Below are 72,089 nucleotides of genomic sequence, written 5' to 3'. Positions count from 1 at the left end.
TCCTCTGGTCTGATGAAACAAAAATAGAACTGTTTGGCCATAATGACCATCGTTATGTTTGGAGGAAAAAGGGGGAGGCTTGCAAGCCGAAGAACACCATCCCAACCGTGAAGCACGGGGGTGGCAGCATCATGTTGTGGGGTGCTTTGCTGCAGGAGGGACTGGTGCACTTCACAAAATAGATGGCATCATGAGGTAGGAAATGTATGTGGATATATTGAAGCAACATCTCAGACATCAGTCAGGAAGTTAAAGCTTGGTCGCAAATGGGTCTTCCAAATGGACAATGACCCCAAGCATACTTCCAAAGTTGTGGAAAATGGCTTAAGGACAACAAAGTCAAGGTATTGTAATGGCCATCACAAAGCCCTGACCTCATCCTATAGAAAATGTGTGAGCAGAACTAAAAAAGCGTGTGTGAGCAAGGAGGCCTGCAAACCTGACTCAGTTACACCAGCTCTGTCAGGAGGAATGGGCCAAAATTCACCCAATTTATTGTGGGAAGCTTGTGGAAGGCTACCTGAAATGTTTGACCCAAGTTAAACAATTTAAAGGCAATGCTACCAAATACTAATTGAGTGTATGTAAACTTCTGACCCACTGGGAATGTGATGAAAGAAATAAAAGCTGAAATAAATCATTCTCTCTACTATTATTCTGACATTTCACATTCTTAAAATAAAGTGGTGATCCTAACTGACCTAAGACAGGGAATTTTTACTAGGATTAAATGTCAGGAATTGTAAAAAACTGAGTTTAAATGTCTTTGGCTAAGGTGTATGTTAACTTCAGACTTCAACCGTACATATTCAAACACATACAAATAGCATGCACAAACACATGGATGCAAATGGAATGCACATTCACATTTTTGCACGCTGTTATGCATAGCTATTTGTAATATCTCTCTTCTTCACAGGGACTTTCCCCAATGTGACAGCCTCTCCTCCCACTGTCACCAACACCACTCCTGGTTCACCAACCAGCACTAATATATCAGGTGACAAAGTTATTTCATTAAACAATAAATGCTGACTGCTATGCACTAAGGAGGACCTGAAATTGGCTTCCATTACATTTTCATAAATCTATTCAATAGAAGCTGGTTAATTTCTTGTCCGTAGACCATGTAACCCCTACAGAGACACAGCAACCATCCCTTGGATTGCCTGTAAGTCCCACTGGCCTGTCTACAACCAAAGAACCTTCAGACCTCAACTCAACAGGAACAGGTCAGCCAATAAGACACATTTCATTAGAGTCTGCTATAGCAAAAAATATGCTTAATTTTCATAGAAACATATCAGTGGCTCTGAAGTTCTTTCCGTCTCCATGGGTGCAACATTCAAGGTTAGAGATGAAGGCTGTTCAAATGTACAATATTTTCCACTGTTATGCTGTTGTTAGGCATTGCATCCACCTTCTACAGAGTTCATATGAAGCTGAACATGACAACTGTAACTGGCAGCGACCCAGGGGAGACCATTCAGAAGTGGGTAAGAAACACAACATTGACAGCACTGAAACTGGAAGATGATAAACGCACAATAACATTCTCTTCGATATAACTTTTTATACAGCGTCTTTATGTATTGGCTACAGGTTCAGAGAAAGCTTGGGGAAGTCAGGATGAACGCATTACATTTCCAAATATTTCAATCGACTTATAAGTAAGTCCTCATCATTCACAAATGGCATCACCTACCTACATGAATGTATATGGCTACATGTAAAATAGCATAATAAAAGCATGACTGCGTTCGATGTGCAGGGGTGGAAAAAGTACTGAAATATCCTACTCAAGTTGAAGTACAGTTACTTCAATGAAATTCTACTCAAGTAGAACTAAAATTACTGGTGTAAAAAAAAACTACTCAGGTAAAAGTAAAAAGTAGATCATTTAAAAAGTACTCAGAGTAAAAGTAAAAAGTAGATCATTTAAAAAGTACTCAGAGTAAAAGTAAAAAGTAGATCATTTAAAAAGTACTCAGAGTAAAAGTAATTGAGTTACTTTTAAAATAAAAACATTGACCTTGATAATAATTAGCTAACTTTGCAAAGGTTACCTGAACGTTGTTAAACATTATCTTTTCCATGCATTCAATTGAAAAAGCAAGAGAGGAAATACATGGAAATGGAAATAAACAGGAACTAAGTTAATTTATTTTATGATTGCGACATCTGTATGTAAAAATACTATTATACTATGAACATATTTAAAATAAATGTAACATTCAAAGTAACTAAAATCAGGGGTGGAAAGAGTAGGCTTCTGAAATATCCTACTGAAGTAGAAAGTACTGTTACTTACATTACATTTTACTCAAGTAGAAGTAAAATTACTGACTGAAAAATACTTTAAAAACAAGTTCTCGGAAAAGCTACTCAATTACAGTAACTAGAGTAGTTGTAATTCGTTACTTTACACCTCTGTCCATGTGTTCTTTTGTAGGGACAATGATAAAAAAGAGACTCAAAGAGTGGAGATGGTGAGTATGCTTTAAACATTTTGGCTTTTATCAAACATGCAAATTGATTAGGGTATAATTAAATGTAAAATGTAATTTGGGTAAACAAAGCATCATCGCAGCAATAAGGAACCAGTTATACTACTGCAACAATTAATAACCATAATCTTTATTACCACACTGTAAGTCTATGGCCTTGTCTTCAAATAATGTTCAATATGAGTAAACAAATGGTTTCCCAGTAGCAATGAATTGTGTGTGTTTGATGAATAGCGAACAGTAAATACTTCCTTGTGGTGTCTTCTCTGTTAGACTGCTGAGCTGAGAAATCAGAAAAGGTAAGTGATGATGAAACAAACCATGTCTGACAATTCAGAGACGCCTTGATAGATATTGAAAACTACATTTTGATTTAGTATGCAGTTGAAATTACAGTAACCATTATTTGATATTTTACTGAATCATGGGAGATATGTATCATGATAATCATGGGAGGAATGTATCATGATAATCATGGGGGGTATGTATCATGATTATCATAGAAGGTATGTATCATGATAATCATGGGAGGTATGTGTCATGATAATCATGGGGGGTATGTATCATGATAATCATGGGGGGTATGTATCATGATAATCATGGGACGTATGTATCATGATAATCATGGGAGGTATGTATCATGATAATCATGGGAGGTATGTATCATGATAATCATGGGAGGTATGTATCATGATAATCATGGGAGGTATGTGTCATGATAATCATGGGGGGTATGTATCATGATAATCATGGGGGGTATGTATCATGATAATCATGGGACGTATGTATCATGATAATCATGGGAGGTATGTATCATGATAATCATGGGAGGTATGTATCATGATAATCATGGGAGGTATGTGTCATGATAATCATGGGGGTATGTATCATGATAATCATGGGAGGTATGTATCATGATAATCATGGGACGTATGTATCATGATAATCATGGGACGTATGTATCATGATAATCATGGGAGGAATGTATCATGATAATCATGGGAGGTATGTGTCGTGATAATCATGGGGGGTATGTATCATGATAATCATGGGGGGTATGTATCATGATAATCATGGGAGTTTTGTATCATGATAATCATGGGAGGTATGTATCATGATAATCATGGGAGATATGTATCATGATAATCATGGGAGATATGTATCATGATAATCATGGGAGGTATGTGTCATGATAATCATGGTAGGTATGTATCATGATAATCATGGGACGTATGTATCATGATAATCATGGGAGGAATGTATCATGATAATCATGGGAGGTATGTGTCATGATAATCATGGGGGGTATGTATCATGATAATCATGGGGGGTATGTATCATGATAATCATGGGAGGTATGTATCATGATAATCATGGGAGGTATGTATCATGATAATCATGGGAGGTATGTATCATGCATCTCACAATGTTAATTTAGGATCAATTTTGCCTTTTAGATCACAAGGAAAAAGATAACATGGATACGGAAGACCTGATCCTAGATCAGCAGTCCTACTCTGAGACGCTTGATACGTGTGGACCCTGGTCTATTAGCAGCTGCCTATGGTTTCGGGTACTCATCCCATGTTGTTTGTATAGGTTTAGATGTACCTTCCATGTTCAGGATGCTGATGCACGGAACGTCATGACCACTCAGAGACTCATCAGTGACCTTCTGTCCAGGATCCATTTTGGTGGAGAGATCCAGGTAGACAGCAGAGACGTTCACGTCTCACATATAGGTACAGTATGGCTTTCCTCGATCTGTATTAGATTTGCTGATCTACACTGAGTGTACAAAACATTACGAACGCCTTCCTAATATTGAGTTGCACCCCCCTTTTGCCCACAGAACAGCCTCAATTCGTCGGGGCGTGGACTCTACAAGGTGTCGAAAGCGTTCCACAGGGATGCTGGCCCATGTTGACTCTAATGCTTCCCATAGTTGTGTCAAGTTGGCTGGATGTCCTTTTGGTGGTGGATCATTCTTGATACACAACTGTTCAGCGTCAAAAACCCAGCAGCATTGCAGTTCTTGACACACTCAAACCGGTGCGCCTGGCACCTACTACCATACCCCGTTCAAAGGCACTTAAATATTTTGTCTTGCCAATTCAACCTCTCAATGGTACATATACACAATCCATGTCTCAATTGTCTCAAGGCTTAAAAATCTTTCTTTAACCATTCTCTTCACCTTCATCTACACTGATTGAAGTGACATCAATAAGGGATCATAGCTTTCCTCTAGATGAACCTGGTCAGTCTATGTCATGGAAAGAGCAGTTGTTCCTAATGTTTTGTGCACTCAGTGCATATTAGACTTGATAAGTGAATGAATGGTGTCCACTGCTGTCACCAATCATACTTTCTCAGATCTGATATTACTTCAGGAAAGAAGGACGGTGCCTGACTTCTTTCCCCCTCTACAGATCCAGGGAGCTGTCCTGAGGACACTCATGAGAGTATCAGGGGTGTGTATATATGGCCAATCAAAGATGCCCAGAAGACAGAAACTATGATCTGTGAGAAGAACAGTGGTGCGAGGGCTTCCAGGAAATGGTGAGAGGCCCAGCTAACGTTACATTTGCAACAATGCTTGTTGATTGGTAAACATATGTGCATACAGTGCATTTGGAAAGTATTCAGACCCCATCCCTTTTCCACATTTTGTTACATTACAGCCTTATTATAAAATAATACAATTAATTGTTTTCCACATCAATCTACACATAATACCCCATAATGTCAAAGCAAAAACAGGTTTTATCAATTTTTACAAATAAATTAAAAACAGAAATATCACATTTACATAAGTATTCAGACCCTTTGCTATGAGAAATGAAATTGAGCTCAGGCGCATCCTGTTTCCATTGATCATCCTTGAGATGTTTTGACAACTTGATTGGAGTCAACCTGTGGTAAATTCATCGATTGGACATGATTTGGAAAGGCACACACCTGTCTACATAAGGTCCCACAGTTGACAGTGAATGTCAGAGCAAAAACCAAGCCATGAGGTTGAAGGAATTGTCCGTAGAGCTCTGAGACAGGATTGTGTTGAGGCACAGATCTGGGGAAGGGTACCAACACATTTCTGCAGCATTGAAGGTCCCAAAGAACACAGCGGCCTCCATCATTCTTAAATGGAAGAAGTTTGGAACCACCAAGACTCTTCCTAGAGCTGGCCGCCTGGCCAAACTGAGCAATCGGGGAGAAGGGCCTTGGTCAGGGAGGTGACCAAGAAACCAATGGTAACTCTGACAGTGCTCCAGAGTTCCTCTGTGGAGATGGGAGAACCTTCCAGAAGGACAACCATCTCTGCAGCACTCCACCAATCATGCCTTTATGGTACAGTGGCCATACAGAAGCCACTCCAGTAAAAGGCACATGACAGCCTGCTTAGAGTTTGCCAAAAGGCACCTAAAGGACTCTCCGACCATAAGAAACAAGATTCTCTGGTCTGATGAAACCAAGATTGAACTCTTTGGCCTGAATGCCAGACGTCACGTCTGGAGGAAATATGGCACCATCCCTACGGTGAAGCATGGTGGTGGCAGCATCATGCTGTGTGGATGTTTTTCAGCGGCAGGGACTAGTCAGAATCGAGGGAAAGATGAATGGAGAAAAGTACAGAGAGATCCATGATGAAAACCTGCTCCAGAGCGCTCAGGACCTCAGACTGGGGTGAAGGTTCACCTTCCAACAGGACAACAACACAGAGCACACATCCAAGACAACGCAGGAGTGGCTTCGGGACAAGTCTCTGGATGTCCTTGAGTGTCCCACTCAGAGCCCGGACTTGAACCTGATCGAACATCTCTGGAGAGACCTGAAAATAGCTGTGCAGCAACGCTCCCCATCCGACCTGACAGAGCTTGAAAGGATCTGCAGAGAAGAATGGGAGAAACTCCCCAAATACTGGTGTGCCAAGCTTGTAGCGTCAAACCCAAGAAGACTCGAGGCTGTAAACGCTGCCAAAGGGCCTTCAACAAAGTACTGAGTAAAGGGTCTGAATACTTATGTAAATGTGATATTTCAGTATTTAAATATATCTTTTAAAAACTTGTTTTTGCTTTGTCATTATGCGGTATTGTGTGTAGATTGATGGGGGGGAAATAAAACAATTTAATCAATTTTAGAATAAGGCTGTAACGTAACAAAATGTGTAAAAAGTCAAGGGGTCTGAATACTTTCCGAATGCATTGTATGGTCAGGCCACGTGGTCAGAAATTCTCAAGGCTGTATGATACTGTAAAGTAAAATGATGTGTATTATATCCCATAGTACAATAGACCTTGTTAAGCCATGCAAAATGTAAAAAAAGCTTTATTCAAAACAAACAGTGGCCGAGTCCTCTTAGCCCTTTATGTCTTTCTGAGAATTTCTGTTTCTGAGAATGTGTACTCTTAGTATTATGACAATATTCAGCTTTTTACCTGTTCAGTGCCAGAGCTGTGAAAACAGTCAGGAGAAAAAACACATGTTGCCATAGCGACGGCTCAGTGAGGCTATCCTTCAATTAACTTCAACACACAATGCAATCCTGTTCTATGCTCTCTTCTGTATGTGCACACAATCACCTACTCACAGATATGACACTGGTGAATCTCTGACTGCTAGCAATCAAGCAAGAATCAATTTCCTTCAACTGAATTATTAGGCTACCGATGTCTGACAACACAGATATTAATATTGCGTGAAGATAAACAGACAAGTCCAATAACTGAATGATGGGGATAATCAGTTTTATGGGGCCATGAATGGAACGCCTCTGCTGTCAGAGTGAAACATTGTCCTCATGTTTATTATGCAAGCAGTAAAACATTGTCCTAATGTTTATGATGCAAGCAGTAAAACATTGTCCTAATGTTTATTATGCAAGCAGTAAAACATTGTCCTAATGTTTATGATGCAAGCAATAAAACATTGTCCTAACGTTTATTATGCAAACAGTGAAACATTGTCGTAATGTTTATTATGCAAGCAGTGAAACATTGACCCACGTTGTTTCCACGCCATTAAAACAATATTATAAACTATGTGATGACATTGAATCAACGTGGAAAACTGATTGGATTTGCAAAAAGTCAACATAAGGACACGTCGTGTTTTTTTCACCCAACTTTTAACTTAAATCCAATCGCTCATCCATATATTTTTTTGTACATATTCTTATTCCATCCCTTTACATTTGTGTGTATTAGGGAGATGTTGTGAATTTGTTAGATTAGTTGTTAGATATCACTGCACTGTTGGAACTAGAAGCACAAGCATTTCGCTACTCTCGCATTAACATCTGCTAACCATGTGTAGGTGACAAATACAATTTTATTTGATTTGATTTGGTCTCGGCACCAGTGAAACAGCAGTAATCATACTTCATAACTCTCTTGCGTTGTGTTTTTAAAGAAAGCTCTGTCCAGCCAGCGATCCCAGTAGATTGGTGTTTATTCTGACGATAGATAGAAGGAAGCGCGTTAGATGTGCAGTACAACAGTATGTTGATGGCTGTAGATTCGTGATTCGTCACTTGCATGTCAATATCAGACTGGGGATTTTGTAATCAAATATCCCAACAATGACACTGAATAAAAATAATTGAAAATACAATAAATGTAAGTATCTGAAAATAGATTTGAGGAAGCATATTAGCTGTGCAGGACAACAGTATGTTGACGGCTGTAGATTACTGATTCGTATATTAGCATGGAAATAGCTGAATTAGCAGGGAGCTAATGCAACCGTTACAACTACAGCATGCTAGCTAACTCCCTCTTACAGCAATAACATACAAAAGCACATCCCAGGACTACCCCAATTATCTAACAGGTGTGTACACATATAAACTCATCAAAAAAAGAAACGTATCTTTTTCAGGACCCTGTCTTTCAAAGATAATTCATAAAAATTCCAATAACTTCACAGATCTTCATTGTAAAGGGTTTAAACACTGTTTCCCATGCTTGTTCAATGAACCATAAAAAATGTATGAACATGCACCTGTGGAACGGTCGTTAAGACACTAACAGCTTACAGACGGTAGACAATTAAGGTCACAGTTATGAAAACTTAGGATACTAAAGAGGCCTTTCTACTGACTGAAAAACACCAAAAGAAAGTTGCTGTCACGGTTGTCGTCGGTGAATGAGGACCAAAACGCAGCAGGTACGTGAATGCTCATCTTGATTTTTAATTATCTTCAAAAATGAACATACAAAATAACAAAAACGAAAAAACGAACAACTAACAAACAGTCTGGCAAAGCAAAGCTCAACACAGAACAATCACCCACAAAAACACACCCTAATATATGGGACTCTCAATCAAAGGCAGATAGACAACACCTGCCTTCAACTGAGAGTCCCAACCCCAATTAACCAAACATAGAAACACACACACCAGACTAACCATAGAATACAAACACAGACCATCAACCAAAAACCCGGAAATACTAAATCAAACACCCTTTACACAAACACACCACCCCGAACCACATAAAACAAATACCCTCTGCCACGTCCTGACCAAACTACAAAAACAATTAACCTTATACTGGCCAGGACGTGACAGTACCCCCCCCTTAAAGGTGCTACCCCAGAAGCACCTTAACAAAAAATAACCCCAAGCAACACCAAAAAAAATTCCCCTTTTCTAAAGGGAGGGAAGGGAGGGTGGCTGCCGTCAACGACGGCACTGTGCTACACCCCCCCTCCCCAACCCACCTATTTCTGGAGGTGGCTCCGGCTCAGGCCGTTCCAGGCTGTCGGGGCAGTCTGGCAGCTCGGGACAGTCTGGGCAGTCTGGCAGCTCGGGACAGTCTGGCAACTCGGGGCAGTCTGGCAACTCGGGGCAGTCTGGGCAGTCTGGCAACTCGGGACAGTCTGGGCAGTCTGGCCACTCCGGCAGTTCAGGGCAGTCTGGCCACTCCGGCAGTTCAGGGCAGTCTGGCCACTCCGGCAGTTCAGGGCAGTCTGGCCACTCCGGCAGTTCAGGGCAGTCTGGCCACTCCGGCAGTTCAGGGCAGTCTGGCCACTCCGGCAGTTCAGGGCAGTCTGGCCACTCCGGCAGTTCAGGGCAGTCTGGCCACTCCGGCAGTTCAGGGCAGTCTGACCTCTCTGGCGACTGTTGACTGGCGGGCAGCTCTGACGATGACTGTTGACTGGCGGGCAGCTCTGACGATGACTGTTGACTGGCGGGCAGCTCTGACGATGACTGTTGACTGGCGGGCAGCTCTGACGATGACTGTTGACTGGCGGGCAGCTCTGACGATGACTGTTGACTGGCGGGCAGCTCTGACGATGACTGTTGACTGGCGGGCAGCTCTGACGATGACTGTTGACTGGCGGGCAGCTCTGACGATGACTGTTGACTGGCGGGCAGCTCCGACGACTGTTGACTGGCGGGCAGCTCCGACGACTGTTGACTGGCGGGCAGCTCCGACGACTGTTGACTGGCGGGCAGCTCCGACGACTGTTGACTGGCGGGCAGCTCCGACGACTGTTGACTGGCGGGCAGCTCCGACGACTGTTGACTGGCGGGCAGCTCTGATGATGACTGTTGACTGGCGGGCAGCTCTGATGATGACTGTTGACTGGCGGGCAGCTCTGATGATGACTGTTGACTGGCGAGGCTGGGTTGACGCACTTGTAGCCTGGTGCGTGGTGCTGGTACTGGGCTTACCAGATTATGTACACGCACCTCCAGGCTAGTGCGGGGAGCGGGAACAGGACGAGTCGGACTGGGTTGACGCACTTCCGGGTCCGCACGAGAGACAGGAGCTGGAAACCCAGGGCTATGGAGGCGCACAGTCGGTCTCGATCTTACCTCCTGCACAACCCGTCTTGGCTGGATGGAACTAGTAGCCCTGTACGAGCGGGGTGATCGTACAGGGCAGACTGGGCTGTGCAGGGGCCTGATGGTAGCCGTGCGTAGAGCGGGAGTTGGGTAGCCTGGTCCTCGGAGGCGTACCGGCGACCAGATGCGCTGCGCAGGCATCCTCCTACCAGGCTGGATGCCCGCTCTAGCACGGCACCTGCGAGGGGCTGGAATAACGCGCACCGGACTGTGCGTGCGTATGGGTGAGATAGTGCGCTCCTCAGCGAAACATAGCGCTCTCCACCCCATACGCTCCTCCATATAACCACGGGTAGCTGGCTTCCGGCTCTTCTTACGCCTAGCCAAACTACCCGTGTGCCCCCCAAAAAAAATTTTCTTGGGGGTGCCTCTCGTGCTTCTCCTTCAGCGCGTACTTGGCCTCGTACCACCGCCTCTCTGCCTTGGCTGCCTCAATTTCCCACTGCGGGCGTCGATAATCCCCAGCCTGGTGCCAGGGTCCGGCCCCGTCCAGAACTTCCTCCCAGGTCCATTTCTCCCGCCAGTCCAACGCGAATTCCCTCTGCTCCTTCTTCTGCTGCTTGGTCCTTGAGTGGTGGGTGATTCTGTCACGGTTGTCGTCGGTGAATGAGGACCAAAACGCAGCAGGTACGTGAATGCTCATCTTGATTTTTAATTATCTTCAAAAATGAACATACAAAATAACAAAAACGAAAAAACGAACAACTAACAAACAGTCTGGCAAAGCAAAGCTCAACACAGAACAATCACCCACAAATCACACACACAAACACACCCTAATATATGGGACTCTCAATCAAAGGCAGATAGACAACACCTGCCTTCAACTGAGAGTCCCAACCCCAATTAACCAAACATAGAAACACACACACCAGACTAACCATAGAATACAAACACATAGACCATCAACCAAAAACCCGGAAATACTAAATCAAACACCCTTTACACAAACACACCACCCCGAACCACATAAAACAAATACCCTCTGCCACGTCCTGACCAAACTACAAAAACAATTAACCTTATACTGGCCAGGACGTGACAGTTGCCCAGGGTCCCTGCTCATCTGCGTGAATGTGCCTTAGGCATGCTGCAAAAAGGCATGAGGACTGCAGATGTGGCCATGGCAATAAATTGCAATGTCCGTACTGTGAGACGCCTAAGACAGCGCTACAGGGAGACAGGACGGACAGCTGATCGTCCTCGCAGTGGCAGACCACGTGTAACAACACCTGCACAGGATCGGTACATCCGAACATCACACCTGCGGGACAGGTACAGGATAGCAACAACAACTGCCCGAGTTACACCAGGAATGCATAATCCCTCCATCAGTGCTCAGACAGTCCACAATAGGCTGAGGGAGGCTGGACTGAGGGCTTGCAGGCCTGTTGTTAAGCAGGTCCTCACCAGACATCACAAGCAACAACGTCACTGTGAACAAACCCACCGTCGCTGGACCAGACAGGACTGGCAAAAAGTGCTCTTCACTGATGAGTCGTGGTTTTGTCTCACCAGGGGTGATGGTCAGATTTGCATTTATCGTCGAAGGAATGAGTCGAAGGAATGAGCCTGTACTCTGGAGCGGGATCGATTTGGAGGTGGAGGGTCCGTCATGGCCTGGGGCAGTGTGTCACAGCATCATCGGACTGAACTTGTTGTCATTGCAGGCAATCTCAACGCTGTGCCTTACAGAGAAGACATCCTCCTCCCTCATGTGGTACCCTTCCTGCAGGCTCATCCTGACATGACCCTCCAACATGACAATTCCACCAGCCATACGGCTCGTTCTGTGTGTGATGTCCTGCAAGACAGGAATGTCAGTGTTCTGCCATGGCCAGCGAAGAGTCCGGATCTCAGTCCCATTGAGCAAGTCTGGGACCTGTTGGATCGGAGGGTGAGGGCTAGGGCCATTCCCCCCAGAAATGTCCGGGAACTTGCAGGTGCCTTGGTGGAAGAGTGGGGTAACATCTCACAGCAAGAACTGGCAAATCTGGTGCAGTCAATGAGGAGATGCACTGCAGTACTTAATGCAGCTGGGTGGCCACACCAAATACTGACTCTTACTTTTGATTTTGACCCCCCCTTTGTTCAGGGACACATTATTCCATTTCTGTTAGTCACATATCTGTGGAACTTGTTCAGTTTATGTCTCAGTTATTGAATCTTGTTATGTTCATACAAATATTTACACATGTTAAGTTTGCTGAAAATAAACGCAGTTGACAGTGAGATGACGTTTCTTTTTTTGCTGAGTTCATATACACAGCAGGACATGTACATAGTGAACTCATACACAATTGTAAATATAAAAATATACTGAACAAAAATATAAACGCAACATGCAACAATTTAAACGATTTTACTGAGATACAGTTCATATAAGGAAATCAGTCTATTGAAATAAATTCATTGGGCTCTAATCTACAGATTTCACATGACTGGGAAGGGGTGGAGCCATGTGTGGGCCTGGAACGGCATAGGCCCACCCACTTGGGAGCCACCCCCATCAATTTGGGAGCCAGGCCCCGCCAATCTGAATTCGTTTTTTTTTAACAGGGACATACTCCTGGTTAGCGTCTCTGGCAACCGAACCAATAGATCGAATGACCTAGGGTAGCAACCCTAGATTTGTGTCGGGACTATATCTTGTGGAAGGATTTAATAGTATGAATAAATTAATAAAAATACAGTATTGAAAGTAGAAAAATGTCAATTTTTTTAATATTTTGGTAACCTGTTGTATAAAAGTGTCACTTAACTATGTCCTGCCTTGGTATAGGCTCTGAGATGAAATAGGCAATGAGGTTGTGCTCTTATTACACAACAATACTGTAGCCTAACGTTACCCATACTATCAAATATTTTACATAAGCTACCAGTCTGTGTACTGTGTTGGCAGAATGTTTCAATGGCAAATTGTTCTGGACCTGTCAGCAGAACGTTTGAATTCCACAACGTTTTGCATTCCCCCTAGCTGGCTAAACTTAACTCCACGATCGACGAAGTTTTTATAAAACAACTACTGATTTCAGCACCCAAAGAATAGTCACCAATTACACCGAACAATGTTGTCGGAGCTCCAGTCCGCCCACACTAGTCGAAGCTCAAGTACATCGGAAATTGTGTTAGAGTTGAATTAGTTACTTTCCCCCAACCTCATTGATAGCCTGCCTCCAAATTCTGAAACATTGTCTCAGGCAGGCTACTATTTGCACTAATAAGCTACTATTACAGTACTTACAGTAGCATAAATAGGCCAGTTCAATGTAAAAGGTAAACTGTTCAGCTGCTAAATTCGACTGTATTGTAAACAGTGCTGCCTATTGAAATACATAGCCTATTTATTTATTAAGGTATTGGTCCAATTAAATGAGAGATGCACATGGTACTTTGTCGTATGGCTCCTTCGGGAATATAAACCCATCACGGCTAGAAAAGGTATGGAATTTGTTCTGCATTGGTTATGAAAATAAAATAAAAACGATCAAGTTTTATGTCTAATTATTTTAGATGATAAAGTAATCATATAAAATATTATTTTTTTTAAAGGCAAATGGCTACATTCTTGTTAATATGTTTTCCAGTTGTTTTTTCAATAAATATGCTTTTCATCATATCCTCCATTAGCACAAAATACCTAGGCCTACTTGCCAGCTTGCAATACAATATTTCCACCACGAACAGATGTGCATACACATGGTCTAAAGTTTGCCAGGAGGTGAGCATATTGTACATTTTTTATAAATGCCAACTTTTGCGTGAAAACTGGCGCATTCACATTTTGGGGTACGGTTTATAAATGAGTCCCCTGGAGACTGCGTCCAAGATGTCTGAACTTTGTGTTCAAGGTAATTTACTCATGTTCGTATACACCAATTCATGGACCATCTATATCTGGGTTGCATTCGGTTTACACGGACCAACATCACATGTACACTAGCCCTCAGTGCACACAGGAAGCAGTGTCAGTTAAACTGCAATACCGAAAAAAGACTGTAAGACTAGTCGAAACAGCGGTTCTTAGACCTGAACCCTGGCACGTGGGGTGGGGGTGGCGAACTGTGCGACGTCACAACAACCTAAGGATAATGGGTTCAGAACAACAACGACAAAAATGTATTTAAAAAATATATATATATGTATATATATATATATATATATATACCACCACCCAAAAGTGAGAGGGCAAAGGGGCATGTGCTGAGCACAGGTTGACTCCTGCTCCAGTACCTGTGCATTAGAGACCTCTCTAATTTATGGAAGTCCAGAGAGTACATCATTATGAATAAATACAAATTTCCCTCATTATGTCGAGATCACAACTTATTTATCTCCTTATCACGACATAACAAATGTTGTTTTGTCAAGATCACAATATAATTGTCTCGTGATTATGACATAACAGAAGTTGTTTTGTTGAGATCACAAGATATACTCTATAAGTAGGAGTGGACGCATTGATGATAGATTGACAGTATGGCTGGGGCGGCAGAGCCCACGTTGTATCAACGCATATGTTTTCATTGATTACTGCACTAGGGGATGGTACATTTCATGCTAATATCATGCTTTCGTTTGTGTTTGGAGCTCATTTTCAGTTTATAAGTTAGAATGTTACCAAGCTACGACCTCTTGGGTCATCTAAGCCCTCATGGGGCATTTAAGACCTGAACATGCCTGACAGGCAGCCTGTCATGGCACCCCCAAGACCACAGCCAATTGCATGCAGGCAACAACGTAGCTCCAGTGCCATCAGAAAGTATTCGTACCCCCCGGGGCTTAAATGCCCCGCACTGCGTCAATGCAGCCACAGGGCTCCTTAATGGTGGTTATCGTGCATCTGAACAAATTAACTGATGATGCGTGGTCGCCAGAAAATGTTCTAGTGCTCTCGAAAAAACAACTTTTGTTATGTCGTGATCATGAGATAAATCATTTGTGATCTTGACATAATGAGGGAGTTTTTTATTTTATTCATATATCCTCTCTGGACTAACGCCCAGGAAGCTCTGATTCAAACTCCCATTCACCATCTCTGTAAGCGTTATAATGTAAAAATATGTTCCTTACTCACCAAATATGTATATTAATTTACTCCCATTGTGGCAGGTATGTACTTCAAAAAAAAGGCCGAAATAAAAATGTACAAGCAACGGAAAAAATACCTATTCGGTACAACCAATGTACTGTATCACTCAATACTGCCATGGACAAGTCAGACGTTTACAACTGCTCAATGCATTCAAGGTTTCTTATACATTTTTATTTTGACATTTTTTGGAAGTACATACCGGCCGTGTAACAGGAGTAAATGAAGATAGTTGCTAAGTGAAACTCCATATTTGGTGATTAACTAATGTATTTTCACATTATAACGCGTGCAGAGCTGGTTAATGGGAGTTTGAATCTGAGCTTTCTGGGCGTTAGAGAGGTCTCTAACGCTCAGTTACTGGGGCAGTTGATTTCTATTTGTGAACGTGCCTGTTGATGGGAAATAAAAGGATCATACACCTATAATTGAATGGAAAGTAATTTTACTTATGTTCTCCATGATGACCCCATAGCCCACCCTCCTTGAAATAATTGTTTTTGATCATTGTAAAAATAGATGTGCAACTAAAATAGCAATATATTGCTTATTGACTACAGATCAGAACAAGACAAGACTGGCCCTCTCCTCTTCTGCTCATTTCACCTTTAATCTCCTTTTCTCTTGGTCCCCTTCTTCACTTTAGTGAGTTGGATGGAGTGACTGAGAAGGCCAAATGGGCCGAGCCAAACCTGAAGGCATGCAAGCCGATGATCACCATCTCTGATCTGGACAATGTCACCGTCACAGCAAGTAAGTCTCTTGTGCAGTCTAAATACCAGTGACTAGATTCTGGTGAAATAACAGTAATTTGTCATGTATTATACTGTACCTACGGTATGCATGTGCTTCCCTAGCCTATCCCTTTCCCTTTGTTTGTCTGTAGTAGTATATTCAAATATTACATGATGTATTACATAACATTGGACTTTGTGTCTTTTCCTCCCAGACAACTCAGCAGATGTGGTGGACATGATTGAGAACCTCCTGGGTGTCGAGGGGGACCTGAGTGACTCCCAGCTGGCCACCGTGGTCCAGAAGCTGGATGAGGTTCTGGGGGTCAGCACAGTGACCCCTGCCCTCGGCGAGGACATTGTCAGCATAATCGCTGACATCCTGGGGTCCAGTTCTAACCTATCAGCGGTCGCCAACGAGTAAGGGAAAGGGACAACGGGGAGAGGGAATATGGTTGCGTTACAAGAGTACATTTGAATCTAGCCTTGTCAAATCAAATCAAATGTATTTATAAAGCCCTTCTTACATCAGCTGATATCTCAAAGTGCTGTACAGAAACCCAGCCTAAAACCCCAAACAGCAAGCAATGCAGGTGTAGAAGCACGGTGGCTAGGAAAAATTCCCTAGAAAGGCCAGAACCTAGGAAGAAACCTAGAGAGGAACCAGGCTATGAGGGGTGGCCAGTCCTCTTCTGGCTGTGCCGGTTGGAGATTATAACAGAACATGGCCAAGATGTTCAGATGTTCATAGATGACCAGCAGGGTCAAATAATAATAATCACAGTGGTTGTCGAGGGTGCAACAGGTCAGCACCTCAGGAGTAAATGTCAGTTGGCTTTTCATAGCCGATCATTCAGAGTATCTCTACCGCTCCTGCTGTCTCTAGAGAGTTGAAAACAGCAGGTCTGGGACAGGTAGCACGTCCAGTTGTCTCATTTTTTCCCTTCACTGCTGTCCTTTATGGCAAATCTGTCACGCACACTTCCCATCATGTTCCCAACAGCATACTGGGTATCACAGGCAGCGTTGGGGACCAGATGGATTTCCCTGAGGAGTCACAAAATGTGACCGTCCCCTCCCTGGCTCTCTCCATGATCAACGTAGATCCAGAGCAGTTCCAGGGCCTCACGTTTGGCGTGTCCTCCTTTTCAACTGGCCTTGCTCCAGAGGTAAGACAGTAACAACACTATATTTTCTGGTCAGGCACATACTGGATTTGACAAGCAGTGGCTATCACAGCTGACGAAGATACACCGTCTATGGTCCAGCAGTCAAATACCTGTCCTGACCTGTCAATATAAATCTTTTTTTTGCTCGAGTCCTTCCTTACTCCTTCATTTACTCCGTTCAAATGAGGACATGCCCTTGAATGAACAGAGAACATGTAGTACACATGCTGAGGTTATTGTGAAACAGCTAAAGGTTTCTCGGAACTGACTGGAAGGTTAACTGATTCATTTCTAGTTAACCTTCAATGTGGAAAAACAGCACATGATTTAAACTGTGATGAAACTACAACGATTTAAAGGAACAAGAACATTGCTTTACAATAACAGTGTCTATTCCAACACTTGTCCAGTGTTGTCACTGTGGTGTAATGACCTATTACATTTAATTCCATGATGGAATGGAGTTATATATGACGACTTGAATTAAACATATGTTTTGATTACTTCAAAGCAAATCAAAGTTGACAGTTTAGCAGGTGTTATAGTGGGTGCAGCCAAATGCTTATGTTACTACCTCTTAACAATGCAGTAAAATGTCAAACAATTCAAATGTAAGGGGGGATAAAAAGACAAGAAATCAAGAACGGTGTTATGAATCTGATTTAAAACCCAAATAGCACTGTAGCAGTGGCCAAATGCAATCTATACATACTGTATATACACCGGGAGAATTTAAACAAGATCAGCTTAGAAAGATATGTACAGCAGTAGATATATTAGAGTAAGTTATGCCAAGAATCCAGTGTATAAATAAATATGTGGTGTGGATAACCAGTGTAACTAAAATACAATGTACAGTAGTAGAAATATTACGATGAGCTATGTGGGCGATACAGTATTTAAGTACACAGCGTGAAACGGGAAGTGACCAGTGGTTCAATGTCTCTATAGCATGAGACAGCAGCGTTGGGCTCTGTGTGTGTGTGTGAGTCTGTGAGTGCATATGTGAGCATGTGTGTTTGTGCATGTGTTTGTGAGTATGAGGTGTGTGTGTGTGTGGTAGCTTGTGTGTGTGAGTGTGCATCACCGGGTAAGTATATGTACACCTCTTTGTGTTGTAGATCTTTGTCAACCAGACATTCCAGAGTCAGCCTTGCGACGGCACAGTGGCGTCCATCTCTCTACCCCGTGCCCTTCAGAACTTCTTCCCCGAGGGAAACAAAAAAAAGAGAGTTCAGTTCCACTTCTATGGCACACAGGAGCTCTTCAAGGTGATGCCATCAACACCGTATGAGGTGTCTAATTATTTTGGGTTAATTACGCATTAATAAGGAAGGATACTTGGGGTGTTTCATGGTTTTCTTATTTCAAATGAAAGCTTGCGGCAAATGCACAGTAATTCAGTGTTAAAGTTTTAGGGTCATTCACAGGATCCAGAGACCAACTGGACGCTGAATAGTTACGTGGTGTCTGCCAGTGTCAACAACAGCAATGTCAGCAACCTCGGGAATCCCGTGGTGGTGACACTTACTCACCTCAAGCCCAAAGAGGTGAGGAATGAAAAATAGCTTCATCTTACCACTGAGCGGAGTGATGTTTCTGCTTTAGAGCCTGACTAGCTGCATCCTTTGCTTCCCCAACAGAAAAACGACAAGGTGGGGTGTGTGTATTGGGACTTCCAGAAGAACAATGGGAGTGGTGGGTGGGACAGCAACGGCTGTGAGACACTACCAACCATCTCCGCTTATCAGACCACCTGCCACTGTTACCACCTGACGCATTTTGGCGTGCTCCTGGTGAGTCACCTTTTTGTTCAAATCACACAACTGCATTAGTGCAGTGCATCTGGACTGATATATTATGCTCCTATTGACCTTTGACCTCTGTGGTGCCCTACAGGATGTGTCCAGGACTCCAATCAGTGAGGCTGACCAGGAGACACTGATGGTCATCTCCTACTTGGGCTGTGGTGTGTCCTCCATCTTCCTGAGCATCAGCCTGCTCACCTACATGGTCTTTGAGTAAGTCAGCATCCAGACAGATAGACAGATAGAATATTGTTCTCTATTTTTCTGTATCCTTTGGCATCTCTCCCCCTTTTCTCTCTGTATTATCTAATCTCCTCCTGTACTTCATCTGCCACTCTCACTATTCCTCTCATTCTCAATCTCTTTCCACTCATCTCCCAATTTCTCACCCTGTGCCTCTCTCTCTCTCTCACACACACTCCTTTCCACTCTGTCACAGGAAGCTGCGTCGAGACTATCCGTCTAAGATCCTCATCAACCTCTCTGTGGCTCTGCTGGGCCTCAATCTGGTTTTCCTGATGGACTCTTGGCTGTCCTCCTTCGGCTTCTACAGCCTCTGCATCACCACGGCAGCCACGCTGCACTACTTCCTGTTAGCCTCATTCACCTGGATGGGCCTGGAGGCTGTCCACATGTACTTCGCTCTGGTCAAGGTCTTCAACGTTTACATCCCCTCCTACATCCACAAATTCTGCACCCTCGGCTGGGGTAAGCCAAGGCAGTCTGAGGCAAAATAAGGACACTTGTAAAAACATCTTTAAAGTAACTGTCCAATGAAAATATTTGAAAAGCTGTTAACTCATACCCAAATAATGTAGTTGACTCGTCCTATACTTGTATTTGTGACCAAGTCATAAATGATAGAAAAAAACTCTTAAAAACCCCAACTCAAACCGTTTAAAAAATGCTTGCTATTTCCTCATAGAGGATGACATCATATTTTTGGCTGAGAAGTCTCACTGTCTCATTGGCTGAGCTGGCCAATCAGCTGTTTACTTGACATTAATATTTTTATGGTTGAGGCTACGAACACAGAGTTTTCGCCCCTGCCCCTCTGGAAACGTCTTTCTCAAAACTAAGGATCCGAAAAACATTCTGCGCATGTGTGATTTTACACACACATTCAAGTTTCTCTATTTACACTATGCTTTCCTCTGCCTCTTCTGAACCATCCACCAATTTAAGCGACATGATAATGAAGCCTCATATTTCTGAACAGCTGAAATAAAAACTTGGGGACGATTTGAACGAAAGTTCCAAAAATATATACATTACCTTCAGAAAGAATTCATACCCCTTTACTTTTTTCACATTCTGTTGTGTTACAGCTTGAATTTAAAATTGATTAAATTTAGATTTTTTTTTTCTCACTGGCCTACACACAATACCCCATAATGTCAAAGTGGAATTATGTTTTTAGAAATGGTTACAAATTAATAAAAAATGAAAAGCTGAAATGTCTTCAGTCAATATTCAATCCCTTTGTTATGGCAAGCCAAAATAAGTTTAGGAGAAACAATTTGCTTAACAACAAACATAATAAGTTCATGGACTCTTGTGTGCAATAATAGTGTTTAACAGGACTTGTCATGACTTCCTCATCTCTGTACCCCACACATACAATTATCTGTAAGGTCCCTCAGTCGAGCAGTGATTTCAAACACAGATTCAACCACAAAGACCAGGGAGGTTTTCCAATACCTTGTAAATAAGGGTATCTATTGGTAGATGGGTAAAAATAAAAAAGCAGACAGTGAATATCCCTTTGAGCATGGTGAAGGTATGAATTACACTTTGGATGGTGTATCAATACACCCAGTCACTACAAAGATATAAGCGTCATACCTAACTCAGTTGCTAACTCAGAGGCGAATGGTGACTTTAAAACAGTTACAGAGTTTAATGGCTGTGATAGGAGAAAACTGAGGATGGATCATCAACATTGTACTTACTCCACAATACTAACCTAAATGACAGAGTGAAAAGAAGGAAGCCTGTACAGAATAAAAATATTCCAAAACATGCATCCTGTTTGCAATAAGGCTAAAGTAAAACTGCGAAACATTTGGCAAAGAAATTAACTTTATGTTGTTACGACTTCCACCGAAGTCGGTCCCTCTCCTGGTTCGGGCGGCGTTCGGCGGTCGATGTTACCAGCCTTCTAGCCATCGCCGATCCACCTTTCATTTTCCATTGGTTTTGTCTTGTCTTCCCTCACACCTGGTTTCAATTCCATGAATTACATGTTGTGTATTTAACCCTCTGTTCCCCCCATGTCCTTGTCCGGAATTGTTTCTTGTAAGTGCTTGTGCACGTTATGCTGGTGGATACTGGGTTTTGTTTGAACCATTCATTGATTGTTCTGTTTACGGTGGTTTTTATGTTTATTAAACGACACCGTTGTAAATCAGTTTTCGCTCTCCTGCGCCTGACTTCTCTGCCGCCAGTACGCACCACGTTACATATGTCCTGAATACAACACATTATGTTTGGGGCCAATCCAACACAACACATCACTGAGTACCACTCTTTATATTTTCAAGCATGGTGGTGGCTGCATTGTGTTAGGGGTATGCTTGTCATCAGCAAGAACAAAGGAGTTTTTTGGGATAAAAATAAACGGAATAGAGCTAAGCAAAGGCAAAATCCTAGAGGAAAACCAGTGTCTGCTTTCCAACAGACACTGGGAGACAAATTCACATATCAGCAGGACAATAACCTAAAACACAAGGCCAAATATACTCTGAAGTTGCTTACAAAGACAACATTGAATGTTCCTGAGTGGCCGCGTTACAGTTTTAACATAAATCGGCTTGAAAATCTATGGCAAGACTGGAAAATGGCTGTCTAGCAATGATCAACAACCAACTTGACAGAGCTTGAAGAATTAAAAAAAGAATAATGTGCAAATATTGTTCAATGCTGGTGTGCAAAGCTCTTAGAGACGTACCCAGAAAGATTCACAGCTGTAATTGCTGACAAAAGTGATTCTAACATGTGTTGACTCAGGGTTGTGAATACTTATGTAAATAAGATATTTCTGTATTTCATTGTCAATAAGTTTTCAAACATTTCTAAAAACAGGTTTTCACTTTGTCATTATGGGGTATTGTGTGTAGATGGATGAGATTTTTTTGTTTGTTTTGCCATTTTGAATTCAGGCTGTAACAACAAAATGTGTAACAGCTGTCTTCAGAAACGGACCAAAATGCGGCGGAGTTAGTGTTCAACATGATTTAATTAACGGAACACTATGCAATTTACAAAAACAAGAAAAACTGACAGTCAACACAGTCCTGTCAGGTGCAACCACAATGACAAAAACAGTCTTACAGGCATACAAAAACGCAGTGCAAGAACAACTACCCACAACCCCAAAGAAAAACACACACACCTATATAGGACTCCCAATCAAAGGCAACTCAACACACCTGCCTTCAATTGGAAGTCCCAATCACCAACACAAACATTCACACACACAAAACTGCCACGTCCTGACCCCAAAACTAATACAATAGCTCCATCTGCTGGTCAGGATGTGACAGTACCCCCCCCCTCAAGGTGCAGACCCCGGAATGCACCTACCAACAGAAAACACACAAAAAAAAATCCCCAACAAAAACCCATTAAACAATAACCCCTAAACAATAAGGGAGGGTTGCTGCCGTCAACGACGGCACTGTGCTACACCCTCCCTCCCTCCCCAACCCACCTATCCTGGAGGTGGCTCAGGTGCAGGACGTGGACCTCGGACTCGACCTTCGGCGTCGCCCACTTCGGTGGCACCGCTAGCTGCGCCGGGCAGACGGGCCACTCGGGCTGACCCTGGCAGACGGACCACTCGGGCTGGGCCGGAGGATAGGAAGGCCCCTCGGGCTTGGCCGGAGGACAGGAGGGCCACTCGGGCTTGGCCGGAGGACAGGAGGGCCACTCGGGCTTGGCCGCAGGACAGGAGGGCCACTCGGGCTTGGCCGGAGGACAGGAGGGCCACTCGGGCTGGGCCGGAGGACAGGAGCGCCACTCGGGCTGGGCCGGAGGACAGGAGGGCCACTCGGGCTGGGCCGGAGGACAGGAGGGCCACTCGGGCTGGGCCGGAGGGCAGTCGGGCCACTCTGGCAGCTCCGGCAGTCGGGCCACTCTGGCAGCTCCGGGCAGTCGGGCCACTCTGGCAGCTCCGGGCAGTCGGGCCACTCTGGCAGCTCCGGGCAGTCGGGCCACTCTGGCAGCTCCGGGCAGTCGGGCCACTCAGGCAGCTCCGGGCAGTCGGGCCACTCAGGCAGCTCCGGGCAGTCGGGCCACTCTGGCAGCTCCGGGCAGTCGGGCCACTCTGGCAGCTCCTGACTAGCGGGCCGCTCTGGCAGCTCCTGACTGGCAGGCAGCTCTGGCGACTCTCGACTGGCGGGCAGCTCAGGTGACTCTCGACTGGCGGGCAGCTCAGGTGACTCTCGACTGGCGGGCAGCTCAGGTGACTCTCGACTGGCGGGCAGCTCAAGTGACTCTCGACTGGCGGGCAGCTCAGGTGACTCTCGACTGGCGGGCAGCTCAGGTGACTCTCGACTGGCGGGCAGCTCAGGTGACACTTGACTGGCGGGGCTGACGCACTACACGCCTGATGCGTGGGGCTGGTACTGGACATGCCAGCCTGGAGACACGCACCTCCATGCTAGTGCGTATGGCGGGAAACACCGGACCGTAGAGGCGCACTGGCGGTCTTGAGCGCAGGGTTGGCATCACCCCTTCCGGCTCAATGCCTACTTCGCCCTGGCACATGCGGGGCGCTGGTACTGTGCCTACCAGCCTGAAAATCCCAGGCCTCACCACAGCCCCAACCCCAAAGCACGGGACCTGTCCAGTCTGCCATACAAGGGTACGGGGAGCTGGCCTGGGGCTCCAATCTCGCCCCGCCAAATAGCCCTTGTGCCCCCCCCAAAAAAATTATTGGGGCTGCCTCTCGGGTTCTACCTGCCTCCCAGGCAGGTTCTCATAGTGGGCACGCAACTGCTCCCATGTCCAGTCAATCCTCTCCTCCAATACTTCCAGCGACCAGGAATCCATCTCCTCCCGAGCGCGCTGCTTCCAATAGTCCTCCTGTGGCTTCCTCCTCTTCCGCTGCTTGGTCCTTTGGTGGTGGGTAGTTCTGTAACAGCTGTCTTCAGAAACGGACCAAAATGCGGCAGAGTTAGTGTTCAACATGATTTAATAAACGGAACACTATGCAATTTACAAAAACAAGAAAAACTGACAGTCAACACAGTCCTGTCAGGTGCAACCACAATGACAAGAACAGTCTTACAGGCATACAAAAACGCAGTGCAAGAACAACTACCCACAACCCCAAAGAAAAACACACACACCTATATAGGACTCCCAATCAAAGGCAACTCAACACACCTGCCTTCAATTGGAAGTCCCAATCACCAACACAAACATTCACACACACAAAACTGCCACGTCCTGACCCCAAAACTAATACAATAGCTCCATCTGCTGGTCAGGATGTGACAAAATGTGTAATAAGTCAAGGGTTATGAATTACTTCTAAAGGCTATCTGTCTGTGGTTACGGATATTACCGTAGCACAAGCAAGACGCAATCTACACATTGCATTGGGGCAAAACTATCAGAGTTTTGTGTGATGATGCAATCGTTATAGTTATGCTGCCATATTGCCAGAGTTGCTGAAAAAAGAACTCTGCCTCCCAATAGCAATGTTTGCACATTAAAATCGCTATTGACTGCCTCTCTCTGTCTTCATTGTTGATATGCTGTGTATATATATATATATATATATATCTATATATATATATATATATTATAGGTTGGCCAAAGAAAATACCTGATAAAAATGAATTTATATGAATGCTTTAAGTACATAAATTGTTTGTTTGACTAAGGGAATAGAATGAAGAAGTAAAGTTCTCTGTCTCCACACAGGCATTCCTCTGGTGATTGTCAGCCTGGTCCTGGCCATTGAGAAGGATGCCTATGGCAATGTTCTATCTGAGGACTCCCTTGACTCTCTACAGGGCTCTGAGCCATTGTGAGTATGCAGCATGGCCAGCTGACCACTGTTACTGATACATGTGATTAATCACATTTCTCTTTCTCTCTCTCTATTTCACTCTCTCTCTCTCTCCCTCCCTCCCTCTTCCTCCTGTTCTCAGCTGTTGGATGCAGAGTAACGTTTTCTTCTACATCACCATCGTGGCATTCGTGCTACTGGTTATGGTCTTAAACATAGTCGTGTTCATCATGGTTCTGATCCAGATCCGACACATGCAGACCAATAATCCTGCAGCTACAGTCAGCAAGCGCAGTGTCATGCATGATCTGAGGGCGGTGGCCAGTCTCACCTTCCTATTGGGTCTCACCTGGCCAATAGCCTTTTTTACCTGGGGACCGGCCAGGGTACCTATGCTCCACCTCTTCTCAGTCCTTAACAGTCTGCAAGGTAAGGGGGACCAATATACGTTGTGTATATATATATGAATGAGAGAGAGAGAGAGAGAGAGAGAGAGAGAGAGAGAGAGAGAGAGAGAGAGAGAGAGAGAGAGAGAGAGAGAGAGAGAGAGAGAGAGAGAGAATTATCTTCTCATCTTCTTTCTGGCTGTGTTTCAGGGTTCTTTATCTTTGTGTTCCACTGCCTGATGAAAGAGAATGTGAGGAAGCAGTGGAGGATCCACCTGTGCTGTGGCCGATTCAGGCTCAATGACTACTCAGGTACAGTCGAGGGCCCTCCAAGCAGTCTATCTGATATTGCATAAGCCCCAGGTGGTTCATAGAGAGTGCTCCTGTGGTTGCTTCATGTTTACCTTTGACCCTGTTTAGATTGGAGCCGCTCTGTGACGATGGGCGGCAAGACCAAGCAAAACCATCTGGTGCACCGCTTTCCGTCTGTCAACATCTCCTCTAAGAATATCTCTGATGACTCCACTACAGCTAGCTGTAGCTCTGCCCCACCCTACCACCAGTGGGCCTAGTCTACTGTCGCTCCACCAGGGGGCATTCTCTACTGTCGCTCCACCAGGGGGCCTAGTCTAGTTCCACAAAGCGCATTAACTTGGCTCCACCAGGGAGCCGGGCTCACAACATAGTTCCATAATACCCCTCACCTGGAACAATGAGAAACACTTGAGCTCATGACACCATAGCAGAAACCTAAGTTCAGTCCATTCTGAATTACACTGTGAAAAGTCCAGATACTCTACTGATTCTATCTAAATGACCAGTATTCTTCCCACGAACTGCCGTATGTCTCTCTGCAGTGCAGTCTCATCATCCTCGGGAGATATACATTCATACTCTATGTGCAAGTGTTAGCCTGTTCTGTGCTTTAAAGGACATAAGCTCTATGAATAATGTGTATTATAGGACAGGGCGGCAAGTAGCCTAGTGATTAGGTTGCTGGTTCGAATCCCCAAGCCAACGAGGTGGAAAATCCATTTTATGTACCTTTGAGCAAGGCACGTAACCCTAATTGCTTTTGTAAGTCACTCTTGATAAGAGCATCTGCTGAAAAACAAACAAAAAAAGTTGACTTCATGTTGTAGAGTATGATCAATATTTTGGTACTTTATGCATTCTCTTGGTTAAATGACATTTCTCTTCCTCAAAATGTGTTTCTGTTCTTTTCATGATGTTAAATAAATAAAACATACACATAGTGAAGTTTAAAGAGTCAAGGACACTTAATGACTTTTCTTGACTTCATAGAAAGAATAGATCTTTTCAAACACATGTACAAAGCCTCCTTGCTGTTATGCGATGTACTGTAGGCTTACCCTTGATCCGTGGATCTGTCACCATTTTAACTGAGAAAAAAAATCCAGGACATTTCATGACACACATTATGTTCACCACCATCTCTAAAAGACTTGAAGGTTGATGAATGTGGATTGTTTAGCATAGGGGATAATGCAGTAGAGATATTTTATGTTCAGTCTTTTCTCCATTTCTCCATCTCAAATGCAGCTTACTGTATGAATGGCGCTCTTCCCACGCTCGCCTATTGACACAAAGATAGGGCTACTAAGTAACAATAACATTCTGTATATACAGTGGGGTGTGAAATTATTGACAGCCTTGATAAAGATGAGCAATAATGACTGTATAAAATAAATAATAAAAATACTGAGCTATATTGTATGCTCAAACAAATTGGGAAATTATACTATTTTATTCTAATACAATTGCTCAGAGAAAGCCCATGGCAAAAACCGGTGGAGTCAATGCTGTTTCCACGTCATTAAAAAAGATATATCTATGTGAATCAACTTGGAAAACTAATTGGATTTGCAAAAAGTCATATATGTAAGGGAAAGTTTGTATTTTTTTCACCCAACTTTTAACCTAAAACCAATGACAGGGTGACATTGTTGGTTGATTTCACATTGAATTCACGTTAGTTGACAACTCAACCACATGTAAATCAAAACTAGACATTTAATTGACGTCTGTGCCCGGTGGGAGAGATTTCGTTTAAGTAATTCTTTTTTTTTTTTTAAAGGTAGGGTCAAAATGATTGACAACCCTGTTTTCAATACCTTTCAATATTTCACCTTGCAAGGATAATGGCACTGAGCCTTTTTCTAAAATGTTTTATGAGTTGGAGAACACATGGGGGGGGGGGGGGTCTTAGACCATTCCTCCATATAGAATCCTTCCATATCCTTGATATCCTTTGTCTGTGCTTATGGAGTGCCCTTTTCAATTCAAACCACAGGTTTTCAATGGGTTTCAAGTCCAGAGACTGAGATGGCCTTTGCAAAACGTTGATTTTGTGGCCAATTAACCATTTCTTTGTGGGTTTGTATGTATGCCTGGGGTTATTGTCTTTCTGGAAGATCCACTTGTGACCAAGTTTCAGCCTCCTGGCAGAGGCAACCAGATTTTTTGCTAAAATGTCCTGGTACTGGGTGAAGTTAATGATGCCGTTGACCTTAACAAGGGCCCCTTCAATGGAAGCAAAAGAGTCCGATAATATCAAAGATCCACCAACACATTTTACAGTAGGTTCTTTACTGCTTATGCATTCTCATTTCGACACCAAACCCACCACTGGTATGCGTGACCAAAGAGCTCTATTTACATGTCATCTAATTGAAGACAACTGAAAACAACTTCAGTACAGTGAATCACAGATAACGACGATCCATCGACACTGAGAGTCATCAAACAATATCTACAGAAGCCCCTGCAGCAAAACACATAAAGTATATGTTCTACGCTACAGGCTAAAAAACTATTAAATTGGGGTGCTTCCAATATCTTGTCTGTAAGAAGAGCTTCATGTACCGTGTGTGACAGACCTCTGGGGTCTAATACATCTCCTGGTCTTGTAAGATTACTGCAGGGTGAGGCCTAGGGGTGAAATGTGGACTAATGCACTTCTTTACAGTCATGGGTCCCATTCCCTAAAGTGTCTCAGGTAGGAGTGCTGTTCTAAGACCAGGTACCCTCTGTCCATGTAACCATATTAATTATTGTGAAAAGGCTAAACAGATCCTAGATCAGCACTACTATGTTCCATGAATACAGGCCCTGCCCTGGTATACAGTGTACTCCAATTTTTGTGCCTGTTCTGGTACGTTGTCACTTTGCTCACTTTGTTGTATGATGGGAGTATTTGTTCTCTTTAAATTACATTGAATAAACCAAGTCAAAGCTGAGTCTTATTTTGGAAAATACATATCATTTGTTTGGCTCATGTGTCTTCCAGACAGTATACACAGTTTGTGGAGGACACATTGTGAGCATGTGTGAGCATGTTCAATGTTCAGCTGTCTGCATTCTGCCTATATGAAAACATCTATAGCAAGCATACAAAGCTTGTCTTAGTTTAACATTAGAATCATTACTTGCACAGTGCACAAAAAGTATGATCATGATGTTATCTCGGTGTAACAGCCATTCTAGAACGACGATATTCGTTTTAATCCCTTCAGTATCAAACGGTAGATATTTCCACACTTTATAATTGACAAACTCTTTCCATATAGCATGTGTTCCCATAAACCATTTTCTAAACGTGAACACGAGTTTTTGACAGTGTAGTTCACTAAGGAATGTTTTGATAAGGTGCTGCAGGTGTGTGGAGGAAGTTGTTAAGTTACATTCTCATCATACCGTCATAGCGCATCACACCCTCCCTCGCGATATCTCCACACAGCAGGCAGCTCGGGCGCAGGATGTGTTGAATGAAGGCGGGTTTCTGACGAACAAACTCTAATAAACGAAGAGTTCGATACTTTCTCCATCAATCTGGACATTTGAGAGCACAATAGTCTTAACAGGTTGTGTTTTATCAGCAGCATTTGAGGAATGCCAGTGCTGTTGTCAAAATAACGTTATTTTGAGTAATTGTGGGCAATTGCATATAGGCAGCATCAAAGGTTACTTCAATCAATCAAACCTGGGACTTGGTCCTTGATCAGAGGAGCTCACCTACTCAGGTAAGAGGGAGTACATGGCATGCATTTCTTTGTAATATAATCTTACAAGACTGCATACATAATGTATGGTTTTATCAATATTTGCAGATACATGTCTGATTATTATAATTCCCCACTTTATGGTGTATTTATTTTTCTCTGACTTATTTCGCTTGCGAACCTTTTAATTCAATATTACATGGTTGTTGACATAATTTAACTGAAAAAAGGTAGGCCGATTTATATACAGAGATAAAAGTTGTGATGCAAAAGGCAGGTTGACCTTTATTGTTAATGAATCTTGCCCTGGAGGCAAAACTGAGCGTTTCCTCTAGATTGGCCAGCTGCAAAGTCAACATTGTCTATATTGTAAAAACATTAGCTTTTTGGTCTTAAATTAAGGTTAGGGTTAGGCATTAGGGTTAGCACTGTGGTTAAGTTTAAGGTTAGGTTTAAAATCCGATTTTATGACTTTGTGGCTGCTCCAGCTACACACTAAAATATAATGGTTCTAAATAGACCCAGATAAGGGTTATTTGGCTTGTAACCATAACGGAACCCTTTTTGGTGCTGTAGTTACAACCCAATTTGGACCCCTTTTATATAGGACCCATTTTAATGGTTCTTTATAGAACCTTTATGGAGAATGGTTCTATAAAGAACCGTTAAACAAGGATCTATATAGCACCGAAAAAAAGGGTTCAGCTGTGGTTACAACCCTAATTGGGGCTATATAGAACCCTTTTTTATGTTTCTTTCTAGAACCTTTATGGAGAAAGGTTCTTTATAGAACCGTTTTCAATCTGAAAGGTTCTTTGTAGATCCTTTTGAAGAACCATACAGGGTTCTTTATTCTTTTCAGCCATGTTATACTGTTAAAATGCTATAGGTGTTATTATTGAGTTAATTGACAAGTTGAATCAAGTGAGCTACCTCTGGGACAGCTGGGGGGTCCCTGAGGAGAGAATTGAGAACCACTGGCTGATTTAGTCAACCATTTTCAATTGACACAAGGCCATGCATGGCTCATTCACAAGACACCGTCACTGGCCATAAATAATATACAATGGCATAACACAACACATTAGATAAACTGGAATGACACTCTCACCCACGGTTGTACAAAAAGAGCTGTGAGCAAACCACGCCCCAAAATATTCAAATGAGCCAGTCCCCTACATTTTAATTATCACTAAAAGCGCCAAGAACCCTTTTGTGAACTGTAAAGAACCATTGAAGAGTTCAAAGGGTTTGTTGAGACATTATGGTTCCACATAGAACCATTACCCTTCCCAAAGAACCCTTGAGGAACCCTCATTTTTAGAGCATAGTGACCACTCTGCAGAGCTGCCTCCAGTACATGAGTCATCTCAATAAATGCCAAACTGCATAAAAAGGATGTAGTGAACAGCCTGTAATGTGCTGACATGAATAAGCATTGATTTACTTTGAACCTTCAATTTGTGTAATGACAAGCAGACATTGTTTGCAAATAACAGATAAAGACCAATAAAATATGACATTTCAGTCAGGTTTTGAATAGCTTATCCTGCCCATTATTTTATGTTGATACATGCACAGATGAACGCAATTTCTCAACATGTGTTCGATGAATCAAATAAGATCACCTGGATACCTTTCATTATTGAATTATTATCCCGGCGGAGTGGAAAACAAAATGACAAATGAATGTTAGGTTATAACCCTTTTACTAATTCACGGTGAGATGATCTATGAATTCCTCTGGATGCTACAATAGCCACCCAAGTCAGTAAATAAAACAAAAATGGAGAGAGCAAGCCCTAGTTCAAAAACCTCTCTATCGCCGTACCAAACTAAAAAACACGTATCTTTGTCTTTGGAAGAGTAGGGATAGAGTGCCTTCTGAAACCACGCAATGCGCCTCGTCAAACTTCTGACAATAGTTTGGCAGCCTCTTCCTCTGTTTCGGTGCTATGCAAGTGCTATTTCGGTGCTATTTCAGGCAGCACGCCAGAGCAGTTCTTCCACTGTCAGGAGAAATGGTCATGTATGTTAATGTATGTTAATTGTATGCAAATAAAGGTTGCTTGGCCACACCCACCGCGGAAGCACAATCATTGGCTCGGATTCTCAGGTAGACTTCTGTGAGAGGTCACTGTTATGCCAGCCGACTAAACTCAACTCCACGATTCACGATGGAGTTGAGCGGTGACTAGTGTGGGCGGACTGGAGATCCGACGTGACATGAAATAAAGTTTTTTTAAATCAAAAACGATGGATTTCCACACCCAAAGAACAGCCCGCGTTTACAAAGAACAATGTCATGGAGTTGAGTTTAGTCGGGTACTGTTATGCCTGAATTCAACCCAAAACCAATGAGGAAGTCTGCTGCAGTGTTGAGAGCGGTTGAATGAAAACAATCGGTATGCCAAGCAAAGCTCTTAACATCCGTGCCAGCCCACTTTTCATTTCTATTCAGTTTGACTCACCATAAGTTCAGCGTCTGAACTGTGCATTATAATGTTATATCCATATCCCTTAATTATGGACGTACAAAAGCCATAACTCAAGTGACTCAGCAATCACATACTGTATGGGTAGCCTAGCCTACAGATGATGCATGGATTTGTTAGGCAAAATATTAATGTTCTCTACCTTCCAACCATTGTATGTTCCCCAAGGATCTAAGTTGAGTCAGCGATGGCAGGACGTTCAGGTAGCCCCCAGGTAGTTGTAAAGACAGAGGAACAGTCCAATAGAGTCATCTTCACCTACTTCCAGGGTGACATCGGTAGCATGGTGGACCAACACTTCAACCGTGCCCTCAGCAAGGCCAGTAAGACCAAGGCCCCCAGCGGGAAGGGCAAAAAGAGCCACAAGGCTGTCAAATCTGGTGAGCAGACTGATACCTAACTACAGTGAGGGAAAAAGTATTTGATCCCCTACTGATTTTGTACGTTTGCCCACTGACAAAGAAAGGATCAGTCTATAATTTTAATGGTAGGTTTATTTGAACAGTGAGAGACAGAATAACAACAAAAATATCCAGAAAAACGCATGTCAAAAATGTTATAAATTGATAGGCATTTTAATGAGGGAAATAAGTATTTGACCCCCTCTCAATCAGAAAGATTTCTGGCTCCCAGGTGTCTTTCATACAGGTAACGAGCTGAGATTAGGAGCACACTTTTAAAGGGAGTGCTCCTAACCGCAGCTTGTTACCTGTAAAAAAGACACCTGTCCACAGAAGCAATCAATCAATCAGATTCCAAACTCTCCACCATGGCCAAGACCAAAGAGCTCTCCAAGGATGTCAGGGACAAGATTGTAGACCTACATAAGGCTGGAATGGGCTACAAGACCATCGCCAAGCAGCTTGGTGAGAAGGTGACAACATTTGGTGCGTTTATTCGCAAATGGAAGAAACACAAAAGAACTGTAAATATCCCTCGGCCTGGGGCTCCATGCAAGATCTCACCTCGTGGAGTTGCAATGATCATGAGAACGGTGAGGAATCAGCCCAGAACTACACGGGAGGATCTTGTCAATGATCTCAAGGCAGCTGGGACCATTGTCACCAAGAAAACAATTGGTAACACACTACGCCGTGAAGGACTAAAATCCTGCAGCGCCCGCAAGGTCCCCCTGCTCAAGAATACATATACATGCCCGTCTGAAGTTTGCCAATGAACATCTGAATGACTCAGAGGACAACTGGTCAAAGTGTTGTGGTCAGATGAGACCAAAATGGAGCTCTTTGGCATCAACTCAACTCACCGTGTTTGGAGGAGGAGGAATGCTGCCTATGACCCCAAGAACACCATCTCCACTGTCAAACATGGAGGTGGAAACATTATGCTTTGGGGGTGTTTTTCTGCTAAGGGGACAGGACAACTTCACCGCATCAAAGTGATGATGGACGGGGCCATGTACCGTCAAATCTTGGGTGAGAACCTCCTTCCCTCAGCCAGGGCATTGAAAATTGGTCGTGGATGGGTATTCCAGTATGACAATGACCCAAAACACACGGCCAAGGCAACAAAGGAGTGGCTCAGGAAGAAGCACATTAAGGTCCTGGAGTGGCCTAGCCAGTCTCCAGACCTTAATCCCATAGAAAATCTGTGGAGGGAGCTGAAGGTTCGAGTTGCCAAACGTCAGCCTCGAAACCTTAATGACTTGGAGAAGATCTGCAAAGAGGAGTGGGACAAAATCCCTCCTGAGATGTGTGCAAACCTGGTGGCCAACTACAAGAAACGTCTGACCTCTGTGATTGCCAACAAGGGTTTTGCCACCAAGTACTAAGTCATGTTTTGCAGAGGGGTCAAATACTTATTTCCCTCATTAAAATGCAAATCATTTTATAACATTTTTGACATGCGTTTTTCAGGATTTTTTTGTTGTTATTCTGTCTCTCACTGTTCAAATAAACCTACTATTAAAATTATAGACTGATCATTTCTTTGTAAGTGGGCAAACGTACAAAATCAGTAGGGGATCAAATACTTTTTCCCCCCACTGTATGCAATGAAGGTTGGAATTAAGATTGGAGTGATTGATTGAGTGATTGGCCAATACACTTGCAATTAGGAAATAAACTTTATATAATATATATATTTTTATAATAATAATATATATATTCTTGTGGCTGAATAGAAGCAATTCCCCGCAACGATGTTCCAGCGTCTAGTGGAAATCCTTCCCAGAAGAGTGGAGGCTGTTAAAGCAGCAAAGGGGGAACCAACTCCATATTAATGCCCATGATTTTGTAATGAGATGTTTGACAAGCAGGTGTCCACATACTTTTGGCCATATAGTGTACATTGATCTAAATCAGGCTTGAATTATGAAGGCAGGTACTATCAGTCTGACAATGATTTTGATGTGATATGAAGGCCTAAGGGCTTCATGTTTCTAGAACCATATCGCAATTGAGAATCGATTCACGTTTAGAGGGAGTAATTGGCTGTTTTGGCTGCCAGAGCCAGTATACAGTGCATTCGGAAAGTATTCAGACCCCTTGACTTTTTCCACATTTTGTTATGTTACTTATTCTAAAATTGATTACATTGTTTTTTTCCCTCATCAATCTACACACAATACCACATAATGCACTGTATATATATTTTTTGTTGTTGTTGTTGAAATGATGCAGGTAATTTTATCTTATAGACTTATATTTTATCTGCTAATTTCATAGCTCGTCTATACCCCCCCAAAAAATATTAAAAAAGGCATTTCATTTTTTTGCAATGAACTTTGTATGCTATCATCATGATGCTGTCTGCACCAAACAAGAAAATGTGTGTTCACTGACATGTGAAATGTACAAAATGAACACATTTCTAGACATTTACTTTGTGGATGTATTTTTCTCAATCCACATCTGTTTCAGAGTCTGACTCAACATCTTGCCAGTGGGTTGTTCCAACCCAATCTTGGTCTGAAGACCATTTTCCCCCTGTGTCTGGTCACCTTCATCTGAGCAGCACCAATGAGTCTCTCTCCAGCCACCGCCTGGCTCTCAGCTCCCCAGATGAGAGCACCAACCCATTGGACTTCGCTCCTAGGCAACATGGTGGTCTGGGCCTGCCTGCCATGGCCTATCCCCACTCCATGACCCATGAGGGCCTGGGGGTCACTGGACAACCTTACACCAACTCCCTGCTCAATCTCCTCCACAGTGACCGGTCAGAGGTGGCTGCAGGCGTGGCCTCGGGCTCCAAACCAGAGCTCCTCCCTAGCTGGACGGGTCAACCTGGCTTCAGAGACCCCATGAACCCTGACTCAGGTATGGCTGCCTCTACCCAGATACCTTATCACTATGCATGTGTAGGGTGAGGGAGACTTCTTTCTTTCACATAGATTAGATAGTGAACTGACAAATAAATCTATAATTCCAAATCCATTGGATTTTGTAAAGATTAGGGAGGTTTTACAGTATCTGTGCTTCAGTGGGTTTTAAAAAAAACTTAATTTAATTTGGTGGTTTGCTTGGTTTTTCAAAGGTCTCTTTTGAGTTATTCAACACCTATTCTACCCTCTTTTGGGAATAGGTCTGCAGAAAAAGGAACTCTATTGGTATTAAATGAAGCTTGACCGCGCAGGGAAGAGAGGAGTCTGCAACATGTGCATGCTGTGTTCACTCCTCTGGTTATCAGACAGGCCTCCTCCACAGCCACTAAAAGAAGGAAGTGCCGGTAACTCTCCCCTCTGTTCCTCTTCGAAGGATGACTTCAGTTCCTCGCAATGCAACAGCTGGAACTGCCTCTCAGAAACAAATTACTTACTGACTAACCAGTTTGCAAACCGGATCATAATTCACATCAAAGACCAAGGTGACAACCACTGCCAGTCGCCAGTATGCTGCCTACAACTCAATAACTTTAAGCATTTATACAGAAGGACAGAGAGGGAGAAGGGGTGTGTTTGGCATGTGTAAGAAAAACAGTGTTATGTCAAAAGTAGCCTGTATTGACTGTGGAGAAACTTTACAATGTTTTTTAAGAGTATTTTATTGAAATGTTGGTGTTTAGGAATATCTGTTGTTTCCTCTGATGTGTGGACTTCTAAAGGAGGGGGTTTTGAGGTGATTTTCAGTTGTGATATGGAAACAGAAACTGTTTTCATTTTTTTGCACATAGCAAATGAATGAAATGCAGTTGATATCCTAATAAATGATTGCCAAAGTAACCATGAAAATGAAAGATGTTTATGAAGAGGTGTTTGTTATTCAGAGATTTCTGCTGAGAATACCAAGTAGACAATCTGCATTGCATTGTAGGAATTGACACAAACCTCTTTTACTGTAATAATTGAATTGTGATTCGTGCTTAATTAAACATAAAAAAAAATCTGTTCCATCTTAAAAGTAGACTCAGGGAAATGACATCGCCACGAGCAGCATCACAGATATTGAGATGAGCAAGATGCAAGACTTTGCTCCCACACAGTCACACACGGTATCTGTGCATGGGTTCACTTCACGCTGTTAGAGCGTGGTAGCCACAGGACCAAAACGGGAGAAGTTGAGCCTTGCTGTTAACTTTCTGCATCTACGTCATATCGCTGAGTCTACCTTTAATGAAGTGGAAATACATGATGAACTGGATCAGATGAGATATCTCTCGCCTGGCAAGTGCACATAGTGTTAGTTACTTTCACAGGAACAGACCTCAAGCCATTTAGAACAAGTGTGACAATACTGCCATCCTGTGGCTGAAAATAAGAGGGAAAAGTTGCCAAATGTATTTTTTTTTAATTTCTAATTGAAAATGTTAAGAAATAAATACTAGACTACTAAATATGGTTATGTTTTTGCATTCATTTTTTTATGTTCGTTATGTGTATGTACATTTACATTTCAGTAATTTAGCAGACGCTCTTATCCAGAACAACATACAGTTAATGCGTTAAGATAGCTATGGGGGACATACACATATCACAGGCATAGTAAGTACACTTTTCCTCAATAAAGTAGCTAACAGCAAAGTCAGAGCTAGAAGGGGGGGGTCGAGGTGAGGAGGGGGATTATTTAAGATACTCTTTGAAGAGGTCCCTACCTCTTTCAGGTGCTTTTGGAAGATGGGCAGGGGCTCTGCTGTCTTAGCTTCAGGGGGAAGCTGGTTCCACCATTGGGGGTGCCAGGACCCAGAAGAGCTTGGGTACGTGGTGCAGACACAGATCCTCTCCACGTCACCTGGTAGTAGCGGCTTGCCAGGTATGATGCAATCCAAGAGTGTGCAGAGCCTGAGACACCCAGCCCTGGGTGGAGAGGAGGATCTGATGGTTCACGGTGTTGAAGGCAGCGGATAGATCTAGGAGTATGAGAGAGAGTCAGCTTTGGCAGTGCAGAGAGACTCCGTGACACAGAAAAGAGCAATCTCGGTTGAGTGACCCGTCTTGAAGCCTGACTGGTTAGGGTCAATAAGATCGTTCTGAGAGAGATAACGAGAGAGTTGATCAGAGACAGCACACTCAAGTGTTTTGGAAAGAAAAAAAAGAAGGGATACAGGTTTATAGCTTTTGACGTCAGATTAGTTGAGTGTTAGTTTCTTGAGGAGGGGAGCGACTCGGGCCATTTTAAAGTCAGAGGGGACGCAGCCAGTGGTCAGGGATGAGTTGATTGGGGAAATGTGGATTGGGAGAAGGTCTCCAGAGATGGTCTGGAGAAGGGAGTAGAGGATGGGGTCGAGTGGGCAGGTTGTCAGGCGACCAGACCTCACCAGTCGCAGGATTTCTTCTGGAAAGAGAGGAGAGACAGAAGTCAAGGCGTAGGGTAGTTCTGTGTGAGTGTGACCAGTGGACTCAATAGGCTGAGTGAATGAGGAGCAGATGTTGTCAACCTTCTTGACAAAGTGGTTGACAAGTCGTCCGCAGAGAGTGAGGAGTGAGGGGAGGAGGATTAAGGAGCGGGGAAAAGGTGGGAAAGAGTTTCCTAGGGTTAGAGGCAGAAGCTTCAAATGTATAGTGATAGAAAGTAGATTTAGCCGCAGATACTGAGGAAGAGAAGGCAGTGGGGAGCTCACAATGAGTCACTCAGGCACAGAGCAGGAGGGGAGGGCCAAGCCACCCGGGAGGAAAGGGGACAGTGCGAGTCATAGGATGCAGAACGGGAGGAGACTAGGGTCGAAGAGGCAAAATCAGGAGACAGGAGGGAGAAGGATTTTGCAGAAGGGAGAGATGATAGCATAGAAGAGGAGTGAGTAGTGGGAGAGAGAGAGCAAAGATTGCAATGGCGCAAGACCATCTGGGTAGACAGAAAAGGAAACAAAGTGGTGATCAGAAACGTGGAGGGGGGTTGCAGTGAAATGAGAAGGCGAACAGCTTCTGGTAAAGTTGATGTACAGCGTATTGCCTGCCTTGTTAGTTGGAGGGGATTGGGAAAGGGTGAGGCCAAAAAAGGCAAGGAGGGGAAAGAGAGAGCTGGAAAAAAATTATCGAAGGGAGGTTGAAGTATGAAGAGCGGTGAGCCGTAGTCAGGAAATTAGCTTATCAAGGTGTCAAGCTCATTGGTCCAAGGGCACCTGGTGGGCGATTGATGACAACAACGCTAAGCTTGAGTGTACAAGTGACAGTGACATAATGGCATTCAAATGAGGAGATGAGAGAGGGAGAAAAGAGAAAATCTCCAGTTAGGAGAAATTAGTAGCCCTGTGCCACCACCGCGATAACCAGATGATCTTGGACTATGAGAGAAAACGTAGTCAGATGAAGAGAGAGCAGCTGGAGTACCAGTGTTCTCTGGGGTGATCCATGTCTCCGTGAGGGCCAAAAAGTAAAGGGACTGAAAGGCAGCATAGGCTGAGATGAACTCTGCGTTCTTGACCACAGATCGGCAGTTCCAAGTGCTGCCAGTGACCCCGAATTCCACATGGGTGTATAGTGGATTATCTTCAATAATACAAATACAATAGTTTTTTCTTTTAGAATTTGGGGCTGATAATTTAAGTAAAATGATTGGTTATAAGTGACAATGACCGTCCTGTACATGACAAAATGCAATTAAAAGCACTCTGCTAAAAGGTCTCAAACCTCACTGCCAAACCTCACTGCCATATTCCTTATTCAGTGCCACTAAAAAGAGAGCAATGAAAACTTAAGAGCTGTTGATTTTGCGTTGTGTTTCTGCAGTAGCATAGGTAGAGTACAGACAGGTATGGAAGAAGGCTGTTAAAGCTACTCTAGCGTGTCACTTATTCTGTGAGTTGCCCATTTCAGCTTTCCGCTGAGCTCATATGTCATTTCTCAGAGGTATTAGTTGACGGCATGCTGTACCATGCCTAATGGCTGTTCCTTTCTTCTGTGCCCCGTCCTACATTATAAGTCTCCTTTGCAACTTATGTTGAATAACTGGACTGAAAAGAGTCTGAAAATCAGAAGAAAAAGCAAAGAAGAAAAGCAGGAAGCATGAGGTGACTAAAAACTCCCCCTGAGACACTTGCAGGGAGTGGGGTTATGGCTAGAGTCACCATTGTCCAGGACTCTGGAGCAATTGGGGTTAAGTGCCTTGCTCAAGGGCACAGCGACAGATTTTTCACTTGGTTGGCTCCGGGATTTGAACACTCTAACCTCGAGGATGTTATAAAATGAAGATGAAATGTTGGCTTTGTTCTGTTTTGCAAAAAACTACACCAAGAAAAAACATCCTCAATCAAATTTGAACTCTGTTTTTTGATGTAGGCTACTTAAAGCCTTTACTTTTACTTAAACTTTGAGTTTTCTACTTTTTGTAGACTAATCCTCTCCCGTCTGAAAATGTCAACGGCCTGGCGAGTGTACTTTCAATTTTGATTAATTTGTCTGAAGGTGAACAATGAGTATGTTTGTTTACCTCATTCAAATGGAAGTAAGTCAGCCTCAATCAATCAAACAACACATCTGGATGAGCTCTTGTGTGATTCTTTAGCCCTGCTGCATCCTTTCATAAAAATTAAAAATAAATGTATGGCACTGTGAACAACACTACACCAAAACTCTCACTTCTGCCTTCACCTAGGAACAAATTTCCCGCTGCATTCTTTGCTGCATTCACTAGATATGAGATCGCAGTTATGAGATTGCAGTTACATGGTAATAGATTGGTGGTATACTGGTGCCCTCTCCTACACCCACCCCTTTCCTAATCAGATTGCCAAGCATGTTGATGTCTACCCCTCACTATAGGCACCATAGTATGCTGCAGATAGAGGAACAGCTATCTCCACACACCTGCTTGTTGATTATTGGTGGCTCTGCACTAATTTTAGCACCTTCTCATCTGGTACTGTAACAACTTCGGTCCAAATGAAAAAAAGGACAATGCCAGAACCCAGCCAATCCCCCCACCATCCAACACAATACAGACACAGACAGAGACAATCTCAACTGCACTCCACACTGCCCTTTCCCACCTGGACAAAAGGAACACCTATGTGAGAATGCTGTTCATTGACTACAGCTCAGCGTTCAACATCATAGTGCCCATAAAGCTCATCACTAAACTAAGGTCCCTGGGACTAAACACCTCCCTCTGCAACTGGATCCTGAACTTCCTGACGGGCCGCCCCCAGGTGGGCAACAACACATCTGCCACGCTGATCCTCAACATTCCTGTACTCCCTGTTCACCCACGAATGCATGGCCAAACACGACTCCAACACCATCATTAAGTTTGCTGAGGACGCAACAGTTGTTGGCCTGATCACCGACAACGATGAGACAGCCTATCGGGAGGAGGTCAGAGACCTGGCAGTGTGGTGCCAGGACAACAACCTCTCCCTCAATGTGAGCAAGACAAAGGAGATGATTGTGGACTACAGGAAAAGGAGGGCCGAACAGGCCCCCATTAACATCGACAGGGCTGTAGTGGAGTGGGTCGAGAGTAGCAAGTTCCTTGGTGTCCACATCACCAATGAACTATCATGGTCCAAACACACCAAGACAGTCGTGAAGAGGGCACGACAACACCTTTACCCCTCAGGAGACGGAAAAGATATGGCATGGGTCCCTGGTTCCTCAAAAGGTTCAGCTGAACCATCGAGAGCATCCTGACCGGTTGTATCACCGCCTGGTATGGCAACTGCTCGGCAGCCGACCGTAAGGCGCTACAGAGGGTAGTGTGCATGGCCCAGTACATCACTGGGGCCAAGCTTCCTGCCATCCAGGACCTATGTACTAGGCGTTGTCAGAGGAAGGTCCAAAAAATGGTCAAAGACTCCAGTCACCCAAGTCACAGACTGTTCTCTCTGTTACCGCACGGCAAGCAGTACCGGAGCGCCAAGTCTAGGTCCAAAAGGCTCCTTAATAGCTTCTACCCCCAAGCCCTAATCAAATGGCCACCGGGACTATTTACATTAACACCCCCTCCCCCTTTGTTTTTACACTGCTGCTACTCGCTGTTTATTATCTATGCATAGTCACTTTACCTCTACCTACATGTACAAATTACCTCGACTAACCTGTGCCCCCGCACATTGACTTGGTACCGGTAACCCCTGTATATAGCCTCTTTATTGTTATTTTATTGTTTTACTTTTTATACATTTTTTTACTTTAGTTTATTTCTGAACTCTATTTCTTGAACTGCATTGTTGGTTAAGGGCTTGTAAGAAAGCATTTCACGGTTGTATTCGGCGCATGTGACAAATTAAATTAGATTTGATTTGGACACAGACACATCTCACGTGCAGGCGCACACGCACACACACACACACACACACACACACACACACACACACACACACACACACACACACACACACACACACACACACACACACACACACACACACACACACACACACACATACACAAAACTCTTGTGTGGTTCTTTCCTGTGTGTATCGTGTCACCACTGATGGTACAGAAGAACCTTTGTTCCTTGGCTTCAACACCAATAGACATTTGAGGACATCTAAACAAACAGTACTCACCTGTATCTCAATACATGGAAAAAAAATCTAAAAAAAGAATTAATTGGTGGAGATTTGACATTACTAGATAATTACTCAAGGTTCCAGGCATCCTTAGCATTCTCTTCACATTTTAGTTTTTTTTTAGAGTGAGATGAGGGGAGTCCTTTGACGTCCATTTCAGCAGTTTGATTGATTCAATACTATCTGCCTTTGTCACAGAGGCTCCGTCCAATCAATTTGTAGGACACGCTCTTCTCCCTTATTCAGAGTTTATCAGTGACTCAGAAGCCAGGTGTGCCACCACAGTAGCAGTGCAGCGCTACACATGACTAATTAGCTAATTAGTTACAGAGAAACAGGGATGTCAATGTGGACCAATAAGAAGTTTACAGGTGACATTATAATATAATGTCCTTTAGATTTTTCCCATGGTAATGTGTTATTTCAGTTTCACAAACACATTTAGAACCTAATAGTTTGTCCAAGTTACAGATTGACCTCGTATGGATACTTAAAAGTTGATGGACGAGTGCGTTAGTAACCCAGCACCACTATATTCACATTTAATTCCCAATCCATTTCCAATCCATTGTCAATACACGTAATCAGTTGCATTAGTCAGTGCCAATAAAGGGAATAGTTTGGAGGAGCAATATTGGTCATGACGGCCTTAGGAAGCAGCGGCGGTACGAGGGGGGGGGGCACTAGCCACCACTGATGTATGATTGGCCACCTTTGGTTCCCCCCCATTCTCATTGGCATCAAAGTGCTGTCAATCTGACTCAGATTGAAGAAGAAAAATTCATTCTGATAACGCTGCAAGCGCTGATCTGGATAAATCAGCCTCACTTGACGATGAGTTTTGTGATATCCTTCTCCCCAAAAATAATGTTAAACTAGCTGCAAGGCCTAATTACACAGGACAAACTATGGTTGAAAATTGTTTCCTTTCAGACGGCGGAAAACCCCCGGCCTTGATGGCATTCCAATAGAGATATAAAAACTTTTTAGGTACTACTGAAAGATCCATTACTACTATGTTTAAATTACTGGTAAATACGCACACAAAAAAAGACACAGAAATAGGGACTGATCTCTCTCCTACTGAAGCAGGAGCCAGGGGGCAATACAAAGGAAAAATTGGAGGCCCCTAAACCTTCCACACAACAATATTGGCAGAATGTTTTTGTCATAGAATTAAAAAGGCCTTACTTTGTTGTTTTTTAGACTATCAAATAACATTACTTGCATCATTTCTCATTTCCAATACCAGGCATTCCTCAAAGGAAGATATATTGGAGAAAACATTAGACTACTAGAAATAATTGAAAACTATGAGAATGCAGGGAAACCAGGTCTAATCTTTATAGCAGATTTTGAGAAAGCCTTCGATACAGTATGTCTAAAATCAGTTTATAAGTGCCTGGATTTTTTTAAATAACTTTTAAAAAATGTACAACAATTCTTTATATAAAATAATAAATAACGGTTACTTCTCTGAGAACTTTGAATTGTCAAGTGGCGTAAAAAGGTTTCTCTCTGTCACCATACGTATTTATTATGGCCATTGAACTGTTAGCTCTAAAGATCTAATGATCTAATTAAGGGGCAAAAAATGAAGGGATTAGAGACAAAAGTAATAATGTACGCTGATGATTAAAGGTTTCTTTTGAGTCCTCAATCTTCAAAGGCCTTATTGAGGACTTGGATAATTTCTCTGGAAAGGGGATACCTAGTCAGTTGCACAACTGAATGCATTCAAACCCTCTGAATCAGAGAGGTGCTTTAATCGACATCCACATCATCAGCACCCAGGGAACAGTTGTTATTGGGGGTTAACTGCCTTGTTCAAGGACAGAATAGCATATTCCTTTCAACTTCCAGGCTTGGGGATTCGAACCAGCGACCTATAGGTTATTGGCCCTTAACCACTAGGCTACCTGACACCCCTAAAACCCAAGTGTACTATATTACAGATTGGGTCTCTAAAAGATACCTTTTTTTGGGGTCTCTAAAAGATGGTCTCCTGATTAAATGGAAAGTTACACTGATTAATTCTCTAGTGATATCGCAGCTTACATATTTATTCATGGCTCTATCGACTCCAGAAGAATACTTTTTCAAGTCATGTGAGAAAAACAAATATGACATTCTATTTGGAATGGCAAACCAGATAAGTTTAAACAGGCATATTTACAGTGCCTTCAGAAAGTATTCACACCCCTTAACTTTTCCATTTAAGTAATTTAGCAGACGCTCTTATCCAGAATGACTTAGAGGAGCGATTAGGGTTTAGTGCCTTGCTCAAGGGTACATCGACAGATTTTTCACCTCGTGGTTACTAGCCCAACGCTCTTAACCGCTAAGCTACCTGCCACCCTTATTTTGTTTCCAAATTTTGTTGTGCTACAAAGTGGGATTCAAATGGATTTAATTGTCAATTTTCTGTCAACAATCTACACAAAATACTCTGTCAAATTGTAAGAAAAATTTTAAAGTGGAAGAAAAATAAAACACTAATATATCTTGATTAGATAAGTATTCAACCCCCTGGGTTAATACGTTAGAATCACCTTTGGCAGTGATTAGAGCGGTGAGTCTTTCTGGGTACGTCTGATACGTCTGTTTCCACACCTGGATTGTGAAACATTTGCTTATTATTATTTTCAAAATTCTTCCAGCTCTGTCAAATTGGTTGTTAATCATTGCTAGACAATCATTTTCAGGTCTTGCCAAAGATTTTCAAGCAGAATTAAGTCAAAACTGTAACTCGACCACTAATAAACATTCACTGTCTTCTTGGTAAGCAACTCCAGTGTAGATATTGCCTTGTGTGTTGGGTTATTGTCCTGCTGAATGGTGAATTCATCTCCCAGTGTCTCGTGGATAGCAGACTGAACCAGGTTTTCCTCTAGGATTTTGCCTTAGCTCCATTACGTTTATTTTTTATCCTGAAAAACTCCCCAGTCCTTAACTATTGCAAGCATACCCGTAACATGATGCAGCCACCACTATGCTTGAAAATAGGGAGCGAGGTACTCAGCAATGTGTTGTATAGGATTTGCCCTAAACATAACACTTTGTATTCAGGATAAAAAGGAAATTGCTTTGCTTAACTTTAGTGCCTTATTGCAAACATGATGCATGTTTTGGAATATACTTATTCTGTACATGCTTCTTTCTTTTCACTCTGTCAATCAGGTTAGTATTGTGGAGTAAATACAATGCTGTTGATCCATCCTCAGTCTTCTGCTATCACAGCCATTAACTCTGTAACTGTTTTAAAGTCACCATTCACCTCATGGTGAAATCCCTGATATATGTTCAAAAATGGAAGAGGCAATTACTCCAAAGAGAAAGGAATTAATTGGTTTGTCTGCCTCCAAATGATAATAATTTATTTCTTAAAGTGACAATCGGCAGTTGAAACAATAACAAAGCCGAGGGATGGTGCTGGATAAATGTAACCACACTCAAATTCACAGACATGCAAGGACTGACCATCCATGATATCAACATTATAGGTTTAACTATGTTTTGAGGCTGTTTACTTTTACTTTGTTTACAAACATTGTAGCAGTGATTTGGGTTCTGATGGCGTACGACATTTGGAGTCAGCTCATGAGGCATTTCTAAGTTATATTCTTAAAGAATCAATGGGAACATATCATTACTTTATGAGTCTGAAAACAGATGGCGCAAATGCTGAATGCCCCTTTAAAATGGCTAGTATAAATCTTAAAGTGCATCAATCTATTCTTTCAATTTCAACTATTCTGTAAAATACTCGCCACAAAAAGAATGCTCAATATATGGGGCATTGAACAGTCATCCCTGTGAAGACTGCCACGAGGAAACAGAATCAATAGATTACCTCTTTTGGTACTGTCCTTTAGTGGCTTGCTTTTGGAGTCATGTCCAGGAGTGGTTGTTTAAGTGATAATGCCAGAGAAGCCGGTGTTTCGAGTATTGGTATGGGTGTTGTTAGGCCAGAAACGAAGGCGAAGGCCGGCAAATCGTGCCAATATATCCTCCAAACGCCGGCTTCGAGGGCATTATCACGTTTATACAGCGGGTTACCAACATATTCAAACAAGGATTTACATATTTTCCTTAAAAACGTTATTTTAATGAATTTATTCATAATATTTTATCCTTCCACAAGATATAGTCCCGACACAAATCTAGGGTTGCTACCCAAGCCGGCTGGTCGTTCGTTCTATCGGTTCGGTTGGCAGAGATGCGACCCAGTCATTCAGTCTTTTTTTTTCTCCCATCTATGGACACAACACAGTCATTTGTTTTAAATGTTCCATTGCCATACGAGCTGGAAATGTTCTTATCCTTTGCTTGCTAGATAGCCAACTACGGCTAACTTACAGTCATGTCAAACAGTGCAGCAAGAATAACAGCAAAGTAGCTGCATTTGCATTTGTTTAAGCTGTTTTCTAGTGACATCTATTTGAATACATCCATAACAATGAGCTAATGAGGCGCGATTTTGCCTGTCATAGAAATGTGCACACTCGTCACGACACTGTTGTTCAGAGGAGCTAGCCAACAACACAGCTAACACAATCACTTCAAACTGAAGCTGGAAAGGCTGCAAACTAGCTTTTTTAAATTTACATGTCTTTATATGTATCTATAAATATGATGCCAGCTGATTCATGATTTCGACTGGCTGAGAAATGCTGCCTGCCTGTCTGTCTCGTCGCGACTCCCGACACATTCATTAGGGACAGCTGGAGATCGAATTTGAATATTGAAACAATGTTGCAAATGTCACTTTAATAATGTTTACATATCTTACATTACTCATATCACATGTATATACTGTATTTTATACCATCTATTGCACATTGCCTAAACCGCTCGGCCATCGCGCATCCATATACTTACATGTACATATTCTCATTCACCCCTTTAGATTTGTGTGTATTAGGTAGTTGTTGAGGAATTGTTCGAGTACTTGTTAGATATTACTGCACTGTCGGAACTAGAAGCACAAGCATTTCGCTACACTCACATTAACATCTGGTAAACATGTGTATGTGACCAATAACATTTGATTTGATTTGATAAGGCCTAAAGGTACTGGCAGGTACTGTATATGCGGTGGTCGTTAATAAAACTGACACATTGAGGATGGGTTGCATTGCAGGATGGATGGATGGACTTGGCTGGGAAGAGTGTAGCCTTTTCTCTACTGCTCACACACTTACAGTACCTGCCATTCTCTATAGCAATTGTACATGGGTGCATTGTTGCCATGTTTCTGCTGCTTAAACAGCTGGAATGGCAAAGTCATCTATCAAGAATTTAATGAATGCCACTGCCAATGGAATAATGTTTTCTGAGAACGGAAGTGAAAATAAATGTTTAGGTTGCAGGGAGGTTCTGAGAATGTTTTATTCTAGTTCCTTGAAAGTTTTCCTGGGAGGTTTTAATAATGCTCTGAGAACGGAAATTCTAGGTTATTTGGTGTTTTATGAATAACTTCCTTAAAACTTGAAACGTATTCACACACAGAAGTGGATCAATTACACTGCTAGCTTATTTTTAGGTTAACTCCCAGCACAGATCGGACACATGGAAATTAATTTCCTTAGGCGTTAATCATGCAAAGTGTCCGTTTGCCTGTGACCGTTTTGATCAATACCTTCATGGTAGGGACTTTATCACGGTGCGAACTGATCACAAGCCGCTTGAGGTTATCTTCAAAAAAACAATTTTGTCTGCCCCGAAGCGACTTCAAAGTATGATGCTAAAGTTTCAGCGTTATCATCTACAGGTAGTATACAAGAAGGAGTAGACCTTCGCATTGCAGATTTCTTGTCTGGGGCAGCACTACCAACAACTAGTCACCCGCAATATCGAACAAATGAGACTGTATATGCTCTACAGGCTGAGGTTGAAGATGTGAACCATGCTACAGGTCAAAACATCTGCCTGCAGACACGGGATACTATTAAAGCTCATTCAGCAGAGGACAAGACTTCTCGAATGCTTCAGTCTTTTATCCTAAGAGGCTGGCCGGACTCAAAGAGTACGCCCATCCTGTTGAGGGACTACTGGACATACAGAGACAAACTCACAATGCAGGAAGAGGTCATCTACAATGGCGACAGGGTAGTAGTGCCAGAAACTCTACACCCGATGATTCTCTCTCATATCGATGCAGGGCACTCAGGGGTCGAAGCCAGTCTCAGGAAAGCCAGAGACTCAGTATTCTGGCCTAACATGACTAAATAAATGTTGTGGCTGTGTGCAGCATGTGTAATGCTAACTACCGAAGCAACAAAAGAAAACGCTGCACCCACATGACGTACCAGCACATCCTTGGTCTAAAGTGGGAATGGATCTGTTCACAGTCAAGAACGTTCCTTTTCTGATTATAGAGAACCACTATTCCGATTTTTGGGAAGTGGAGAAGGTGATTGACACAACAGCCGCTTGCATTATCGACTGTTGTAAGCAGCCGTTTACCAGATATGGCATACCTGACAGTGGTGTAGTTACGGATAATGGGTCCCAGTTCACGAGCCAAGACTTTGCTTTGTTTCATTAGCCTGGGAGTTCCATCATGTGACCTCCCCACCCTACCACAGTCAGAGTACTGGTAACGCAGAGTCAGCAGTGAAAATAGCAAAGACTCATCACAAAGGCTATACAGAAAGGCACAGATGTGTGGCAAGCCATTTTGGTGTGGAGAAAAACTCCCACAGAGGGCTTCGACAGCAGTTCTGTCCAGCGCTTATTGTCTAGACGCACTCGCTCTCTGTTGCCAACAACTCCCAAGCTCCTCGCACTAAAGGTCATTAGGGATGTTCAGGCACACAAGTGTGCACGTCAGGATAAGTCAAAACATTACATTGACCAGTATGCAAAAAAATCGACCTGTAATTAAACAAGGCCAAGCTGTCAGAGTGCTCCTGTCACCTCACGCCAGGGATGCCACAAAGAGTCTCGGCACATACATAGGGCACATTAGCGCAAGGTCATGTGAAGTGGAAGTAAAGGGCCGAAAGTATCGTACCGGAACCGGAAGGACATACCCCCAGTTCAGGAGAGCATATGACACAGGAGGGACACATGGGAAGACTGTGAATATCCTCTGGATGGTGTGGGCAGTACACATCAAGAGGAGACTGGGAAGACCCCACCAGGCCTGTTATCTCTGCCGACTGTACCTCCACAATTTCAGGAGGCTGCGGAAGAGGAAGGAGAGGCCCTGAGGCTCCCAGATGTGCCCAACGTCCCAGAGGTGCTCAATATGCTATCAGTGTGACACACTAGGACAAGGGCTAAAATAAGACCGCCCAGGCGGTACGGGAGACTATGTCCCTTAAAAGATGGACAATGAATTGTTTTATATTATATATATATTTTTTTTTAAATGTTGATCATGTAAATAGGTATTTTCACTGCGGTATTGAAATGGTGTGAAGTGCTGGAGCTAATTATATATGAAAAGGAAGATGTTAAGATAGTGGGCGTAATGCCAACCCAGAGATGGTGCTAGTCGGGAACCTATCTAGGGTATATAAACTGGGTCGTTATGGGTGTCTGAGTGGGATGTCATGACCTGTAACATGTAATACCTGAGTAAAGGACTATGCTTGCATTTTACAAAACTCTCAGACGTGAGTTATTCACATACACATAATGCAGGGTCTCTGTACCTCTTGTGTAACTGCAATATCCGTTACAACAGACAGAGAAGGTTAGCTTTCAATATATATTTTGTTTGTTCAAATTGCTGCAGGGTTTTTTATTCAGAAATATGAAGCAGACATAGGCTACATCATCATGGTTCAGAAGAGGGCGAGTAAAGAGATACACATTAAAGGAGGGGGAGTATGAGCAGTAGGTAAGTTGTGTGCGTAAAATATCACAGCGCAGAACTTTGAGAAATAGGTTTCCGGAGGGGCGGCGGAGGGCGGCGCACGGACAAAAAGTGTAATCGCAACCACGGGCCTTTTAAATAACATTCTTAGAACGTTCAGTTTTTTAATATTTTTTTTGCTGAGAAAGGAATGTTTTTAAATAAACATTTTAGAATGTATTCTAAATGTTACTAAACTTTTCTTGTGTTTTTTTATGGAAAGTCTTCTAACATTCTCAGAACAATTTGAGAATATTACTTTTTATAGAACCATGCTGAAGTATTGAAATTCCCACAAACGTTACGTTCTCTGAACCATTTGAGGACATTCCCAATGTCAAACCAGTTGGAGAACGTTCCTAGAACATTACCAAAATGTAAATGAAATGTAACCATGTTTTAACTTGTAGGAAACTTTCTGTTAAAGTAATGAAATGCCAAGAAATAACGTCCCTTCCCAGGAAGTTGTGGGAAGGTTGTATGCAAAATAGCCATAGGACAACCACGATCACACCAAGCTCTAAGAAACATATTGCAACGACCCTGGGTTTATACGCGCGGATATCAACTCTGCCGCTTGAGCATGCTTTTGGGGTACAGTCGATAGCGCGCTGGACTTCAGGCTAGAAGGTCGAGGGTTCGAGGCCTTGCATCCACGACAGTGCGTGTGCTTGGCCGATGAGCGCGTTCCTATACAACGATGAGTCGCAAGGACGCGCTCTTTGGAAGGAGGGAGTAGTTTAACGACCCTGGGTTTATACGTGGGGGTATCGACTCTGCCGCTCGAGCATGCTTTTGGGGCATAGTCGATAGCGCGCTGGACTTCGGGCTAGAAGGTCGAGGGTTCGAGACCTGCTCCCTGCCGGTTTCATTACAATATGGTTGTCAGCACGTTATGTGCTAGCTGGGTTGTAAGGTGATATAATAAATGTGGGTTCTGTATGTCTTTATTTTTCACCGAGACTGTTGTGAGCATGTATTCTGCGCTGTGAGCGAGTTTGAATGAGTGAGAGAGCGTTCACTCCTCGTGTTGTAAGTCACCCCCGCGTGCGCTGAGGGTGCTGATGGTTGTCCACATAAGAGCTCTGAATTTCAGCAGCACAGAAAGCTCTGCTTCCAACCTAAGCACCAATGTCAGTGTTCGGGACACCTTGGTTCCCCAGGACCCCCTCGACCTGAGCAGGCAAGGTCACACGGTGGTGGCAGTATGCCTTGGGCTCATTTTGGTCCTGGGATTCTTCAACAACCTTCTTGTCCTGCTTATCTTCGCAAAGTTTCGGTCGCTTTGGACGCCCATCAACCTCATCCTTCTGAACATCAGCGTGAGCGACATCCTCGTGTGTATTTGTGGAACTCCATTCAGTTTTGCGGCAAGTCTACAGGGGAGATGGCTCATTGGACACCATGGTTGCAAGTGGTACGGCTTCGCCAATTCGCTTTTCGGTGAGTTTTTCAAATATTTCAATAGTCAGCGAAAGCCATTTAGCCTACACTTTAGGCTAACCTCCATGTGACAAATAAAACTAATATTTTGTATATAGTAGTTTCTTAGCCTAAGCAATTTTACTGGCAAAAGGGCATGCAAATCCATCAGATCATTACTGCTCGATCAATTCTAAAATAAGTCCTCCAGGCTCATTATGAAAAGTCTCAGAGCACAATTCAACATGAATTTATTACTGTATATCCAATCTAATTGATAAATGAATGGTATTTTATTCCTCCCTGTGCTTGTAACATTTTCATTAACCTACATTTGAATATGGAAACAGTGGAACATTAATGAAAAACGATTGCATGAAGCATTAGCAAGAGCAAGAGACATTTGCATTCAACCTTTATACCAAAATTGATTCGTTTCTGTGTGTGAATAAGTTTCAATTTGCACTTGATTGGGAAGCTTGACATAGTAAATGTAGGGACTTTGCATAGGGCCTTGGAAATGTAAAGCATGTAGACTATTCTAATGTATAACCCCGTAATGAGACCGCCCATTCAACACAGAGTAGAACATAGCCTAAAGTAGTACACTTTTAGATCAGCCACTCATACAAACTGTAGCTGATCTTATACATGTACACTTCTCATCTGTCATCTCTCCTTGCATGTCTCTGGATCCAAAATTGGATAACCAAAATTTATTGAATTATAATCTGTGGTTGTTTGACAAATGCAGTTCATTATGTTTAATAAAGGTTCAATAAAAAAATGTTGGAGTCATTCATGTTTCTGATTTAAAGTGTACAAAAATGGCTATTGTTTTTAATGAGCTTGGTAAATAAATAAATTGTCCAAGCAGTTTATTGGTCCAATGCTGTGACATTTGGCTGTTGGATATCTTTAAAGCTCGGTAATTATCCCGATGGGAGCGATAGGGCAGACTGGACTCCCCTGTTCCCCTTCCCTTTGAAACCACGCAGGAGGGCAGTGAGCATTACACACATGCATGACTGACAACCACATAAGCACACACACATGCAAACCCCGCTCCCCAGAAAGCTCAACCAAACCTGTAAACACTCCCGGAGGGGAGGAGTGGGCACATCACTCCGGCCCTGAACAATTTCTCTAATCGATGTCATATTTTACTCTGTCTGCTTCCTGAAGGCTTTATATACTGTCATTCTTCATAACAGCCAGCGACCACTAATTAGGGATGGCATCCATTCACAACTAACAAAGTCTCAAAGTACTCTGAGCACTTAGGAAGACTAAATTAAGTTGGGCAAACTTTTTTGTTCATTTCCTTTCAGTTGTTGCACAGGAGGAAAACTTTTAGCAAGTTCTCACCTCCTGAGAGGACACACTCAATTCAATAACGAGTCACACTTCCTAGAATGTCAGGCTAGTACTCTGAGACAAACTAGCATAATAAAGACATAAACCTATTTTTCCCTCAGCTATAGACAAACACACACACACACACACACACACACACGTCCCAATCACACACTTACAGACAGGCAGAAAGACAGGCAGACACGCACGTGTGCACACACACACACACACACACACACACACACACACACACACACACACACACACACACACACACACACACACACACACACACACACACACAGTATAGATTTGTATAGCACGTCCTACAAGTGCCTCATGTTTTATCTCACTCCACTTAGTGCTTATCTGATAAAGTTCTTATCCTCAACCTCGGCTGAAAATAATAAAATAAAAGACAAGCCTCTTAAATCACCCGGTTCTCTTTGATAACAACAGCACTAAAAGCCAACTTGCAGTGGTCTGACTTCATGTAGGAATATAATACTGCACCATACATTTTCTTACTGTCCTGTGTGGTATGGCATGCCAGCTCTCTCTTGGGTTTACTAAATATTACTTTTAACATTTAGCTAAATGTTACCAAAACAGAGCTAAGGATTGTTATCTAACCTTCTCCCATTCTCCTTAGCATCTGAATTCTCAAACTGGTGAAAAAAACAGTGATAACTGGCATCACCCCCTCATCTCTCTCTCTCTTTCTCTCTTTTCCTTGCTCTCCCTCTCTCTCTGTCCCTCCTAGGGATCGTGTCCCTGGTGTCTCTGTCCATTCTGTCCTATGAGCGCTACGCCACGGTGCAGCGCTCCACCAAGGCTGACGTGTCTGACTTCAGAAAGGCCTGGCTGTGTGTGTGGGGCTCCTGGCTCTATTCCCTGCTATGGACCCTGCCCCCCTTCATGGGCTGGAGCAGCTACGGCCCGGAGGGGGCCGGGACCTCCTGCTCTGTCCAGTGGACCCAGCGCTCTCCGGCCAGTGTCTCCTACGTGGTCTGCCTGTTCATCTTCTGCCTGCTGCTGCCCCTCATGATCATGGTCTACTCCTACGGCGGGATACTGGTCGCCATCAGGGGGGTGAGTGGTAGAGGTCGACCGTTTTAATCGGCATGGCCGATTTTAATTAGGGCCGATTTCAAGTTTTCATAACAATCGGTAATCGCTATTTTTGGACGCCGATTATGGCCGATTACATTGCAATCCACGAGGAGACTGCATGGCAGGCTGACCACCTGTTACGCGAGTGCAGCAAGGAGACAAGATAAGTTGCTTGCTAGCATTAAACTTATCTTATAAAAAACAATCAATCTTAACATAATCACTAGTTAACTACACATGGTTGATGATATTACTAGTTTAACTAGCTTGTCCTGCATTGCATATAATCAATGCGGTGCCTGTTAATTTATCATCGAATCACAGGCTACTTCAACTTCGCCAAACGGGTGATGATTTAACAAAAGCGCATTCACGAAAAAAGCACAATCGTTGGACCAAGGTACCTAACCATAAATATCAATGCCTTTCTTAAAATCAATACACAAGTAAACCTGCATATTTAGTTAAAAGAAATTCATGTTAGCAGGCAATATTAACTTGGGAAATTATGCACTTCTCTAGCGTTCAGTGCAAGCAGAGTCAGGGTATATGCAGCAGTTTGGGCCGCCTGGCTCGTTGCGAACTGTGTGAAGACCATTTTTCCTAAAAAAGATCGTAATTAATTTGCCAGAGTTTTACATAATGATGACATAACATTGAAGGTTGTCCAATGTATCAGCAATATTTAGACTTAGGGATGCCACCCGTTTGATAAAATACGGAACGGTTCTGTATTTCACTGAAAGAATAAACGTTTTGTTTTCGAAATTATAGTTTCCCGATTTTACCATATTAATGACCATAGGCTCGTATTTCTGTGTGTTTATTATATAAAAATTAAGTCTATGATTTGATATTTGATAGATTACCTGGGGTGACAATGTAAGAAATAACACATAAAAAAACTAAATACTGCATAGTTTCCTAGGAACGCGAAGCGAGGCGGCCATCTCTGTCGGCGCCGGATGTAGAGTCTGGGCGCTGGAAGTAGAGTCCGCATACAAAAGTATGTGGACACCCCTTCAAATGAGTGGATTTGGCTATTTCAACCACATCGGCTGCTGACGGATGTATAAAATTGAGCCGAGAGCCATGCAATTTCTATAGACAAACATTGGCAATAGAATGACCTTACTGAAGTGCTCAGTGACCTTCAACGTGGCACCATCATAGGATGCTACCTTTCCAACAAGTCAGATCGTCACATTTCTGCCCTGCTAGAGCTATCCCGGTCAACTGTAAGTGATGTTATAGTGAAGTGGAAATGTCTAGGAGCAACAACGGCTCAGCCGCGAAGTGGTAGGCCACACAAGCTCACAAAACGGGGCCGCCGAGTGCTGAAGCGTGCGGCGTGCAAAGATTGTCTGTCCTCGGTTGCAACACTTACTACCGAGTTCCAAACTGCCTCTGGAAGCAACGTCATGGGTTTCCATGGCCGAGCAGCCACACACAAGCCTAAGATCACCATACACAATGCCAAGCGTTGGCTGGAGTGGTGTAAAGCTCGCCGCCATTGGACTATTTTTCATGGATCAGGCTAGGCCCCTTACCGCCAATGAAGGAAAGTCTTAACGCTACAGCGTACAATGACATTCTAGACGATTTTGTGCTTCCAACTTTATGGCAACAGTTTGCCCCCGTGCACAAAGCGTAATGGAGTAATGGAGGCAGGCTCTCTGGGGAATAATGGAGGCAGGCTCTCTGGGAGGTAATGGAGAGAGCAATGGAGGCAGGCTCTCTGGGGAGTAATGGAGGCAGGCTCTCTGGGGAGTAATGGAGGCAGGCTCTCTGGAGAGTAATGGATGCAGGCTCTCTGGGGAGTAATGGAGGCAGGCTCTCTGGGGAGTAATGGAGGCAGTGTCACGCCCTGACCTGAGAGAGAGGGTTTGTTTCTCTATGTGGTTAGGTCAGGGTGTGGGGTGGGCATTCTATGTTTTATTTTCTATGTTTTGGCCGGGTATGGTTTCCAATCAGAGGCAGGTGTCTATCGTTGTCTCTGATTGGAAGCCATACTTAGGCAGCCTTTTTCCACCTGTGTTTGTGGGATCTTTATTTTGTACTGCTCGTATTTAGCCTGCAAGACGTGACGGTCTTTTGTATTTGTTTATTATTTTGTTTAAGTGTTCCGATTTAAAATAAAGATGAACACTCACCACGCTGCACCTTGGTCTAATCATTTGGACAATCGTTAAAGGCAGGCTCTCTGGGGACTCTGGACCTGGTTGTGTTCAACCCTCCTCAGGTTTTTGTGAATCATCCTAGCCTTTCAGGGGTTTTTATAAACCCACACAACCAATTTGTAATTAAAGGGTTCCAATTGGTGGCTGTGGCTGCCTGCCCTGCTCAGAGTGCCCTCGCCTTATGCTACCCGCCAGCGCTACTCCATGAATGAATAATCTAGGAGCTATTTTTGGGCTGTGGAATCGGCCCGTTACTATTGGTGACAATCCAGTTATGTAAGTGGCTCATTTTCCCTGGGTTTGTTTAACTCTGTTCAGCTGAGGGGACCAGCGCTGCAGACCTGATTACTTGTGAATTCCCGCTTCGCTGATCCACCAGTCACCTTCCTTCTGAAGCCGCCCCCCCAGGCTTTTCTTAGAAACCAAGCGCCAGCTTGTGGAGCAGTACGGTCATCTGAGAGGTGAATGACAATTCACCGTGCAGTGACACATCACACAGAGAAATGACATTCATATGAAGAGAATCAGTATGGATCAAGGGTGGGGATTTTATGCTTAAGACTCACTGCACATCTTAATTCCAGGCACACTGTTGGTCATAAAAGCCTCTCCCATGGTCTTACATCACTGTGAGATTTATCATTTCATAACTGTGCCTCAGAATAAATATCAATACGACAGCATCCTAATGTGTTACTCCAATGCATGGCCAAATCTCCAGGTGTCACAAATGTACCATTTTATCAATTTCCTGAAAAGATAGAAGTGCCTGCTTCCTTTGTGGCTCTGGAATAGAGAAATCTAAGCAATACACCAGAAATACCCTTTGTGATGGCTTGGCAGCAGTAGAATTGCGTATGTAACAGAGGTTATGGCCTACTCGGCCGGCAACAAGGCTGTGTCTAATTGAGCATCAGTGGTGGTCGGTGCCGTTTATGATGAGGGAGGATGAAAACTTTTTTTATGAACATGGCCTCATTTCTATTACAGCATATTGGATGACTGTCATTCATATACCATTCACCCAGCTCAATGTAACATTGATAGGTTTAGGCTACTACATGATACTCACATTTTCCCTGTGCCCATCATGAGGTTGCTACAACCTAGCCTATGAATGAAAGTTTACAAGGTAGGTGCACAGGTCGAGAGAGTTTTCAGTAATCAAGGTAACAGACAGTGACACATTCAATACCACCTTGCACACTCTTGCCTGCATCTACAATAATGCAGTATTGCAGTACAATAATGCAGTACAGTGTAGTCAGCAGCAATCAGTTTAGCAGTTACACCGGCGGGCCTCGGTGGCAATAAATTAATAAAACCAAAAGCTTACCTTGACTTAGAGTTCCAGTGTTGGATAGCCAGCTAGATAACATAGCATCCCTGTCTGTTTGAGTAGGCTAAACTGCATTTGACACTAGCTAAGTGAAAAGTGAAAGAAATTATACAATGAAATATTGCTCTCACTCTCTCGCTTCTCTTTCATTTTTGAAGAAATTAATTTGTTCAAAACTGTTCAACTATTGTCTTTCTCTCTTTGAGTCAACACATTTTATGCACTGCAGTGCTAGCTAGCTGTACCTTATGCCTCCAGTACTAGATTCATTCTCTGATCCTTTGATTGGGTGGACAACATGTCAGTTCATGCTGCAAGAGCTCTGATAGGTTGGAGGACATCTTCCAGAAGTTGTCATAACTACAGTGTAAGTCTCTGGAAGGGGGTGAGAACCGTGAGCCTCCTAGGTTTTGTATTGAAGTCAATGTACCCAGAGGAGGACAGAAGCTAGCTGTCCTCCAGCTACACCATGGTGCTACCCTACAGAATGCTTCTGAGTCTACTGTAGACTAGGGTTGAATGGCGGGAACCCGGTTACCGAGATGTACTGGGATTTACCAACCTAAACCACTCCCCTTTCCCGGGATAAATAACTGCTAGAAACCAGTAAATTATAATAAAGTATTTATATGAACAGCATGGTGTGAAGTGGAACTGTTAAACTATATGCAATATCTAAATCTGGCTTCTCTACGGCTTCTGCATGATGAATCATCAATGCTCACGGTGGGGACAGGCCGCCCATCTCAGTATGGAGCGCAGTTCACAATGCATGTAGACCAATCATCTCATTAGGGTAACTTTTTTTTGTGACAGGTAGGCCTGCATTTGCTGCAGCATAGTTTATGCTACAGTAATATAAAGACCGAATGCACCTCTAGTTAACCCATCTCCATCTGGCTTTCGGGGATCACCTTATTTTTTTATTGTAAAGATGTGTTTTTTTAATTGCGGCTGCAGAGTTTTAAAACAGCTTATCACTCGAATATCATTGCTTTAAATCAGTGCACGCGTGAGCACTCTCTCGCAGTCTTTCTCTCTCTCCATCAACTCCATTCAAATTGCACCCAAAATAGATAATCTTCTTCTAGATTGATATATAGTCCTATATATAGATGTCCTAGCCTACCTCTTTTAGGTAATACATTCAATGCAGTTTTAGCCTTATATTTAGCTAATTAATGATGGGTTATGCATAATAAGCTTCTAACTTATAGCCTCTCGCACAATACGCACGCACCTGTGCTCCACTGGCCTCTATCCTTAGCTCTTGGAAAAGCTAGAATAGAATAGCTTGCTGGACATTATTCTTTTATTTTTTGCATTTCTCATACCAATAGACTATTTTAAGAGGGACGCAAGCTCTTGTTTGCTGAATGTTAAATACATCAGCCAATAGAACTTACTGGTAGTTTTGAAAGGAGCGAATTTGTTCTAGTTCTATATTAATAGATGACGATAAGGACACTGCAACTTATTTCATTTAACTGTTGGAAGCGAGTAAGGAATGAAGAAACAATAGAGAGAGAAAGAGGAGGTACAGTAGGCTAATAACATTAGGGGAAATATTATGAAAGGTAGGCCTATATATGCGTCAGACTACTAATTATACAAATAAGCCCTAATATATTAACAAAATTAGAATCAAATTCGCTAGCCACATGTGCTGAACCAGAATTGCAGGTTTTCTCCCTGCTTCATCATGGTTTGAAGGTAATTCCAGTCCATTGAATACAGTATAAGAAAATACAGTTCACTCAAAATGATTAACCTACTGGAGCTAATTTCATATATTTACCCAAGAGAGCGTATAGCTAGCTACATCTATGGGCTTTTATGTTTTTCTGTCGTGCTTAATGTGCAGTAGCCTCTATCATACAGTACCAGTTGTTGTGTCTGTGACTATCATTAAATGTGAAGACTGTATATTAGCAAATCAATTCTCTATGTGTAATTTAATTACGTGATTAAACTAATCATGTAACTTTAATTAACTAGGAAGTCGGGGCACCACGGAAAAATTTTGTTTATAGAGTCTCTATTTCCCAAATTGACTCTTCAGATATTTTAATATCAAAACAGTCGCTTATTAATGAATTGTACCTCATCAGTTCTCATTATTGAACGTCGCAAATCCTTGGATATCTGCACAAACCCTAGCATCCATAATGAATCAGCGATATACAAATTGGCTTAATTACTTATTTACTAACTAACTAATCAAATCACAGAAATACATAAACAAACAATATAGTTATTCGTTACTAACACAATGCATTGAATAGTCCCTAGTGGGCTAAACCAGTATGACGGCTTGGTAGACAATGGAAAGAGGTGGGGACAAATAATTAAGCCAATTTGTATATCGCTGATTCATTATGGAGGCTAGGTTTCATGCAGATATCCAAGGGTTTGCGACATTTAACAATGAGAACTGATGAGGTACAATTCATTAATAAGCAACTGTTTTGATAAGATATGAAAATATCTGAAGAGTTGATTCAGGAAATAAAGACTATAAATATTTTCCTGTGGTGCCCCGACTTCCTAGTTAATTAAAGTTTAGATGATTAGTTTATCAAATCAATTCTGTGTAATTAAAATAAGTCTTCACATTTAATGACAGTCAATTTACGACATATAGTGCCCCGTGTGAGGAATGTAAGATAGAATGAGGCAATTATTTTGATTCAGCCTATATAAAAATGAAAAGCAGATTGCATTATACACCCAGATTATGCTATACAGTAGGGGAGTTGTAGACAGGAATTATTGGTTGTGTGTGTTTACCCATAGAAGTTGTCCTGGTGTCGCGTATCTGATGACGTCAGTGTGTCTTATGAGTTGGTAAAGTTAGTGATAAAATTTACTTGGATAACAATCCAGCTAATTATAGAAATTTGAGAAATAGACGCGTTGGGCCAAACGTGCTATTTCTGTCTCCCGCATTTCAGAACCTGGTAGACTCGGTCAGTTTTAATTTCTCGAGCGAGGACACAGAGGCAGCTGATTTGAAATTTGAGGAGATATTAGCTTGACAAAGAGATAATTCTCTGTCCTTCGCGGTCTCCGTAGCGTGAGTAGACTCAGTGTATTTCTTTGTTTAACGCACGTTCCAGTTAAACCATTCCCATCTTTAAAGGGATTCTATGTTATGCTTGAAAGTGTACAAAGTAGGATTAGCTTGCACGAGATGCTACAGCTAACAAAGGCAAAGCAACCATTTCATTTTTCCTGTGTCACGTTGAAATTCCTCGACTTACCTTTTTCAAATTGACATGTTAAATAATTTCCAAATTGATTGGTTTCTGCAAATAAGACAATTTTCTACATTAACCTTGATACAGCAACGCTCTCAGGTTAAGTAAAGTGAAATTCCCAAATAGCCTATACAGGTTTGATTTATCATTAACATTGATTAATCAGTAAAATGTGCTTTTGCGAAGCTCATTCAGTACTTCCCAGTACTGAAGGAAGTCCCGCCTTCGCGGGAATCCCATGTGGCTTCGTCCTTAGGGACAAGTGACCCTAGTGGTGAATGTACCCTAACATTTGAACTACTGTTTACAGTTATGATAATCCAGACAATCTCAATTGATTGGATATCATCGTCTCATTACAGAAGAAGCCCTATTTGGTAAAAGACCAAGTCCATATTATGGCAAGAACAGCTCAAATAAGCAAAGAGATACGACGGTACATCATTACTTTAAGACATGACGGTCAGTCAATGTGGAAAATTTCAAGAACTTTGAACGTTTCTTCAAGTGCAGTCACAAAAACCAACAAGCGCTATGATGAAACTGGCTCTCATGAGGACCGCCACAGGAAATGAAGACCCAGAGTTACCACAGCTGCAGAGTTACCAACCTCAGAAATTGCAGCCCAAATAAATGGTTCACAGTGTTCAAGTAACAGACACATCTCAACATCAACTGTTCAGAGGAGAATGAGTGAATCAGGCTTTCATGGTCGAATTTCTGCAACAACAAAAAACTACTAAAGGACAGCAATAAGAAGAGGAGACTTGCTTGGGCCAAGAAACACGAGCAACGACACTAGACCGGTGGAAACCTGTCCTTTTGTCTGATGAGTTCAAATTAGATTTTTTTTTTATTCCAACCGCCGTGTCTTTGTGAGACGCAGAGTAGGTGAACGGATGATCTCCGCATGTGTGGTTTCCACCGTGAAAGATGGAGGAGGAGGTGTGATGGTTTGGGGGTGCTTTGCTGGTGACACTGTCAGTGATTTATTTAGAATTCAAGGCACACCTTAAAACCAGCATGGCTACCACAGCATTCTGCAGTGATACGCCATCCGATCTGGTTTGCGCTTAGTGGGACTATCATCTGGTTTTCAACAGGAAAATGACCTAAAACACACCTCCAGGCTGTGTGAGGGCTATTTGACCAAGAAGGAGAGTGATCGTGCTGCATCAGATGACCTGGCTTCCACTATCACCCGACCTCAAACCATCTCATTTGGGTTGAGTTGGACCGCAGAGTGAAGGAAAAGCAGCCAACAAGTGATCATCATATGGGAACTCCTTCAAGATTGTTGGAAAAGCATTCCAGGTGAAGCTGGTTGAGAAAATGCCAAGGGTATGCAAAGCTGTCATGAAGGCAAAGTGTGCCTACTTTGAAGAATCTAAAATCTAAAATATATTTTGATATGTTTAACACTTTTTTTTGGTTACTACATGATTCAATGTATGTGTTATTTCATAGTTTTGATGAAGAAAATAGTAAAATAAAGAAAAACCCTTGAATGAGTAGGTGTGTCCAAACTTTTGACTAGTACTATATATGTATTGGATAACAGCACAGTCATTTGGGATTTTTTTGGGCTCATTAAATGTATTTAATTTATTTAACCTTTATTTAACTAGGCAAGTCAGTTAAGAACAAATTCTTATTTACAATGACAGCCTACCCTTTTCGGATACTGGCCCAACCCTCTAACCACTAGGCTACCTGCTGCCCCATTAATGTATGACACGGCAGGCTCAGGTAGAATCAGGCGTCAATTTTCGAAGAAAGCTCTAATCAAATCCAGACATAGGCCTATTTATATGCTTTATAATGCTTTTGAATGACACTTCCGGTTTTCGTGGGAAATACCGGGTTACCTGGGAGAAAAGTGATTTATTCTTAGGAGGGAACACTTGTAAAATACTGGTAAAATAGTAAACCCTACTGTAGACCTTCATTGCAACACAGTGTTTTAATAAATTATTTGGTGACGTGAATATATACTGCTCAAAAAAATAAAGGGAACACTTAAACAACACATCCTAGATCTGAATGAAAGAAATAATCTTATTAAATACTTTTTTCTTTACATAGTTCAATGTGCTGACAACAAAATCACACAAAAATAATCAATGGAAATCCAATTTATCAACCCATGGAGGTCTGGATTTGGAGTCACACTCAAAATTAAAGTGGAAAACCACACTACAGGCTGATCCAACTTTGATGTAATGTCCTTAAAACAAGTCAAAATGAGGCTCAGTAGTGTGTGTGGCCTCCACGTGCCTGTATGACCTCCCTACAACGCCTGGGCATGCTCCTGATGAGGTGGCGGATGGTCTCCTGAGGGATCTCCTCCCAGACCTGGACTAAAGCATCCGCCAACTCCAGGACAGTCTGTGGTGCAACGTGGCGTTGGTGGATGGAGCGAGACATGATGTCCCAGATGTGCTCAATTGGATTCAGGTCTGGGGAACGGGCAGGCCAGTCCATAGAATCAATGCCTTCCTCTTGCAGGAACTGCTGACACACTCCAGCCACATGAGGTCTAGCATTGTCTTGCATTAGGAGGAACCCAGGGCCAACCGCACCAGCATATGGTCTCACAAGGGGTCTGAGGATCTCATCTCGGTACCTAATGGCAGTCAGGCTACCTCTGGCGAGCACATGGAGGGCTGTGCGGCCCCCCAAAGAAATGCCACCCCACACCATGACTGACCCACCGCCAAACCGGTCATGCTGGAGGATGTTGCAGGCAGCAGAACGTTCTCCACGGCGTCTCCAGACTCTGTCACGTCTGTCACGTGCTCAGTGTGAACCTACTTTCATCTGTGAAGAGCACAGGGCGCCAGTGGCGAATTTGCCAATCTTGGTGTTCTCTGGCAAATGCCAAACGTCCTGCACGGTGTTGGGCTGTAAGCACAACCCCCACCTGTGGACGTCGGGCCCTCATACCACCCTCATGGAGTCTGTTTCTGACCGTTTGAGCAGACACATGCACATTTGTGGCCTGCTGGAGGTCATTTTGCAGGGCTCCGGCAGTGCTTCTCCTGCTCCTCCTTGCACAAAAGCGGAGGTAGCGGTCCTGCTGCTGGGTTGTTGCCCTTCTACGGCCTCCTCCACGTCTCCTGATGTACTGGCCTGTCTCCTGGTAGTGCCTCCATGCTCTGGACACTACGCTGACAGACACAGCAAACCTTCTTGCCACAGCTCGCATTGATGTGCCATCCTGGATGAGCTGCACTACCTGAGCCACTTGTGTGGGTTGTAGACTCCGTCTCATGCTACCACTAGAGTGAAAGCACCGCCAGCATTCAAAAGTGACCAGAACATCAGCCAGGAAGCATAGGAACTGAGAAGTGGTCTGTGGTCCCCACCTGCAGAACCACTCCTTTATTGGGGGTGTCTTGCTAATTGCCTATAATTTCCACCTGTTGTCTATTCCATTTGCACAACAGCATGTGAAATCTATTGTCAATCAGTGTTGCTTCCTAAGTGGACAGTTTGATTTCACAGAAGTGTGATTGATTTGGAGTTACATTGTGTTGTTTAAGTGTTCCCTTTATTTTTTTGAGCAGCGTATTTAGTATAGTTTTTTTCACTATTTAAATAAAAAAAATCATCAAAAAACCACTGTTGAGCATGTAAGAGGTTTGTGGCGCTGACAGAGACACAGGAGCCGAAATCCTGTTATTCCTCCTGATTGGCTGATATCCTCAGTCAGCCATGCTCATTGGTCGGGGTGCTGCGACAGGCGTCAGAGTGGACATTACAGAACGACGAACCTGAGGGAGCATGAAATCAACTCTGGGGAGGTGGAAAACATGCCTTTCTGGCTTACGCAAAGATACTGTTGGTCTCATCCCAGAACCGAGCTACTTTTGACCCAAAGACATGACACAGAAAAACCTTATTTTCAGATAAAGTAAAAAATGGACTGCAACACAGCTGATCATTTGGCTCTGTCATACATTACATAAAATCCACTGTCTTTGAACCCTTAACATACATGACCAGCATTACAAGTGGGGTGCTACACATTGGTAATAGCAAAAATAATACAACAGTATAATCAATGCAAAGCTTTGCCAGACAATTTTCTTCTCCCCTTCTGTTCCCAGGTGGCTAAAATCAACCTGCTGTCGGCTCAGAGGCGAGAGCAGCACATCCTGCTCATGGTGCTGTCCATGGTGTCCTGCTACCTGCTGTGCTGGATGCCCTACGGCGTCATGGCCCTGGCGGCCACCTTCGGCCGGTCAGGCCTGGTCACCCCCATGGCCAGCGTGGTGCCCGCCGTCCTGGCCAAGAGCAGCACCGTAATCAACCCTGTCATCTATGTGCTGTTCAACAACCAGGTGAGAGGGGGCGCTAAAGGACAGACCAGAGGGACAATGGTGTTGTTCACCTGTCGTGTAGCCTTTACAACGGTGGGGAGACACTTATATGGCAGCTTAGACAGCCTTATGACAGCCTGGCATGTGAGTAATATAGAGGCGAAAGAAACGCACACCTATTTAGGCGAGGTGCTGGCTAGCGGAGTAGAACACTTGAGCAATTAAAAAAGAGCCGCACACTCTCAGATGCAATAACAAATAAAACATTTTTTATTTTATTTGTCACATACACATGGTTAGCAGGTGTTAATGCAAGTGTAGCGAAATGCTTGTGCTTCTAGTTCCGACCATGCAGTAATATCTAACAAGTAATCTACCAATTCCACAACAACTACCTTGTACACACAAGTGTAAAGGAATGAATACGAATATGTACATAAAAATATATAAATGAGTGATGGCCGAACGGCATAGGCAAGATGTAATAGATGGTATGGAGTACAGTATATACATATGAGATGAGTATTGTAGGGTATGAAAACATTGTTTAAGGTGGCTAGTGATACATTACATCAGGATGGCAAGATGCAGTAGATGGTATAGAGTACAGTATATACATATGAGATGAGTAATGGAGGTTATGAAAACATTATATAAAGTGGCATTGTTTAAAGTGGCTAGTGATACATCTAATTACATCAAGATGGCAAGATGCAGTAGATGGTATGGCGTACAGTATATACATATGAGATGAATAATGTAGGTTGTAAACATTATCTAATATAAAAAATATAAAGTGGCAAGTGATAAATTGATTACATCAATTTCCCATTATTAAAGTGGCTTGAGTTGAGTCAGTATGTTGGCAGCAGCCACTCAATGTTAGTGATGGCTGTTTAACAGTCTGATGGCCTTGAGATAGAAGCTGTTTTTCAGTCTCTCGGTTCCAGGTTGATGCACCTGTACAGACCTCGCCTTCCTCGCCTTCTAACCTAATAACCAACGCTTCGACAGACAAGCTGTCTTCTTCAGGGTATAATGACAAACACTGCGGGGTGACTAGTTTATATAGTATCAAAGGACACACACAGGTGTCTGTAATCATGGCCGGGTGTGGCCATATATAGGCCTATGTTTGTAGGCCTATATAACCAAATTGTATTTATGATCGTATGCTATCCATTCATGTTTTTGGTATGTTATTTTTATATCTGACAATGAACCAATGATATCAGGCCACACCGTGATTACAGACACCTGTGTGTGTCCTTTGACACTATATAAACCAGTCACCCCGCAGTGTTTGTCATTATACCCTGAAGAAGACAGCTTGTCTGTCGAAACGTTGGTTATTAGGTTATTAAATTATTGCATCTGGGCTCCTAGAGTGTGCGGCTCTCCTTTAATTTTTCAAGCCTGGCATGTGAGGCCAGAAAGACAATCACACACAGCCACCAATGATATCCATACTATGGATATCATTGAGGCATCATTTTATGAGGTATGTCCTAACATGTTGACATGATGTTTTTGCTAAATACACTATTTCACGTTCATGGACATGATTACTTTAGCTTGACAGGCTAATCATGTCTCTTGTTATGAGAGCTCAGTTGATAAAATGAAAACATGGGGGTTCAAGTGCTTGTGACAGCCCACCTGTCAGTGAGGAGCAGATAGGGACTGGGTGGAGGGACACTAACATTCCTACAAGGACTACTGAGTGACACCCTGGCTCCTGTCATTGTGAGGACACAGACTCCCTGTAATTACTTTGTACCTCTCATTGCCCTCTGCCTCATAGATACCTATGACACTAACAGTAAGAACAGGCCGGCTGACATACCTAGTTTGGCAGCTACCTTACATCCCATCTGTCCTCTCTCGGGGCACTTGAACCAAGAAGAAGTGTCAAGTATCAACACACCACAGGAGGTTGGTTGCACCTTAATTGGGGAGGACGAACTTGTGATAGTGGTTGGACCGGAATTAGTGGAATGGTATCAAATACATCAAACGTGTTTGATGCCATTCCATTTGGCATTATTATGAGCCGTTCTCCCCTCAGCAGCCTCCACTACAACAACGACTTATTTTAAAAATGTTAATAGAGAACACATACTAGCAAACTAGGTCACTCTGTGCTCTCTTTATGCAGCCTGGTCTCATAGACTAGACATAACATGTACACCTGGAACACTCAAATTAGTATGATGCTATGTTTGGTATGGTGACATAAGACAGAAGGTTACTGTTCGACTCTCATCACGGAAAACTTTATCATTTTAGCTAATTAGCAACTTTAACTACTTACTACGTTTTAGCTACTTTGCAAGTACTTAGCATGTTAGCTAACCCTAACTCTAACGTTAACCTAACTCCTGACCTTAACCCAAACCCCTTGTCTAACTAACGTTAGCCACCTAGCTAATGTTATACACAACAAATTGGAATTCGTAATGTTTTTCAAATTCGTAACATATTGTACATTTTGCAAATTCTTAACATATAATACGAATTGTAATTCATAATATATCATACGAAATGGATGATGGACATCCACAAATGAACACATGAAACCTATCATACTAAATGGAGTGTCTCTGATTTACGTACAGAATAATATGAAATGCTCTGAGACCAGGTAGCTTTCTTTGGATGAGTTTGATCAAATCAAATTGTATTGGCCAAATACACCTATTTAGCGGTTGTATTTGGGTGTAGCGAAATGCTTGTGTTCCTAGCTCCAACAGCGCAGTAGTATCTAACAGTGCAGTAGTATCTAAAAATGATTCACAACAATACACACATCTAAAAGAATGGAATTAAGAAATGTATAAATATTAGATCGAGCAATGTTGGAGTGGCATTGACTAAAATACAGTAGAATAGAATACAGTATATACATATGAGATGAGTAAAGCAGTATGTAAACATTATTTAAACATTATTAAAGTGACTAGTGTTCCATTATTAAAGTGGCCAGTGATTCCAAGTCTATGTAAATAGGGCACCAGGCTCTAAGGTGCAGGTTTGCGTAACCGGGTGGAAGCTGGCTAGTGATAGCTATTTAATGACCTTACGATATAAGCTGTTTTTCAATCTCTCGGTCCCAGCTTTGATGCAACTGTACTGACCTCAACTTCTGGATGATAGCGGGGTGAACAGGCCATGGCTTGGGTGGTTGATGTCCTTGATGATATCCTGTGACATCTGGTACTGTAGGTGTCTCGGAGGGCAGGTAGTTTGCCCCTGGTGATGCGTTTGGCAGATTGCACCACCCTGCAGTTGCGAGCGGTGCAGTTGCCCTAACAGGCGGTGATACAGCCCGACAGCATGCTCTCAATTGTACATCTGTAAAAGTTTGAGGGTTTTTGGGGGCTAAGCTGTTGCGCCTTCTTCACCACACTGTCTGTGTGAGTGGACCATTTCAGATGGTCAGTGATGCGTACGCCAAGGAACTTGAAGCTTTCCACCTTCTCCACTGCGGTGCCGTCGATGTGGATAGGGGCATGCTCCCTCTGCTATTTCCCTGAAGTCCACGATCACCTCTGTTTTGTTGACGTTGAGTGAGAGGTTATTTTCCTGGCACCTCACTCCCAGGGCCCTCACCTCATCCCTGTAGGCTGTCTCGTCATTGTTGATAATCAGGCCTACTACTGTTGTGTCGTCAGCAAACTTGATGATTGGCCACGCAGTCATGGGAGAACAGGGAGTATAGGAGGATGCTGAGCATGTACCCTTATGGGGCCCCTGTGTCGAGGATCAGCAAAGTGGAGGTGTTGTTTCCTACCTTCACCACCCAGGTGGGCGGCCCATATGGAAGTCCAGGACCCAGTTGCACAGGGTGGGGTTCAGACCCAGGGCCCCGCGCTTAATGATGAGCTTGGATGGCTCTATGGTTTTGAATGCTGAGCTATAGTCAATGAACAGCATTCTTACATAGGTAGTCCTCTTGTCCAGATGGGATAGGGCACTGTGCAGTGCAATGGCGATTGCATTGTCTGTGGATCTATTGGGCAATAGGCAAATTGAAGTGGGTCTAGGGTGTCAGGTAAGGTAGAGGTGACATAAACCTTAACTAGCCTCTCAAAGCACTTCATGATGACAGAAGTGAGTGCTACGGGGCGATAGTCATTTAGTTCAGTTACCTTTGCTTTCTTGGGTACAGGAACAATGGTGGACATCTTGAAGCAAGTGGGGACAGCAGACTGGGATAGGAAGAGATTGAATATGTCCGTAAACACTCCAGCCAGCTGGTCTGCTCATGCTCTGAGGACGCGGCTAGGGATGCCGTATGGGCCGGCAGCCTTCCGAGGGTTAACACGCTTAAATGTCTTACTCACTTCAGCCATGGAGAATGAGAACCCACAGTCCTTGGGAGCGGGCCACGTCGGTTGCACTGTGTTATCCTCAAAGCGGGCGAAGGTGTTTAGCTTGTCCGGAAGCAAGACGTCAGTGTCGGCAACGTGGCTGGTGTACCCTTTGTAGTCCGTGATTGTCTGTAGACCCTGCCACATACATCTCGTGTCTGAGCCGTTGAATTGCAACTCCACTGTCTCTGTACTGACGTTTTGCCTGTTTGATTTCCTTACAGAGGGAACACTTACACTGTTTGTATTCAGCCATATTCCCAGTCACCTTGCCATGGTTAAATGCGGTGGTTCGCGCTTTCAGTTTTGCGCGAATGCTGCCATCTATCCACGGTTTCTGGTTTGGGTAGGTTTTAATAGTCACAGTGGGTACAACATCTCCTATGCACTTCCTGATGAACTCAGTCACTGTATCTGTATTCGGCAATGTTATTCTCAGTCTACCCGGAACATATCCCAGCCCGTGTGATCAAAACAATCTTGAAGCATGGATTCCGGTTGGTCGAACCAGCGTTGAATAGACCTTAGCATGGGTACCTCCTGTTTGAGTTTCTGCCTATAGGAAGGGAGGAGCAAAATGGAGTCGTGATCAGATTTGCAGAAGGGAGGGTTAATCATGAAACATACACCCCTGCCTTTCTTCTTCCCGGAGAGTTCTTTTTTTATTCCTGTCTGCACGATGTACTTAGAACCCAGATGGCTGAATGGACGGGGACAGTATATCCCGAGAGAGCCATGTTTCTGTGAAACTACGTATGTTACAATCCCTGATGTCTCTCTGGAAGGAGATCCTCACCCTGAGCATGTCTAATTTTATTAACCAGAGACTGAAAATTAGTAATATACTCTGAAGAGGTGGATGGTGTGCATGCATCCTGAGTCTGACTAGAAGTCCACTCCGAATACCTTTCTCCTCTGGCGGTATTTTGGAGTAGCCTCTGGAATAAGTTAAATTGCCCTGGGGGGTACGAACAAAGGATCCAATTCGGGAAAGTCGTATTCCTGGTCGTAATGCTGGCGAGTTACCGCCGCTCTGATATCCAAAAGTTATTTCCGGCTGTATGTAAAAACACAAAAAAAATACTGGGATAATAATGTAAGAAATAACACAGTTGCTTAGGAGCTAGAAGCAGAGCTGCCATATCTGTCGGTGCCATCTTACTGTTGATGTGTGAATTGCTATCGCCTCAGTGTGTGAGTGAGATTGATACTCAAAGTGACTTGTGTGTGTGTGTGTCAGTTTTACAGATGCTTCGTGGCCTTTTTGCGGTGCAGAGGGGAGCCCCAGTCTGTGTACGGCTTTGACACCAAGCAGAGCATCAGAGAGGAGAACGCTACCCCCAGGAAACCCCTCTCACGCCCCTCCCTGGCCCCAAAACAGCCCTCTTTGCTCCCCACACACCGAGAGCTACAGGAGCCCCAGCAATGCCCCCCTGTGTGGCCTGCGGAGGGAACGGCGCACCATGTCTCTGGTGGTCCACTACACCCCCTGAGAACCTCCTCTACTGGGCTGGGGGAACCACACTCTGAGGTGGGAGAGGCTCAGAGAAAAGATAGCCACCTGCATTCTCCTGTGGAACCTTCTGAATTTCTTTGTGACCCACTAGATGAGCAAAGTCATCCCAGTCTTAAGCCCTTAACCAAGAGGAACTGGTCGCGACCCATCAGTTGTTCCCCAGCCATCTAGGAAACTCTGCCTTGGATTCTACAAGATGTATAACAACTGGGTCCTCCCTCTCCAGCTCCTGTTACCTTCTGCCTTTACCGTTCTCATTGTGCAAAATCCAACAACATTAACCCTTTAATGTCAGACTCAGCCCACCCTGACCTGTAGCATTTAGATGATCTCTTAAGGCGTCCACATGCTTCCCAGACGAAATAGTTCGGAAGAGTTTGTACATATATTATGACGACATTTTGTGATGTTTTGGACTTTGAGTTTTTTCGGCTGTTTGGGCACACATTTCTTTCTAGAGGCAAGCCGAAGTTCGGAGCCGAAGTCTACACCCCATCCTCGGTGAAATGGTCAACAGAAGGGATTCTTCAATAAAGTCTTTGTCATTCAACGATAGATGACTCATTTTCATGCAAATGTTTTCATTGAGAAATACTGCACCAAACATCTTAGTTAGATGTAAAATTGCGCAACTAAGATCTCCTCGGCAAAAACATCAACATTTGACAGATTGAGTTATTTTAGATGAATTCAGACTATTTTGAGGAAGCGTATACTATTGCTGCTTTTTTCTCTTATTTCAAGCGGTCTTTTAAAGGAGAATACGAGCACACTCATTCGGCTAGACGCCTTAGGCTACATGAATGTTCTGTCAGTGCCATGATGTTTCCTCCTCTCTTCTGATATCTCAACACAAGTGCAGTGTTTTACCTATGTTCTAATTCAGCCAGATTGATGAGCCTGGTGTTATGTAGCTACCGTACCGTCAGAAAGTATTCACACCCCTTGACTTTTTTCACATTTTGTTGTGTTACAGCCTGAATTTAAAATTGATTAAATTGAGAGTTTTTGTCACTGGCCTACACACGATACCCCATAATGTCAAAGTGGAATTATGTTTTTCGAAATGTTTACAAATTAATAAAAAATGAAAAGCTGAAATGTCTTGAGTCCACAGGTATTCAACCCCTTTGTTATGGCAAGGCTAAATATGTTCAGGAGTAAAATATGCTTAACAAGTCACATAAGTTGCATGGATACACTCTGCAATAATAGTGTTTAACATGATTTTTGAATGACTACCTCATCTTTGAGATGGAAAGGTTGCTGGATCGAATCCCCGAGCTGACAAGGTAAAAATCTGTCGCTCTGCCCCTGAACAAGGCAGTTAGGCCGTCATTGTAAGT

At 43.1% G+C, this 72,089-nt stretch overlaps 3 protein-coding genes across 5 annotated transcripts in view; all 3 read left to right on the top strand.

Annotated features, from left to right (window-relative positions):
• LOC106604749 (adhesion G-protein coupled receptor G2) overlaps positions 1 to 26,835 on the top strand; it is a 29,683-nt gene extending 2,848 nt beyond the window's left edge. Inside the window, exons 4-23 of the mRNA XM_014199730.2 lie at positions 920 to 1,000; positions 1,125 to 1,232; positions 1,408 to 1,496; positions 1,603 to 1,670; positions 2,453 to 2,489; positions 2,781 to 2,806; positions 4,107 to 4,249; positions 4,940 to 5,069; positions 16,103 to 16,209; positions 16,406 to 16,610; positions 17,194 to 17,359; positions 18,481 to 18,630; positions 18,790 to 18,909; positions 19,003 to 19,155; positions 19,259 to 19,380; positions 19,607 to 19,875; positions 25,102 to 25,207; positions 25,332 to 25,618; positions 25,786 to 25,887; positions 25,996 to 26,835. Coding sequence (XP_014055205.1) covers positions 920 to 1,000; positions 1,125 to 1,232; positions 1,408 to 1,496; positions 1,603 to 1,670; positions 2,453 to 2,489; positions 2,781 to 2,806; positions 4,107 to 4,249; positions 4,940 to 5,069; positions 16,103 to 16,209; positions 16,406 to 16,610; positions 17,194 to 17,359; positions 18,481 to 18,630; positions 18,790 to 18,909; positions 19,003 to 19,155; positions 19,259 to 19,380; positions 19,607 to 19,875; positions 25,102 to 25,207; positions 25,332 to 25,618; positions 25,786 to 25,887; positions 25,996 to 26,147 — 2,621 coding nt within the window. The 3' untranslated portion in view covers positions 26,148 to 26,835. The remainder of the gene's footprint in view (positions 1 to 919; positions 1,001 to 1,124; positions 1,233 to 1,407; positions 1,497 to 1,602; positions 1,671 to 2,452; positions 2,490 to 2,780; positions 2,807 to 4,106; positions 4,250 to 4,939; positions 5,070 to 16,102; positions 16,210 to 16,405; positions 16,611 to 17,193; positions 17,360 to 18,480; positions 18,631 to 18,789; positions 18,910 to 19,002; positions 19,156 to 19,258; positions 19,381 to 19,606; positions 19,876 to 25,101; positions 25,208 to 25,331; positions 25,619 to 25,785; positions 25,888 to 25,995) is intronic.
• A 2,480-nt stretch (positions 26,836 to 29,315) lies between these two features.
• On the top strand, positions 29,316 to 36,880 carry vgll1 (vestigial like family member 1). 3 transcript variants are annotated; one of them, XM_014199728.2, is made up of 4 exons: positions 29,316 to 29,618; positions 32,361 to 32,472; positions 34,972 to 35,367; positions 35,633 to 36,880. In XM_014199728.2, exons 2-4 carry the CDS (start codon positions 32,376 to 32,378, stop codon positions 35,662 to 35,664), a joined length of 525 nt encoding a protein of 174 aa, XP_014055203.2. In that variant the 5' UTR covers positions 29,316 to 29,618; positions 32,361 to 32,375; the 3' UTR covers positions 35,665 to 36,880. The 3 variants fall into 3 exon arrangements, with proteins under 3 accessions (XP_014055203.2, XP_014055201.2, XP_014055202.2); XM_014199726.2 differs by having other exon boundaries at positions 32,261 to 32,472; XM_014199727.2 differs by having other exon boundaries at positions 32,261 to 32,472; positions 35,585 to 36,880.
• Positions 36,881 to 50,418: 13,538 nt separating this feature from the next.
• On the top strand, positions 50,419 to 71,836 carry LOC106604747 (pinopsin). Its single transcript, XM_014199725.2, has 4 exons — positions 50,419 to 51,302; positions 53,401 to 53,729; positions 64,642 to 64,875; positions 70,468 to 71,836. The coding sequence occupies exons 1-4, from the start codon at positions 50,924 to 50,926 to the stop codon at positions 70,912 to 70,914; spliced, it is 1,389 nt and encodes a 462-aa protein (XP_014055200.2). The 5' UTR covers positions 50,419 to 50,923; the 3' UTR covers positions 70,915 to 71,836.
• Positions 71,837 to 72,089: the final 253 nt, after the last annotated feature.

The sequence above is a fragment of the Salmo salar genome, chromosome ssa05 (assembly GCF_905237065.1).
Source record: "Salmo salar chromosome ssa05, Ssal_v3.1, whole genome shotgun sequence".
NCBI lineage: Eukaryota > Metazoa > Chordata > Actinopteri > Salmoniformes > Salmonidae > Salmo > Salmo salar.
Note: the sequence above shows the minus strand (reverse complement) of the source record. Positions and strands in the feature narration are given on the sequence as shown.

Excerpts from the sequence above, each read along its gene's own strand:
- vgll1 (XM_014199726.2), top strand. The coding sequence starts at position 32,280 with ATGGCAGGACGTTCAGGTAGCCCCCAGGTAGTTGTAAAGACAGAGGAA. Across the intron at positions 32,473-34,971 it reads CCACAAGGCTGTCAAATCTG|AGTCTGACTCAACATCTTGC; the intron begins GTGAGCAGACTG and ends CATCTGTTTCAG. Across the intron at positions 35,368-35,632 it reads CCCCATGAACCCTGACTCAG|GTCTGCAGAAAAAGGAACTC; the intron begins GTATGGCTGCCT and ends TTTTGGGAATAG.
- LOC106604747 (XM_014199725.2), top strand. The coding sequence starts at position 50,924 with ATGGTTGTCCACATAAGAGCTCTGAATTTCAGCAGCACAGAAAGCTCT. Across the intron at positions 53,730-64,641 it reads TACTGGTCGCCATCAGGGGG|GTGGCTAAAATCAACCTGCT; the intron begins GTGAGTGGTAGA and ends TTCTGTTCCCAG. Across the intron at positions 64,876-70,467 it reads ATGTGCTGTTCAACAACCAG|TTTTACAGATGCTTCGTGGC; the intron begins GTGAGAGGGGGC and ends TGTGTGTGTCAG.